Source organism: Nannobrachium achirus, assembly GCF_963921795.1.
Source record: "Nannobrachium achirus genome assembly, chromosome: 15".
In the NCBI taxonomy this organism is placed as follows: domain Eukaryota; kingdom Metazoa; phylum Chordata; class Actinopteri; order Myctophiformes; family Myctophidae; genus Nannobrachium; species Nannobrachium achirus.
In genome coordinates, this window is record NC_137822.1 from 56,136,410 (window position 1) to 56,208,498 (window position 72,089).

General features: G+C 44.2%; 3 protein-coding genes across 3 annotated transcripts; 1 reads left to right on the forward strand and 2 right to left on the reverse strand.

The window, feature by feature from the left end:
- Positions 1 to 10,613: 10,613 nt before the first annotated feature.
- On the reverse strand, positions 10,614 to 12,977 carry LOC308299103 (von Willebrand factor A domain-containing protein 5A-like; the record flags this gene model as incomplete). The annotated part of the gene is made up of 1 exon (XM_080742827.1): positions 10,614 to 12,977. One exon carries the CDS (start codon positions 12,975 to 12,977, stop codon positions 10,614 to 10,616), a length of 2,364 nt encoding a protein of 787 aa, XP_080598953.1.
- A 4,564-nt stretch (positions 12,978 to 17,541) lies between these two features.
- On the forward strand, positions 17,542 to 39,074 carry LOC308299104 (SH3 domain-binding protein 2-like; the record flags this gene model as incomplete). Its single annotated transcript, XM_080742828.1, has 15 exons — positions 17,542 to 17,657; positions 18,389 to 18,528; positions 20,782 to 20,884; positions 22,846 to 22,963; positions 24,069 to 24,136; positions 27,180 to 27,265; positions 27,996 to 28,088; positions 28,745 to 29,029; positions 29,625 to 29,825; positions 30,802 to 31,186; positions 34,141 to 34,249; positions 35,851 to 35,906; positions 37,444 to 37,516; positions 38,022 to 38,081; positions 38,925 to 39,074. The coding sequence occupies 15 exons, from the start codon at positions 17,542 to 17,544 to the stop codon at positions 39,072 to 39,074; spliced, it is 2,043 nt and encodes a 680-aa protein (XP_080598954.1).
- Positions 39,075 to 45,057: 5,983 nt separating this feature from the next.
- Positions 45,058 to 46,272, reverse strand: LOC308299105 (5-cytosine rRNA methyltransferase NSUN4-like; the record flags this gene model as incomplete). Its single annotated transcript, XM_080742829.1, has 1 exon — positions 45,058 to 46,272. The coding sequence occupies one exon, from the start codon at positions 46,270 to 46,272 to the stop codon at positions 45,058 to 45,060; it is 1,215 nt and encodes a 404-aa protein (XP_080598955.1).
- Positions 46,273 to 72,089: the final 25,817 nt, after the last annotated feature.

The following is a 72,089-nucleotide window of genomic DNA, read 5'->3' on the forward strand; positions in this document are numbered from 1 at the left end:
CAGGAGGGTCCTTCTGATGCCTAGAGGCAATCTCTATAAGGGCGAAAGCCCGAGACCAAAGGCGCCCCCTCGCAAGCAGTGCACTGCTGCTTATACCAAAGTGGATGTGCCCAAAGAAAGGCATGTAATGTTCCTTGCTGTAGAAAAATCCCTTCTGTACAACAATCACTTAGACATACACTGCTTTGCAGCTCTCGGGTGCAAGGACCGAGCATTGTTTCAGCTGCTTCTGTACATTACCTACTGCTTCAAGGGCAAGGTCCTGCAGATCACTCTGGAGCACCGGGAGGTACGCAATCTATCTACACCAATCAGGGAAGACTTTGCAGAGGCCTTACTTTTCTGCTTCATCTTAGACCTGAATGAGGAAGAATCATCCGAAAAGTCTAATGACTTAAACGACCCAGAGGACATAGAGGAGTCTCAGGCCGAACAGCACATGCAGGGTTCGGTTGACTTTGATATGTTACAATGCAATGGCGACATTATTGGAGAGCTGATACAAGATGAGGCCTTCCATGCTTTCTTGAGGCTGGGCCTTGTCAAGCACAAGGTATCTTCACTCAACCACGCCATGATAAACATGCGTGACACGAAGGGCGAGATGAGTGCTATGTTTGAGTGCCTGGATTACATGTCAGACACTTTGGTTTCGAAAAACATGCAAAAGAGTAAAGTCCAGCAGCTCATGGGCTCCGCGTATATGCCAGTCTCCGCCCCTGGTCGCAGCATCCATGCTATCCCTTCCACTATCATGGACCTGAGCCTAGAAGGCCTGCGTGAGTCCCTGTCAGCAATCATTGACTTAGACTTCACGGGTGATGGCAAGTCTCTCTTCACCAGCCTAATTGACTCCATGTCAGGTGAAAGTTTGTTTTGTCAGAGCTACTTTGTCAAGGTACAACAGCCTTACACAGCGTTTATGGAACGTCTCAAACGACTGGTAAAGGATTTGGTGGTCAACGGCGTGACAACTCATGTGGACGTGAAGCAATTCATAGTGTTTGAGTACACTATGGAGTCACTGATCACCAGGGAAAGGCCCGATGCCTTCTTGGACATCATGATTCACAAGCACGTGCCACTGCCCTTGGGTGTACTGAGCAAGGTTATCACTGACACAAGTGAGCACCGCAGGATGGCTGCTTTGCAGGCTATGTTCCGCAACAGAGACTGTGGCTGCTCACATGGCAGAACCCATGATTGCTTGGCTGCATATGCTTGCGTCTACAATATGTCAAATGTACACCCATTCGACATGGTGCGCGAGGAGGGGGTGTTTGAGAAACTGTTCCCGCATCTGGCAAAGCTAAAACGCCTTGCCACAGAGATGAAGACCAAGTACAGCTTTTTGGGAGGCCCCACCTTGTTTGAGAGCATGGCTACCATGGTGTACACATGCCTGGCCGAAGGCCGATTCAGTGCTCCAGAGCCTGTTGAGAAAATGTACGCTCAACTCAACTTGCTCACCAATGGCTCTAAGGAAAACTCTGCTCTGTCACTTGGCAAGATATGCCCCAATGTACACAGAAAGATTTTCGGGGGCTTGAGGCGGGGCACAGGAGACCAGAGCTTCAATTCTCTCAAGGTCTATGATCGGGATCTTGTCTCGCACCTGTTTGTCGACAAGTTCAAAGTCCATCGGCTCTTCCAAGCCTCCGCAACGTTCAACTATGTGATCACAAACACGGCTCCTCGCTACACCATAGAGCGGTACATGCTGTTCAACTTCACAGCACCCGGAGAGGGTAAGACATTTATAAACAAGCTTCTTATTCTCATGTTCCAGCTTGTGCCCACCTGCATCGAGACCCTGTCATCTTTCACACCACAGTCGTTCAAATACCACAAAATGCGTAGTTCGTGGACAGTCATGATTGAGGACACTCACAACACTGAAAAGAGTGTGCTAGGTGCTGACCGCGATTCCTGCAACATCCCCAATGTGTTCAAGCACCTGCTCGATGAGAGCGTTTTAGAGAGCAATGTAGTGTCCTTAAACCAGGCTAAGGGGACCCTAGAGACCACCAAAGTTATATCGGTGCATAACTGTGGCTTTATACAAACCACTAACTCACTGGATCAGACCAGCAATGCCTGGCTAGACAGGTGCCATTTGATGCTCTCCGAGTTCACGCCCAGCTCACAGCGAACATTGTCCTTCCAGGACATCACGGCGATAGTTGAGCAAGAAAAAATGGCGCAAATCGCAGCATGCTGCCTATTCAGACAGAACCTGGTGCAGTGCGTCCTCATGGTCTGCCTCCCAAACCTGGCACAATTCAGTGAATCCTTTGACAAGGCCCGAACCAGCTGCATACGCGTAATGAGGTCAAAGTTCATTCTGAATTGTGGCAGACGGGGCTTGGACAATCAGAGGATGCTAGGCATTGTCAATCAGATGGTGTTTGCCGAGGCTATGAAGCTAGCTTGCCACTTCGTCTATGACCTGTGGGTGCCTCCCTGGACACAGTTGACCGAGGGAATGTCAAGGTCTGGCGAGGAGTTCAGCGATACACGTTTCCTTGAAGAACTACAGAAGGCACGTATGATTGCCCTTGACAAGCTCTCAGACACACAGTGCTGGCTCGAGGTTTGTTCAGTCTTCAAGCTGTGCTCAGCGGCATGCCTCCCAGATGTGTTGCCTAGGGTCATCGACAATCAGGCTCACTTTTCCTGCCAGATTCTGGCCTATGTGTTGAAGCAAGTACACTTGCAGAGCTGTCTCGTTGCATCAAGAACCAAGTCCGGGGACTTTCAGGTAGCGGGTATCAACCAGATTTACTTCCCCAAGGAGGAGCTACCAGCTGCGTCAGTGGCCCATGAAACACTAGCACAGTGTGCCTTGTGCGCCTTTCCGCCTCGAACTCACAAGGGCGACATGAGGTCGCGAACTCTGTGCTCCTATGTCAAGGAAAAGAAGAACCAGGATGACGGGTACAGAAGGAAGATGCCATACAAGAGCCAGTTCAAGATTTCCTCCATTACCATGAGCCTTGAAGTGGTGTACGATCTGCTTGCCCTGTATGCTCCAGAGAGCCACCGGGGCTTCTGGGACAAGGTGGGCAAGGCCATGATTGAGGCTTACAACCGAGACCATGTGCATGAGGTCGGCGGGGGCTTCACCAACCGAATTGCAACTGGAGACAACGAAGGAGTCCCCCCACCGCCACCTCCAAAACTCCTTTTCACCCTGGACTTCACGGACGATCCCATTCAGAGTATGATCCTAGAAGGGACACAGGGGGTGAGGACGCTGAAGGAAATTCACTTCATGAAGAGCGGTGGTATGGCACAGCACCTCTACGAATGTTCGGCTCCGATATACTATGGTGGGGTGATCCACAAACACAACCCCGAAGAGAGCCGTGCTTATAATGCGGACCATATCAACGAGTCTCTTGTTGGCACTCTGGGCACCTTCCATGGTCCCAGACTCAATGTGTGCTCACCCGAATTTTCGATGGGTGTGCCCATCGTCAACCTAAGCTCATTCTGCAAAACCCGCACAGTTTACCACCAAGACATGATCACACTGACCTCAAATGAGGTGCCCCTGGATTACCACCCTCACTACAGTGTTCTGGAGGAGGACTGGGAATGGAAAGACGCCGTGGCAGTGATGAACAGCTTTAACCCAGACGAACAGTTCGCTGTGGAGAACCTGAAGGCAGACTATGCCACTACCATGGCATCGGTCAAACGGGGAGACAAGCTCTCGAACTGGGATTCTCTGGCGAGGAGGATGTTCAACGGTCAGACGGATGATAACCACGAACCGTCCTACCCATTTACTGCAGCCTCACCCCAATCTGGACGAGGTGGTTTCAGTGCTGAGCAAGTCGGTGAGAGAAGTGGCTCAAAGATTAGGACGTCCCTCACCGCACTCTCCCAGTCACAGACGGATGATGAACAAACGTTTGCCAGGGCCCAAAAACGTTGCAGTTCTTCTCCTCCGTCAGAGAACGAGTACACATCTGGTGTCCAGCACAGGAAGAAGTCTAGGAAGAGCTTCACCACACTCTCCCAGTCACAGACGGATGATGAACAAACGTTTGCCAGGGCCCAAAAACGTCGCAGTTCTTCTCTTCCGTCAGAGAACGAGTACACATCTGGTGTCCAGCACAGGAAGAAGTCTAGGAAGAGCTACCACCTCAATGAATCAAATGATCGATCCAGATGTTAACATTACAATGTGATCCACATTAACTTATTTATTTAATCTGACTTTTTTTTATTATTGTTGTTGTTGTTGTGCAATTGATTTTTGTTTTGGTTGCAGTACTACAAAAAAGAACACTCTCAAGAGCAAAGGTTGTTTTAGTTTCACATTACACAATAGTGAATAGCAATAGGCCATGAAGTAAATTATTATACATTATTATATGTATGATAATTCATTTGTACACAAACAAAAACAGTCTGTATATGGCCAGGCCGAGATTCCACTAGGAGTGCAGGGTGAAAGGTCAACCTGGGCCTCAATGTATAAACATGTGAAGGGAGTCAGGACATCTGGATTTCATCCAGAGTGCGTGCACACACGCGCACACACTGGTACAGCTCTCTCATCCCTATATGGTCAGGTCATGTTTAAGTTAACGCACACACCTCATGCACAAACTTAGAAGATAAACCCCCCACAATACACAACAGCCACTCCCAGTTTCACATTACACAATAGTGAATAGCAATAGGCAACTCCCACCGGCTATATAAACACTGATTCCAGAGTCTCTGTCGGTCGAAGACTGTTTAAGTGTCTATATACGTGTCAGCCAAATCCTGCCTGATCTGATGTGGGAGTTCTGGGAATGGAAAGACGCCATGGCAGTGATGAACAGCATTAACCCAGATGAAAACGTCACTGTGGATAACCTGAAGGCAGACTACGCCACTACCATGGCATCGGTGAAACGGGGAGACGAGCTCTCGAACTGGGATTCTCTGGCGAGGAGGATGTTCAACGGTCAGGCGGATGATAACCACGAGCAGTCCTACCCATTTACTGCAGCCTCGCCCCAATCTGGACGAGCTGCTTTCAGTGCTGAGCAAATCGGTGAGAGAAGTGGCTCAAAGATTAGGACGTCCCTCACCGCACACTCCCAGTCACAGCCGGATTATGAACTAACGTTTGCCGGGGCCCAAAGACGTCGCAGTTCTTCTCTTTCGTCAGAGAACGAGTACCCATCTGGTGTCCAGCACAGGAAGAAGTCTAGGAAGAGCTTCACCACACGCTCCCAGTCACAGTCGGATGATGAACAAACGTTTGCCGGGGCCCAAAGACTTCGGAGTTGTTCTCTGACAGAAGAGAACAAGTGCCCATCTGGTTTCCTGCACAGGAAGAGGTCTAGGAAGAGCTACCACCTCAATGAATGAAATGATCGATCCAGCTGTTAACATTAGAATGTGATCCACATTATTATTGTTGTTGTTGTGCAAATTGATTTTTGTTTTGTTTACAGTACTAGATAATAAACACTCTCAAGAGCAAGGGTTGTTTTTGTTTCACATTACACAATAGTGAATGAATAGCAATGGGCCACTCCCACAGGCTATATAAATATAGATTCCAGAGTCTCTGTCAGTTGAAGACCGTGGGATCCCAGACTACCCTGTTATATATATCAAAGCACAATAAAGATACACAAAACTGTTACTTGAAAAAGCGTTTTATTTATATCAAAACTTGATTTCATTCATAGTCCACAATAATGCGTTCCATCTCTTAATGGCACATCTTATGACAATATCAGTGTCTAGGGGGATCTTGTTTTCCCGTCTAAGTGACTTTATACATGTCAGCCAAATCCTCCCTGATCTTCTTTGGGAGTTCAGACTGCTCTAGACCTTGTTGAACAACTGCTAGCTTGCATAAAGTTAACAGACTAGGATTAAAGTCTAAGATGTACAAGCCAAGTTCATCTGCGGCAAAGAAACGATCTCCCACCACGTGCGAGCCACATGCGAGCCCAAAATCATCATCCAAACATGGGCCCTCCATCCCCTTTGGAGAAACCTTTTTACAGGAGAAGGTATTTGGATTGAATTTCCACATATCCTCATGGAATTTCTTATATATGGTCTGGCCATAGGCACAGAATTCGCTTCTCCAGTTCTCACCACCAAATATGTACAGCTCTCCATTGTAGGCAAAGGCTGAATGACCCCAGCGGTCTTCTGTAAGAGGCTGTGCAGAAGACCAACTGCTCCAGCAGTTGGTAAGGGTGTCAAACACTCTCATTTCCCCAAAGGCCGTGGGGTACTTAAAGCAATTGTGATACTTTCCCCCGAATACAAACATCTTTGTCCCGATGATGGTGGCAGAGTGACTTTCTGTAGCACGCACTGGAGTGCCTCTGGTGTTAACTAAAGACCAGACCATTGTGTCAGTGTTCAACGTGTGGAGGTCATTGGTAGCCTCATATCTGTAGGGGATGCGTCCTCCGTGTATATACATGACCTTCCCGAAGACACAGGCGGAGTGGTGGAGCCTCCCCTCCGGAGCAGCCCCAGAAACCTGAGGTTTGAACCATCTTTCGGTTTCGACATCATATGCATAAAGGTCATCATTCTGCCCTTCACCTCCCCAGAGGTATATAGTGTTGTCTATCAACACAACCGTGAAGCCCCATCGGATGGGGGGACTTTCTCCTCCCCCCCCCCTGGGTGTCTTTAGCGTTCTCCACTGCAAAGAATGTGTGCATAAGACATGTACAACAATGGGTTTCCATCCAAAGCGTTCCTCTCGGAAACAGTACAAGTCCTGACCCACTGCCACAGAAGTCCAAAGGGGTCTACAAAAGGGTTGTTTCCGCCGAAGCGCTGTCCAGCACGACATGGTACTGGAATCACAATGGTTGTGATTAGCCTGTGTTGCAGGATGAGACTTATTTTATTCCCTCAGGGAGGAGGCGGGTCTCTACGAATACCCAAGTCGTGTTAACTACTTGGGCTACTCATACCAAATGAGTTACTCGTTTTCCCCGTCTAAGTGTCTACATACATGTCAGCCAAATCCTTCCTGATCTGAGTTGGGAGCACAGACTGCTCTAGACCGTGTTGAACAACTGCTACCTTGCATAAAGTCAACAGACTAGGATTTAAGTCTAAGACGAACACGGCACCGGGTCTCGCGGGTTCGTCTGTGGCAAAGCAATGATCTCCCACCACGTGAAAGCTCATCGACTGTAGCCCATACCAACCATTGGGAGATGGGCCCTTTATTCCCTTTGGGGAAACCTTTTTCCAGGAGAAGGTGTTTGGATTGAATTTCCACATGTCCTCATGGACTTCTCTAGAGCCATTCAGTGCAATGTTCGTACCACCAAATATGTACAGCTCTCCCTTGTAGGCAAAGGCTGAATGATACCAGCGTTCTTTCGGAAGAGGCTGTGCAGAAGACCGACTGCTCCAGCAGTTGGTAAGCGTGTCGAACACTCTCATTTCATTGTTCCCAAGGGCCTCCGTGTGATTCATGTGCGGGAAGTAATTGTTATTCCTTCCCCCAAATACAAACATCTTTGTCCCGATGATGGTGGCAGAGTGACGTTCTGTGGCACGCACTGGAGTGCCTCTGGTGTTAACCAAAGACCAGACCATTGTGTCAGTGTTCAGCATGTGGACGTCACTGGTGGACTGGCGTCTGTGGTGGACGTATCCTCCGTGTACATACATGACCTTCCCCAAGACACAGGCGGAGTGGCCGGACCTCCTCTCCGGCACGGCCCCGGAAACCTGAGGTTTGGACCATCTTTTGGTTTTCACATCATATGCACGAAGGACCCCACGGAACGCATTCTCTTGCTCGTCATTCTCCTGTTGACCCCCCCAGAGGTATATAGTACTGTCTATCGACACAAGCGTGAAGCCCCATCCGATGGGGGCACTTCCTTCTCCTCCTCTTCTTCGGGTTGTCCCTTGGAGCTTTTCCCACTCCAAAGTCTCTGTGCGTAAGACATGCACATCGATGGGGAACAATCCATATCCGTCCTCTTGGAAACAGTACAAGTCCTCACCCACAGCCACAGAAGCACATAAGTCTCTAAAAAAGGGTTGTCGCCGCCGACTCGCTGTCCAGCACGACATGGTGCCGGAAACGCAGTGGTTGTGATAAGCCCGTGTTGCAGGACGAGACTTCTTTTTATCCCCTCGGGGAAGAGGCTGGTCCAGAGAGACAGCAGCTACCTTGAATGGTCAGTTACATAAGCATTGCATAACACTTGCGCATGAGTAGCCCAAGTCGTGTTAACTTGCTTGGGCCACCCATACCAAATGAGTTAGTTGTTTTCCCGTCTAAGTGTCTATATACATGTCAGCCAAATCCCGCCTGATCTGAGTTGGGAGTACAGACTGCTCTAGACCGTGTTGAACAACTGCTAGCTTGCATAAAGTAAACAGACTAGGATTTAAGTCTAAGACGAACAAGGCACCGGGTCTCCCGGGTTCATCTGCGGCAACGAAACGATCTCCCGCCACGTGCGAGCTCATCGACTGTAGCCCATAACCATTAGCACATGGGCCCTTTATTCCCTTTGGAGAAACCCTTTTCCAGGAGAAGGTATTTGGATTGAATTTCCACATATCCTCATGGACTTCTCTAGACTGATTCTCCCGAAAGTTCATACCACCAAATATGTACAGCTCTCCCTTGTAGGCAAAGGCCGAATGATTCCAGCGGTCTTTTGGAAGAGGCTGTGCAGAAGACCAACTGCTCCAGCAGTTGGTAAGTGTGTCAAACGCTCTCATTTCATTGGTCCCAAAGCCCTCCATGCTATTGCGGTCGGTGAAATAGTCATTCCTTCCCCCAAATACAAACATCTTTGTGCCGATAATAGTGGCGGAGTGACATGCTGTAGCACTCACTGGAGTGCCTCCGGTGTTAACTAAAGACCAGACCATTGTGTCAGTGTTCAACATGTGGATGTCATTGGTGGCGTCATATCTGTTGTGGATGTATCCTCCATGTATATACATGGCCTTCCCCAAAACACAGGCCGAGTGGTAGTACCTCCCCTCCGGCGCAGCCCCAGAAACCTCAGGTTTGAACCATCTGTCGGTTTTTACATGATATGCATGAAGGACCCCACAAAACACATTCTCTCGCTCATCATTCTCCTCTTTACCCCCCCAGAGGTATATGGTATCGTCTATCGACACAACCGTGAAGTCCCATCGGATGGGGGCACTTCCTCCTCCTCCTCTGGACGTCACTGGGATCTTTTCCCACTGCAAAGAATGTGTGTATAAGACATACACAACAATGGGGTCCCCTCCATATCGGTCCCCTTGGAAACAGTACAAGTCCTGACCCACTGCCACAGAAGTACAAAAGGGTCTAAAAAAGGGTTGTTCCCGCCTAAACGCTGTCCAGCACGACATGGCGCCGGAAACACAATGGTTGTGATAAGCCTGTGTTGCAGGCGGAGACCTATGCAGTCAAACTTCAAAGTTTTTTTCCAAAATGACGGCAATTTTGAAATTCACACCATGTGAAAACGGCCACTAATTTTGTGTTCCATCAGTTTTGGGGTCCTAAATTTGACGACAAAATACTTTTTTCAGAAAGTACTGGGAGAATACACATTTCCCCACAGTGAAAACGGCATACCGTGATTTTTACTTTTTTCGGACAAGCAGGTGCATGCAAGGAGCCAATATTAACAGTTAAAGCATTGTAATTGGGATTGAAAGCTTCACCTTGCATAAAGGGATTCAGTATTAGGCTAGAGAATCCATATTGCATTCGAATGTAGGCCTATAAACACAGAAGACAGAAGTCTATTTCTTTCTCCAGCCTACGGCTGCGGGTGCTGAGAAATACAATCTCTTGCAAGATCATTTCATGGTTCAAACTTATTTTATTCTATAGCCTATGTTTTGTCTGATTGGGACGCAATGCGCTCATTGGGCCTATGCTGTGATGAAAGTTGTAAGCTACCAACTCAAAGAGCTGCATCATTAGTTTTTGGGGCTTAATTTCGTACACCTGGTTGCTTATTTCCCTCACAAAGTCTGGCAACACGGACTTTCAGACCGCGACAATGGTTTAGTGAAACCGATGTATTTTATGGCTATGCCAGCATTTTTGCTCATGTGAAATACACCCAAAAAACAAAACTCCCCGCAAGTTGTAAATGATTATGCTAATTATTTTGCAGGAAAAATTCTGGAACTGTAGCAAAAACATGCCTTTATTTTATACCCTCAGGGAGGAGGCGGGTCCAGAGAGACAACGGCCCCTTGAATGGTCAGTTACATAAGCATTGCATAACACTTGGGTATGATTACCTGGACTACTCATACTAAATTGGTTATTTTTCTCTTAAAGTCACCTTGCACACTATATCAAAAGGACAATAAAGATACACAAAACATTCTGACAAAAAAAGTGTTTTTATTTATTTCAAAGCTTGTTTCATTCATTGTTCATAATAATGCATTCCAAAAACAATTCATTCTCCCTTTTCTAAACACACCAAGGGTGACCTAATAAACTATTTGAAAAGAATAAACTTGGAAAAAGAGGAAGAAAAACAAAAAAACAAACTTGGAGCATACTATTGTATTAATCCAGGACTACGCATATCATAGGGCCTTCTTCCTGTGCAGCACTAAACACACAGGAGTTTAGCTAGGGCATCTTTCAGCTGCCAGATGCCCAGCAAGTCATGTCCAGCCTCAAGGCACTCCTTCAGATTTGAGACATTTTGAGCACGGAGCCAGGATAGCGACTTCAGGGCCAAAAGGTGCCACTCCTCCCAGGCTTCCAACCTGGACCCATGGAGCCAGATCAAAGCCAAAACAGTGGTCCACACTTCGTGGTTCACCTGCGCAGGCATTGACTTTTCCATTTGGTACTTGCTCTTATCCAGCACTTCTTCCAGTGTTGGTGTTAAAATCCAAGAGCCACAGGCTGTCTGAAGGGATATCAGCCGGAGCAATTTATCTCTTTGCGACCGATAACTGTGAGCAGTCGATCCATCGGTCTGCATCCCGTCGACCGCACACCCGTCTCCTTGCGAACGATAACTGTGAGCAGTCGATCCGTAGGTCTGCAACCCGTCGACCTCATCCCCGTCCAACTCTATCTGAGTTGCTCTTGATGCTCCCCGGGACATACCACCACAACATGGAGCTGCATGGCTACCCGGCGCCGGAACGTTTCTGCGTAACAGTGGTCCCTGCACCATCTGACAGTTTCCTCTGTTGACAGCGATGAAGGCGGTGAAGGCACTGCTCACTCCTGATTCGATGCTGAGTTCCACCACCTTCTTCTTGACTTCAGCCACCTGCCCTCGCTCGCCTATCTGCTCCAGGGAGCGAATCAGGGTCCGAGCCCCCAACCTGTGGGCTGTCAGTTCGGTCTCGCCCTTTGCTGGTTTGAGACTGAAGTGGAGCTGGCACTCAAAAGGTTGGTCAGCCAGCCTGTACCTCACCTTCACACTGCCGTCACTGGCACTTGAACTCTCTCCAGTGAGCTGGGCATAAAGCAGTGACCTCTGACCCTGGAAAAGGGATGTGATGGGTGGAGACAGAGGTGTTACATACACCCCCACTGGCAGGTTCCACTCAAGGGAAATATCCACCACAACAGGCTGCAGGGCACAGCGAAGTGACTGCATCACTTTGGGTTGCATCCTCTCGGTTACTGTGATGAACTGGGCATGACCCCCTCCCTGCTTGGACATCCCATTGATGAGAGCTGAGCTGGCCCCTTCCCCGATCCCAAAAGTGAAGCACCTGTGAGAGCTGGCATTCTTCTTCACTAGCTCGATGACATCCTTGGTGTTCTGCACCTCACCGTCAGTGAAGACAAAGAGTTGTCTGGGGTGACCGGGAATGCAAGATTGCTCGTATATATGTCTGAGAGGCCGCAGGATTTCTGTTCCTCCCATATCGGCTTCCATCATCTCCACCTTCCTCCAAGCCTCCCCCATGGTGTTCTGGTTGTACTCCACGCTCTTGGGGAAGATGTGATTAAAGTGATTCCCAAAACCATAGATGTTAAAGTAGCAGCCCATGGGCAGACTTTTAAGGAGGAGCAGCAGAGTATCCCTGGCACTTCCGATGCGAGTATGGCCATGCCCGGTGGCCTGCATGCTTCCAGAACGATCCATTAGAAAGAGGAACTCCCCGCATGTAGTCAATGACGACATCACAGCTTTAGGGAACTCTGGGTACAAGCTCAGCATGACCACTGGGTCGCCCATCAGAGAGCCAGCTTCGACAGACTCCTGTCCCGCCTCCACTACAGCAGTGGGCCGGTGGGCGTCTTGATAATAAATCAACAGCTCCACGTCTCGGTCAAACTTATGTCCTGCAGCCAGGCTGACCGTGGCCTTGGTTTGCTCCCTGTTGAGGTACTGAAGAAGTTCCAGGGAACAGTTTGACTCAACTTTAGTGACGGGTCGTGGAGAACTCATTCGGGCCGAAAAGGACAGACTGTAGGGCGCTAGAAAAGCTGGGACGGAGGTCACCACCGGAGGCCGATGACCTTTCCATCTACCTTGAGGTTGGTAGCGGGGGTTAAGCACTGCAGGCAGACAGAACCTGAGACCACCGTCGGCCTCCAGAGCCAGCTCGGTGACGTATTGCAGCCTGATACAGGCACTCTCCCCTGGAGGCAGACTGCCCACGCTCAAAGAGAACACGTCGGGGCTCTGCTCGCTCTCCTCCAATAGGAAGGCCTGCTGGCCTGAGCTCAGTGCGTCATCATAGTCCTCCCGAGCCCTCTGTTTCTCCTTCACCTGGGCCACAACCTCTGACTGTCCGATCTTTGCACTGAAATGACAGACAGCAGCATCGCCAGGAAGAGGGAAGACAAAGATGGCCTCTATGGGGCTCTCCTCCTGGTTCTCATACTGCAGAAGGGAGGTCACTGTCGCCACATGATCCCTCACCTCAACCTCCACCTCAATGCCTTTCAGAGGAACCTGATCGTTACAGGAAGAAAGCAAACCTTCACAGATCGCCATAGTGTCTGTACCAGCAAGAAGAACCTAGAGGCTTAGAGCAGTGGAATATATAGGCTGAGCCAGAGCCTTTTGGAGGGAGGAGTTTCGATATTCAAATGGTACCCACCGTTGACCCAGCCCCTTTATGTCCCCCCCCCCTTGCCCAGCCCGGCGCATAGCCAAAATGTTAATGACTTTGACCATTGCTTTGTTTGGCCACAAGAAGGCACTGAAAAAGTACAAAAACTAAGCTACCCACGTGTAATGCTAAAAGTAGTTTTAGTTAGTATCACTTTAGTTAATATCACTACATTATAGAAATACTATGTTACAAGTATGAGTCCTAAATTCAAAATGCTGGCATGCCTACTTGAGTAAAAGTGCAAAAGTATTAGTATAAAAAAGTAGCACACAAAAAGGAAAAGCCACAGTATTTAGGCTAAATGTATTTAGGCCACATCAATTAAATTAAGTTCAAAGGAGCTTTATTGGCACTCAAAAACAGTTGAGAAGAGGTACAATGTATACAGTTGGAGGAGCACAGCATTAACAGATTAACAGTAGACGTTATCTCAGTTTAAAAAATAATCTGTGGGTGATGAATTAGCAGTTCTCATCACTACATTGACGTTGCTGTTAAAATGTCAAACCGTTATTTACCACACTGTTTTTCAATACTTTTCATGACAATCATGACATTTTGTGAGAAAACATACGTTTACATTGCCAAAACAAGTGTCAAAAGGCTTCATCACAGACAGATAGCCAGGATGTGGGGGTGCGGGCATTGACGCTGTGCAAGCTCTACTCTAATGAAAGTGCTAAGAATGTGGTTTGGAGAGAAATCAATGGTTACATAGCCTATGTTTTCACACATGGCCCCTCCCATTCCCCTTCTCTATCCATTCTTCAGTCCGTGTCTTAATGATTGCTGTCCAAACTCTACTGCTCTGATCATATTTCCTGTCACTCACATAGATTAGACCATGGGCTACCAAACCCTTAGCTGCAGGCCCAAAAGGGAACTTGTGTAAAGAGGTTGTTGCACTAACTTACTCGGACTACTCATACTAAAGGAGATTGTTTGTGTTAGCTGTACTAAATTGATATATTTATATATATATATATATATGTATATACACGCACACACATATATATATATTCAGATCATGCTGCGCTGTCCAATCTGTGGAAAAGCATTCTATGCCTTAAGGAGGCATCTGAACCAGAGCCACGGTGTCACTAACCTGCAGGAGCAGAGACATATTCTACGCGGGGCTGAGGGCCCAGCAGTGGTGCTCAGAAGGTGCCCCTGTCCCTTCCCCGGGTGCAGATATCGGGGCAAGCATCTCCACTCCCACTTAGAGGCCGTGCACTCTGTGAGAATGGCAGAAGGATTTTCATCGGCGTCCCAGGACATTCGCCGCATAATTGAACAGTCAACCAGCCTCCAGCCGCCAGTGGCCACCAACTATGAGCTCCAGGAGGGAGGTGGTGGCCAAGCTGTGGGCAACCAAGCTCCACCAGGGCCAGCACAGGTCCCACCTGCCCCTAAACAGAATTCACCGGCACCAGCACAGTTCGCACCAGCAGCACAGCCTCCACTGCCACCAACACGAGAGACGCCATTAGCCTAGACGTGATTAAGATCAAATTGTCGTTACGTTGTCAACGTTTAGTTGTTTTGTGCCCCAAATCAACCAGTGTTTATCTTGACATTTTTGTCATATCAAACGATAATAAAGACACACAAACATTTGTTAGGAGATTTTTATTTTTTTTATTTCAAAGCTTGCATTCATTCATACTGCCCCAGGCAGAGTGCAGTAATTACGTACAAGAATTATACTGAAGAATTATTGTTATTTGTTCTTGAACTAATTGTTCATCCCCCAATATCATATCAGGCAAACAATAGGCGAGAGAAATAATCCGGGGTGTCCGAAAACGTAGTTGCTGCAGGCTCTTCTTCATATTTCACAGTCAGAAATTGCATCTTTAACAAACCCGCAGATGCCAATATCAGTCCATCAAGTCCATCAGGCACGTCTGCTGAGTATGGTGAGTGGTTATTTGCACGGCTGCTGCCCTGCTGCTGCTGCTGCTGCTGCTGCTGCTGCTTTTCTAATTGTTCATCGTCAATGTTCAGCGTTGTGAAGGCAGTCAACGTATCCCTGGTGCTCTTCTTCTTCTTCTTCTTCTTTTTGGGGGCTTTGGTCAGATTAGCATTTTCTAAGAATTCTAAGGCTGTGGTCAGAACTTTGTACAACAGAGTCTCAATAGCTCCCCAGATGCTTTTCTCTTCATACACACACAGAGATTGCCTTTTGACACGTTCCGTTGTACTTTCGCCGAATGACAACCTTTCAGATCTGGTCACCATGTTCCACCAGCTCAGTCTAAAAATCACCTCGTCCCTTGAGCTGGCTGCACCCAAGCCGGCTTTTTTGAGACCTCGTCGCACAGCAGATGCAAATGCACCCAATCTCTTAAACATGGCCCTTTTGTACTTTTTGTCCTTGTATATCATCTCCACAACTGTTTGGAGCCCCGGGAAATGGGAGTACCCGATGCTCTGCTCTGTGGGTCCTTCAACAATATTCAGATACCATTCTACCTGCAGATGAATATTTGGTATGGTCCCCCCGGTGGTAATGATTCTCCTGACCAAGGAAGCCATGACAGGTTTAATTGTTTTTCCAAATTGGTCCCATTCACATTCATCAGTGCTCCAGATTACATCCTTTGGCCATTCACATTTATCGCTGCTGCGGGTGCTATGCTTTGAACATAATGGTAGTTCAGGACAAAAACTTTTTGGCGTGTGTGCAAGTTCAGATGAAAGAGCATGGACTAAGCTTTCACCCTTCTGGTCCCATTTGTGAGCCAAATTGCCATCCACATCAGCGTACTCAACGATGCGACTCGAGGTTTCCAGCACCACGTAATACATCAGGGAGGTCATAGCAGCCCAGACCTGTCCAGCTTCGAACATGGCCAGGGAGTACCTTCGGATCTCTTGCGTTACGGGGTAGCCAAATGAAATGGCCATGTTTTTCTCTTGTTTTGTGTCATTTCCTATCAAATACATTCGGAAATATATCACCCGATTGTCCTCTCCTTCCTCCCAGCTGGGGTTTTGGGCATCAAGCAAGCCTGCTTGCTCCAGATCTCTGCACAAGGCAGATGCGAAAACTCTGCAACTATTGGTCAAAGCTGAATTTAATGGAATGTATTCGGGAAATTCATCTGGTCTTAAGTTTAAATCTGTCAATACGTATGTAGCACCGGCGGTGTACCTTCCAAATTTCCAGCCATTGTTTCCTCTCTCTCCTGTGAAGATATTTACCTTAACATGCAATGCAATTGCCCAAACAGGGATCTTCATCAAGGCTTTAGCTACAAAGCCTAAAAGAGGTTTGAAATCATCAGTGGACAGTTGTTCCTTCTGCTTTTCCATGATTGTGTATGAATACCAAGGGAGAGTGACACAAATAATAACCAGGAGATTGAGAATAGCGGGACACTGCCCAAAGTCACCAAGAGGTGCAAGAATGACCAGTATCTCAGTGAATCTAGCTATTTATATATGCCCATAGCTCACACAGATGTGGGCGGTTCCTGAGCTGTACCAGTGGCTTGTGGAGATCTGTGTGGATACTGAGCTGGTAACACGGCTCGCGCCAAACTATGCAAGACTATGCCAAAATATGCGTTTCCATCTTTGGCTCAACAATCGCCTCTTGGTTTCAGGCACAAGGCTTATGCTTGCAAATGGACCGTAGGCCTGCGGAGATGCTTTGCTAGTTTTCTTTTTTCTTTTTCTTTTTCTTGCTCTATGTTGTTCTCCAGTGATTTGGTTGTCAACACATCTTTTGCCTTTCTCTTTGTAGGATTTTTTTATTGGTTGTTTCTCGCGGAGCCAAGAGAATTGTACCACGGCACTGCACACAGAGCAGGAAATACTTGTATCAAATCCATCCCTCGTAGCATATCCAGGAAAGCTTTGGAGGTTGATTCACCCAAGAACATCATTTTGTCCACGATCTCTATAGCTGCTCTGTAACTGCAACGCATGTCCTTCAGCGTCAAGCATTCCCTTTCGTGAAGAAGGCGGGATTGTTGAGCACAATGGAGTACATGGCTCACATCTGACATCAGGATGTCTTGCAGGATGACCTTGTTCTTTCTTAAAATCAGTGTGTATGACATGCCTGGCTCGAAACAAAATCTTCTTCTGTTTGTTTCTTTCCAAACCATTGCTGCCGCGTACCATGGCATTTTCCTCAGATCAGGAAATGTTCTTAATGCATCTGATCCGTGTAGGAGAAACAGGAACTCGCTGCAAGAGGCTTCACCCTTGGCCAGAATAACCTCCAAGAGCTTTTGAACTGTTTGTGAACCGTCTGAGTTATTGTAGGCCATGTGCTTGAGGTCACCATATTCCCCACACTCTAGCAAATGTCCCTCGTGTCCAAAAACCCTCTGTAGGAGATATAGGATGTCGTGCCCGAGTATGCACTGAAGTTTTTCAGAGTATTTTCTGATCATATCGCCATAGCTCTCACTGGGATATCTTGACTCCATGGCCAAGTTTGAGACGGCCGCCCCTCACGTGCCTTTCAGTTTAGCGTCCACAGCTAACATGCTGATGGAGAGCTCTGCCATGCAGAGAATCAGCAGGAGCTTCGCTAGAAGGAGGTACAGTAGGTGCGCTGGCTGTCAAATCCTCAGTGTTGGTGTTAGAATTACAGACCTGTAAGGGTCCTTTTTTGCCCCCCGCATAAATGACAATGACGCGAAACAGTGGGTTTGGGTTGGGTTGAGGCTTTGACCTTGAAACTCCTCCTCTCCTCTCCTCTCCTCTCCTCTCCTCTCCTCTCCTCTCCTCTCCATCTCTTAAGCCAGGGGTCGCAGGCTGAAAAGGTTGAGAACCACTGTCTTAAGGTGGTTGCACACTGCTGCGTTTTTCGGGCCGAATATCGGAGTGAATTTCGGAGCACGCAAATAAAAAAATCAACCTCGCGTTATGTCAATCACGTTTGCACACTGCCGCCCGTTTCGCGCACCACTCGGTCCCTTGCTCTCTCTATCTCTCTCTCTCTCCTTGCCCTGAAAAACGCATTTCGCAACGAAAAACGCAGCAGTGTGCAACCACCTTTAAGCCCCCAGAACCTTTTTGTGTTGTCCATTTTAAGGCCCATTCCCACTGGGCCAGATAACAGATAAAAAAAATCTCTTTCTCCAGATATTTTTCCATTCAAAGTGGATGGTAGATACAGATAAAAAAAAATAGCTGCCACAGATAAAAGTATCTGTGGCCTCAATGTCTGTACCACGTGCTGTTTGCATTTCTGACTAGCAAAGTATTAAGTCAATCAATCAAAAATGCTCTCCCCTCCTCTTTTTCCCCCTCCTCTTGATCCCCACAGAAGCATGTCGTCCGCGGAGGTGAGCTGGCCCGTGCCGATGCGAGCCATCGGCGCCCAGAACCTTCTCACCATGCCTGGAGGGGTGTCCACCGCAGGCTACCTCCACAAGAAGGGAGGCAGCCAGTTCAGCCTCTTGAAATGTGAGTACTAAAGGCTTTATCATAGTCCGAGGTGAAGAGCTATCACCTCAACTTTAATGTGATAAGCTATCTATAAAAATGTGATAACAAGTGGAGGCCATCATAGTCACAGACTCACGGTGATGCGCTATCACCGCGCCTCTGTGCCTCTGAAACCAGGACGCACACTGATTGGTCAAGATCGACCAATCGGTGAACAGGGTGATGGGGAGATGTCTGAAAGTAAAAACGTAGGAGAGATGTCATGGTACGCGGTGATAGCCCTTCACTGTGGCGAATGACGTAATGTTGTAGTTTTCTGACTTTAAAAGACTACACCGCGGTGATTGCTTACCACCCCAGACTCTACTACAATAAGGCCATTAGACCCTTGAGACCTCGTAAACTGGACCGGAGTTGGCTCTGTACTTGGCAGTGATGGAAAAAGTACTCACAAATCTGGAATTCTACATTTACTTGAATAAAAGTGCAAAGGGTTTTGGTGTCAAAATGACATATACACTGTAGTACCAAAAGTAGAATGCAGAATGTCCCATTTCAAGTATTCAAATGTATAAAAAACATTTTGAAAATAGCAGATCTGCAGATTGGCTATGCTCAAATGGCCGAAATGTATATACGGCTGAAGTGGTTAATGTATATTTTGTAATGATAACCAAAATCTTCAAAGTAACTAATATTTTAAAATAACTGTAGTGGAGTAAAAGTACAATGATTGGATCTGAGATGTATTGGAAATTGGAAATACTCAAGTAAAGTACAAATACCTCAAGTATAAATACCTCAAAATAGTACAGTACTTTAGTAAATGTACTTACTGTAGTTAATTCCATCAGTGGTACTGGGACCGTTTTTATTCCATCTACACCAGATATCTGCCAAAAATTCCCGAAGTAAAGCTCACAACACGTTGTGAGCTTGTCGATCGGCTATTTTTTGGGGTTCAAGTGGTTTAATGATGGGCCCATCAGATTGGTACATGTATTTCTGTGCGGCCTGTTGTTTCCCACTGACTCGCCTAACGGTGAGGAGCCCCCACCGGGAGGACGTAGAACCCCTACTCTACCTGCTTCCTACTGACAGGGCCTGTAGGACTACATGCGATAACAATGATCAGCCTCCCCGACCGGCTTCCCTACCGCGACCACAGGGAAGAGTGTTCGCATAGCCGGATGCACCACGATTTGGACCACCTGAGTCCGTGGCGGTGGGCAGCTACATTACCACTGTTTTGGTTTCTATTGTATTTTATGTTTTAGTCCCCTGCTTGTTGCTTCCTCGGGCAGGCCTACCCTCCCGTGATAACCATCTCCGAGGGACTCAACCTCGTCAAATAAACGAGAAAGGAAAAAGACCCACAGAACACAGCCATATGAAGAGGCACAGAGGGTTGTGCCAACAATAGCTTGTTGGACACAAGTGGCACTTCCTCTGTGATTTTAATCAGCTTTCAATCATCAATGTCCTTCCTCTGTTGCAACAGCATGAGAAAGTTAGGGTTAGGCTTAACAGCAACTCCACCAGTATAACTCTTTACTCTTTAAATGGCTCGGACACTTTGGTAAAGGTTTAGGTTGTGTAGTTACCATGCTGGTGGGCAATATTGTCTTTTATTTTTTTTAATACATTATATTTTATATTTTTACTAGCTCACGGCGAGGCGTTGTAAGCTTGTAGACCAGCTGTTAACGTGTAGAGGGGGAAAAAAAAAGATTTAGTACTGAATGAGCGGTCAGGTTGACCAAGTATTGATGGTTTACGTTTACGTGGTTAAATATCTGAAAATACAAATTAACACAACACTGATCATGGTGCTGTCAGACAAGTCTTTGAAGCTATCTCCAGTATGAAATCTATGAAAAGGTTACATCATGTCAGGTATCTTCAACGTTTTCAGGCCAAGGACCCCTTAGCTGAGAGAGAGATGAAGCAGGGACCCCCACAACCTGTTCATAGATTCCATATAGTTTCATAGTTTGACATTACAATCATCAGTGTATTTTGGATTCATGTCAATTTGTGTTTTTTCAGATATGTAACCACTTGAACTGACAATACTTAATAAACTTGACCTTTCACTTTCACTAGTCTGCTCATTTCCCCCTCTACACCAAACCTCTTTGCCAAAAATAGACGATCTACAAGCTCACAACGCCTCGCAGAGCGAGGCGTTGTGAGCTTGTAGATCTGCTATTTTTCTGAAAAACATTGAAGACTCCAGGCCTAAAAGACGTGTTTTTGTCTGTATTGCAGGGCCCTTGCGGTACACCATCATCCACAAAGGCTGTGTGTACTACTTCAAGACCAGTACCTCGCCTTCACCACAGGGGGCGTTCTCGCTCAACGGCTACAACAGGTCAGGCTCATATATTATTCCAAGTCAATTCAAATGTTTTGGCAATATTGATGATACTTTTGCGCATGTAAAGAGTAGTAATGTTTTGTGTCAATGTTCATGTAGTTTTATTTTGTAAAGGATTTTAAGCAAATGGGGAAACGTTCTGATTTGAGGAGATCATAATCTAGATACATTTCCAGACGTCAAACTGATAAGAACCAGTAATACGCGCGCAGGTCGGGGGCAAAAGAAACCGACCGCTCATAAGATGTAAAAGTGGTCATAGCACAAGCGTAATTTGGACGGGTTTTTGGGTTTTATAAACCCAAGGGCCCCCCCTATTGTCAAAATAAAATTTGTTTTCAATAGACGCCCAATGCGCTCCATATTATATAGTCCTACATATAATAAATTCATAGGCTATTGTCATTTCCGATATATTAGGAGTCTCTACTCTCCTAATCTGTGGGCCCCCTCATAAAAGTACAAAAGCTTTTATTTTCGCATTATCGTGAGGAAGCGCCAATCATAAACATCCGGTAATGTGCTATTCAAACTTGTCAGCCAACTTGTCAACAAGTGAAAGCTGGGGAAGGGAAACAAACACTCATGTTCGCGGGAGAAAACGTGGAAGTCAAGATACTGGGTGCACGTCCAAAGGATATAAAATAACAAATGAAAAGACCACAAAATCGTATATTTTGTTGGTGTGGATGCTTGCTTTGCTTTTTGGAGGAGACTCTGGACCTAAAGCAAAGGTAGGTCTATCTGAATTTATCTTGCTGTAATGAGTGTAATCCACTGATGTGCAGCCAATGGGCCATTAAGCTGTCTGTCTTTTTGTGTAACAACGTGACCGCGTGCCTGCGTGTGTTTGTTTTGATTGTGTTGGTGGTGGTGTTCCAGTGTTCGCGTGTGTTTGCGCTTGCACTTCATTTCGGTGCTTCGGTTGTCGCGTGTATGTTTGATTCGTGGTGTCGGTGCCTGGGCGCGTGGCACAGTGGCACTGCACATGAAAGAGAGGGAGACAAGGAGTGTGTGTGTGTGTGTGTGTGTGAGTGTGAGTGTGAGTGTGAGTGTGAGTGAGAGAGAGAGAGAGAGAGAGAGAGGAGTCACTTTAAAGCAGTGATATGGAAAGGGAGAGAGATGGAGAGATTATTTTATTTTGTATCATACTGTATGTAATGCTTTGGCAATATAAGAATGCTTGTCATGCCAATCACTCATGGTTGATTCTTCTGCTTTTGGCTTGTTGGCTCCTTCTATTGTCTAAAATTAAATAATATAGACGAATGCACAGAACTCTGCCATGTAGTTGTTCATTAGGCTATTCACAGCAGTTATTGTTAGCCTATGATTTCCACTCTGAATGAATCATTGTAGTGTATGGCTGTCAATCTGTGCTAGACAAGACCCGACAATTGTGGGTCTTAGCCGTCGGACTGACCCGCTCACATTGGTCCCTGGGCCCCTGAGCCCAGGGCCCCTTTGATCTGAAAACCCATGGGGAATAAGGTCTAATTTCGCCACTGGGTCATAGCCTCATGTGTAAAAAATGCATCCAATCAAACTTTGAGATGCTGTTTTTCTCCTGGCGTGGAGGAATTATGCTTTGGGTTTTTTACTGTGATTTCTCGCTCTTGAAATCTAGAATCAAGCCATCCAGGGTGCTAGTGAATCATGACCATAAAACATTTGATTCTGTTGGAAAAAAGAAAAGAAAACCGCAAAAGAAAGAGTCCTCCTGATTGGCTATGATTGCCTTCTAAAGTTTGTGTATGTGACCTGGCGGTCGCTTATCTCCCGATTAGGGAGTCTTACTGGTTAAATATTTAGTTTTCACCAGGATCTTGGATGGCTGATTCTAGGCTTAAAATAATTGATATAAACATTTTTTGAAATCTCTATGGCGAGAAATGAATGGAGTGAATGTGATGTGTTTTCTCACAGCATGCATGATGTGTGTTGTTGTGTCCCAGGGTGATGAGAGCAGCGGAGGAGACCACCTCCAGCAACGTGTTCCCCTTTAAGATCATTCACTTCAGCAAGAAACACAGAACCTGGTTCTTCTCTGCAGCCAGCGAGGACGAGAGGAGGGTGAGCAGCACGATACCCCTGCTTGGCTTTACTAATTAACATACGTTTTATGCCCATATATGGAGATCCCTGTCATCAATAGTATGGACATCTGGGAATATCCCATATTTGGTAATGCCCATATATGGGCATGTTTTGACATAACATTGTTGACTATCATGCAGGGGTCTCCATATATGGGTAACTGGTCCGATATACTGTACATCACTGGCCAGCATGACACCCTGAGGCGTCTTACTAGTATGTACTGTACATGCAGTGGTTCTCAACCTTTTCAGGCTGCGACCCCCCAAATAATCTTATTTTAACTGGGGACCCCCCACCCTGACGAGCACTAAGAGTTGAGGCATTGGAGGTGACAACTAACCTAACCCTCAACCCTAACCCTAACCTCAGTGGGTGTATTTCTGAATGGGGATGTTTCTAAGTGGGGGTGTTTCTGAAAGCAGTCACAACGCCTCAATGTACAATTTACAATTTAAGCATTTAGCAGGCGTTGCGAGGCGTTGTGAGCATGTAGATTGGCAATACATGTAGATTGTCTATTTTCACAATTTCTGCCTCTAACATTTGACAATGTGGCCAATTTTTGATTTGTCATTTTAGTTAGAGGTAATAAAAAGTCCTTAATTTAGAATACAACTTTATGCTGGTGTGTTTACTGTTGAGTGAGAAAACAATGTTGCACATTAAGTTACCGTAATCATCTGGGGAGTTGGGGACCCCCCAGGCCCCAAAAATCCCCCCTGGGGGTCCCGACACATAAGTTGAGAACCACAATACACAGTATATCGTTATATCTGTATGTGCTGCCGAAGTGCTCTTTAGCAAGGCACAGACCTTTGATTGATTGATTGAAGACTTTATTAGAAGTTTGCATAGAAGAAAGGTACATTTTTATGACGGTACAGTTCACTGGTACAAGGTCAACTAAAAGGAGATCCTAGAAAAGCACTTGGCTTATTTACACAGGAAACCATTGAGGTATCTCATATAAAACCCATCTGCTGCTGCTTATTGAACAAGGAGTATCGAAATAAACTATTTGTATATCGAGTCTGTGTTCTGTGTTAGAACGTCAACTGATTGTCTGCAATTCTTCCAGAAATGGATGCGATACTTAAGGAGGGAGATCGATCACTACAACGACAGGAGAGATTCACACATCCCCAGGTGAGAGACACACAACATTACACGGCATTCAACACAATGCACGGCAATGTAGACCAGTGGTTCTCAACCTTTTCAGACCCCCCAAATAATCATATTTTAACTGGGGACCCCCCCACCCTGACGTGCACTAAGAGTTGAGGCATTACATTTTGTATAACAGGGTTCTATTGTGAAAATAGCAGATCTACATGCTCACAACGCCTCGCATTGCGAAGCGTTGTGAGCATGTAGATCTGCTATTTTCACAATTTCTGCCTCTAATATTTGACAATTTGGCCAATTTGGAGATATTAAAAAGTCCTTAAATTGTCACTTTAGAAATGTGCAGATACCTTCTATACACTTAAGCTTCATGTTGGTTTGTTTACTGTTGAGTGAGAAAACAATGTTAAGTTAATCATCTGGGGACCCCCCCCCCAAAATAATTTGGGGACCCCCGCTGGGGGTCCCGACCCACAGGTTGAGAACCACTGATGTAGACCTGTATCTTTCTGAATGTCTGTCTGTCTGTCTGTCTTTCTGTCTGTCTCTCTGTCTGTCTGTCTGTCTGTCTGTCTGTTTGACAATAATACAGAACTTTCAACATCCATTTTCATAATAACAAGGAATAAATTAAACGTGCGTAACGGTGCCATGACATCACCACAGGGAATGATGGTGTGGCTAATAGGTAAATAGAGGGAGATCTGTTACAGATTCCGTATCTTACTAGAATCTAGTAAGGTAGTTATAGCTTAGTTATCTAGTAACTAGATAACGATCCACAATAGCAACATCTTTGTCTTAGTTTGATCAAAGATTTTGTCAAAGAACAAAGAGGGTTTGCACTTCACTAGCACTCAATACTCATAGAGATACAAGCGCGGACATGCAAATGTGCTAAAGTCTGCACTACTTTACTAACATCAACATACAACAGCAACAATAACAACAACAATGATAAAGATCAAGATTTAATATTTGATTTGATTTATTAGACATTAGACAAAATGTTACTTGCTTCTCACAGAAAGAAAAAGGATAAAAACACATTAAAGTCAGTGACTTATCAACAAGAAATGACACAACATAAAACAGGCTAAGATAAAACATAATAAAGATATTTCAACCCCCTTGAGGAAGTTCTATAGTAGCTTTAGTGTCTGTATTTATAGAATGTGCAATAAGCACAGAAATAACTAGCAATAACCACATTTATACAGTACATTGTTGCTGCCTCTATTATGTTGCTTCAGCCAGCCTCATAAAGTATTAGCCCTATTCACGACCTGCCCACTCAGCATCCCCCGGGTGCTGAAGTCCCGTTTTGAAGGGGTAAATCCAACTATAGCCTATAGAGTTAGCACAGGAATCGCAAATTTAATGCAATTTCCGAATAGTAAAGTATAAAATACGGCTAGCATGATCAAGAACACAAGATAGTAAACGGCACAAAGCACTATAATTTACTTTACCGTTAGAAATAACGATTTGTTGGCTTTAAGTCCAGTATAGTTTCCCCTTCTAAATTGAAGTCAGCACCCGGGGAAAACTGAGAAACGGAAGTAGGTGGGCGGGCCGTGAATAGGGCTAATTAGAGGGACATGGCACTTTTGGCTTCAAAACACGAAACATTATACATTATTGCCGCATGATTCCTGCTTCATCTCCTTTTATATTTCTTTATTTGAATCTTCCTGAGATAAGTCTGAATTCACTGGCTTACAGTGATGCGTATGTAGTAAAATCCTGAGTGTTCATGTATCCATTTATAACTAGATAATGTGTACAAATGGAACCACATGGACCTGCACCAGTCCATTTGGTTACATTTTTACACTCCAGGGTTAAATTGACATTCAGGATTTTACTGTGTATCTGTCAGCCATGCATGCATTGCAGACATGCTTGGATTAGCGACAAGGCATCTTATGAATATGCTCAACCACTTAAAACCCCAGCTTTCGCAGGAAAATTGCAGATCAACAAGCTTAAGCTCACAGCACGTCGTGCTGGGGCGCGTTGTGTGCTTGTCGATCAGCTATTTTCAGCAAATGCCTTCCACACAATGACAGAAAACCGAAAGCACACTGGTATAGAGCCCTGAGGGACTCCGGTCAACAACATGGGGTTTAACTTAAAGTTGTACCATGTAACTTTTTTTATAAAACAAATCTTAAAATTGTCCTAACTCTTAAATCGCTAAAGTTTTAGAACACCCACTCCGTTATTTTCAGCTTCTGAAGCCTTCTCTTTATATATTTTCTTCTAGCAGTGACAGGGGCGGGATTTCCCGGCAAAATGACGTCATCATACACTACCGGCCAATCACAGCGAGGGTTATACACTGCCGGCCAATCACAGCGCATCTTGAAGTGGGGTCGCTAGCTATCACAATAGGGCGGCCATATTTGTAGGCGCCCGTGTGTCTCTATCTATACTCGGGTGAAACACTCCGTTTCTCCGGAATGCCTGAACGCACCAAAGATAGATCTCGGCGAGGTGGAGGCAGACGCGGGGGTGACGCGGGGGTGTGAGGCCCGGTCCGCGGCGAAAAACGGCCGAAAGACGCGGACGCTACTGACCACTAGTTGAGCAACTTACACAGTATAGCTTTAAGTATGAGGGACCCTAGCATAGAAATGTTTACTTGACTGTGAGGGAGCATGCACAGGCCAGATGCATTCATGTAAGGTAGTCAGAGTGTATTGGCAAACGCTGCCCCCTGGTGTCAGAACCCAGGCATGGATGCATAATGCATACAAACACAATTCAAGGATTCACAGTATTTATGTGTTTTCCTCCCTCAACAGTGTAGCTTCCATTGGTGATGTAGAGTGGATACCGGCTAGCATTAAAAACAGAGAATCTGAATCCAAGAATTCAACCTAAAAAAAACTACACTACATGAAACAGTATAAAATAAATATCATTCCCAGTGTGTGTGTGTGTGTGTGTGTGTGTGTGTGTGTGTGTGTGTGTGTGTGTGTGTGTGTGTGTGTGTGTGTGTTTGCGTGCGTGCGTGCATGGGGTTTCCTAATGATGTCTCCTCCTGTTGTTACAGTGATTCAGACTCCGACGCGGACAGTTTCTATGGCTCCATCGAGAGGCCGATGGATATTAAACAATCTGTTGATAACGCATCAGATGGTAAGATCTGCTAACACACGCACACACACGCACTCATGCATGCACACGCGCACACACACACACACACACACACACAGTAGGGCAGTGGTTCTCAACCTGTGGGTTGGGACCCCCTAAATTATTTTGGTGGGTCCCAGACGATTAACTTAATGTGCAACATTGTTTTCTCACTCAACAGTAAACAAACCAACATAAAGTTTAAGTGTATAAGAGGGTATATGCACATTTATAAAGTGACAATTTAAGGACTTTTTAATACAGTACCATCTGGGTTCCAGTGGTGGGAAAAGTTCTGCATGTCTTTACATAAAATCAATACAGCAATGTAGAAATATTCTGTTGGACAAGTACATGTCCAGTAATCAAAATTTACTTGAGGAAAAGTAGAAAAGTATTGGCATCAAAATATACATAAAGTACCAAAAGTAGAAAGTCATTATGCAGAATGTCCCATTTCACAAGCTGCAAGCTCACAATGCATCACATGGCGAGCTTGAGGATCGTCTATTTCATACAACTGGCATGCAACTGGCGGCCCGGGGGCCACATGTGGTGGCCCGGGGGCCACATGTGGCCCCCACCTTCACTTAATGCGGCCCGCAGGTTAATACCGGAATACTGATATATTACTGATTTCAGCTGTTACATTTCCAATCATGACCTGCTTTAATTCTGTCAGTCAATATTAGTAGCTTGTATAGTATATTATGCATGGTCTCTTTGCTTACAGATTACGTTGATGATGAGGATGATGAAGAGGAAGACTACCTAAAACCTGACGCAGACTATTCACCTGACACAGACTATTCACCCTCATCCACAGGTACAACGCACACACACACACACACACACACACACACACACACACACACTCTCTCATTAACCCATTAAATGTTAGCTATTGAAAAATAGCAGATATACAAGCTCACTGTGCAGCACCGTGTGCCGTGCTGCAAGCTTGTAGATCTGCTATTTTTTGAAAAGTCATGAAGATTTGTGCAAATCTTTGAATATATGTATTTTTAAAGCGAACATTTGTAACTCAAATTTTGCTCCTGGGGGTGCCTGGAACTAAATATTTTGAGATGGGGGTCCGTGGCCAAAGACATATCATGTTGGGGGTCTTTCACATGAAAAAGTTTGAGCACCACTGACATAGAAACATAGGTTTTTCAGAAACCTGCTACACAGTTTGGGGGCTAGGAGGGCAAATTGTCTAGGACGAGTGGATTTTTGTCCTCTGGCTTTTAGCGAGGGTTCTGTCAGCATCCCTGTGTTGGCTGATCTGAGTGAACGGGTGGGGTTGTAGGGGTTGATCAGGTTTTGGAGGTATGGAGGAGCCGTACCTTTGGCTGCTTTGAAGGTCAGCATCAGTGTTTTGTATTCAGTGCGGTCACTCAATCTCTGTAAAGCGCCTTGGATAAGGCACTATATAAATGCACCATTTACAGTTTACATGTATCCTCCCCTCGCCACCAGGTAAACCCGTGGCCCCTCCTCCGTCGTACCACCCTCCCCCGGTGCCCTCCCTCCCGCAGCACCGGACGCCGGACTCCTCCTCCTCCAGCCTGTCCCTCCACAAGCCGCCGCCTCCCCCCCTGCCTAACAACAACCACCGGACCCCCGCCCTCTCCCCCGGCCCCCTGGGGCCCACCAAGAAACCCCCTCACCCCGCCTTCCCCCCTCCCCCCTGCCTCCCGAAGGGCCTGCCCCCGCCTCTCCCTCCCCTGCAGCTGAAGCCGCCGCCGCCGGCGTCGCTCAACGGCCTGATCGCAATTGTTTGACATGATCGCAATTATTTTGTCATAATCATCATGATCGTTTCCATAGTTGAAACATGTTCATATGTTTTCAAACATTTTCGAAAATAGTGGAAATAGCCGATCTACAAGCTCACAACGCGTCGCATCGCGACGCGTTGTGAGCTTGGAGATCGGCTATTTCCTCGATTTTAGTATTTTACGATTTTAGTATTTTGATTTCAGTGGTTGGGGGCATGCGTACAAGTGGCTAAATATGTCTCTTTGGACACAATAAGCTGACAATTTCTTTGTTACTATTTACACCAGCCCCATAAGTCACATCTGCCCATGAAAGACTGCGGTGCATCTTGGGAATGGGCTTATTAGGTCTAAAAAGACATATTTAGCCACTTGCATGCCACCTGGGGGCATGCATTCAAATCAAAATCCTTAAAATCCTTAAAACGATAGAAAGAAGTAAATGAAAACATTTTAACACTCATCTTTTCTTTTCTCTAATGACTATCTAACATATGAACAAAGTTCTTCTTTAAATCGTTAATTGCAATTATTTGAGTGACAACTAATCGTCATGTAAAATGTCCTCATCGTCACAGCCCTGCCCGGCGGCCCGACGCCTCCCCCCCCGCCGCCCCCCAACAACAGCAAGCGCATTGGCAGGATGGGGGTGTCTCTGCAGGACAGGGGGGGGCGGGGCCCCCCTCCGTCGGCCGCGGTGCCCGTGCCCGCCACGCTGCCCTTCTGCAAGCAGGTGGAGAGCCGGCTGACTATCAGCGCACAGTCCACCCACAACCAAGGTTATTATTGTTTTGGATTTTTTTTAATGCCTTTCAGGCCTAGGATTATTTTAAGCTTTTACTATTGAAAAATAGCAGATATACAAGCTCACAGCACGGCCGCGCTGCTTAATAATACGTTCGAAAGCACAAGGACTAGTGGTGGTTTAAAGCCCCTATCAGAGTCGGTACCGCAGATAAGAGCTATCCACCGCGGTGTAGTCTTTTTGAGTCATAAAACTACAACGTTACGTCATTCCTCGCAGTGAAGAGCTTTCCACCGCGAGTCCCGACACATCTCTCTGTTTTTGAGCGGTGGTTACACCGTCTCCTATACGTGGCCGTGTGTGTATGCGTGTGTGCGTGTCTGTATGTAGCCTGAAGTACCTTTTTTCACCACACATGTTAAGGGAGGGGCGCTGTTGTTCAGGCCAGGCCAGACACACACACACACACACACCCACAGGCACCCCTCACCCCCCCCCCCCCCCCCCCCACGACCACCGCTCAGTTCACACGGGTGTGATTTTTACTATCAGACAGATAGGCTCTTCACCCCGTTCACTGATTGGTCGACCTGGACCAGTCAGTCATGGTGAATAGGACTTCACCATGACTGACTATGATGGCCTCCACTTATTTTCTGACTTGAGGTGGAAAGCATTCCACCTAAAGTTTGCGGTGGATAGCTCTACACCCTGGACTCTGATAGAGGCTTAACAAGCCGATTCACGCTTTGGCCTATTACTCTTACTCGTCAACGCAAAATAGCAAAACATTTTGAGCATGTAGATCTGCCATTTTATCATATAATTTTAGCTGTTTTTGAAGATTTGTGACAAAGGCTAAAACTAAACTATGATTTTAATTCGTTTTATAGTTCTTTTGTAAACCCAATGCAGTTTCAGTTAGTTACTGTGTTGTGTGGTAAAGTTATTTTGTTGTTGTTAGTTTGTGTGTTAACTATACTAACCCTGAACCCATTCAACCGTTGCAGGAGTAGTGGGGAGTCACCTTTCGGCCAACGTTCGTCCCGGTGCGGTGGGCGGTCCGGGCGCCAAGCCGGGCCCGCGGCTCCCGCCGCCGCCTCACTTCGCGGGGTTCAACCCGGGATTTGGTGCCCCCAGGTTGTCCAGTGGGGGGATGGAGCCCCCGCCACGCTTCCAGCCGCCCGTCTCTCCTCACCCGCCTCCCCCGTCCCACCCCCCTGTGTCTCCTCACCTGCCGCCGCCGTTTCACCTTCCCATGACGCCGCCCTTCGTCCCGCATCACAAACCGGGCGGGGTCGGTAAACCGCTGGGCCCCAAGCCTCCCCCGCCAACGTCCAAACCTCCAGTGCCAGCGGCCAAGCCCAGCTATGGAGGCAGCACCACCAGCCTACAGTAAGTTGGTGTCACTTACAAGTAGTCAACATACACATACATACAAACAAACAGAGAGAGAGAGAGAGAGAGAGAGAGAGAGAGAGCTGGGAGTTCAAAATGTTTAAGCTAGATAAGATTTGGATTTGGGCTGATTAAAAACAAAAATATTCAATCTATGATTATAGAATTACTGTATGTCAACAAACATTACTGCAAAATAAATCCAAATCTGATCCACACAAATCATTTTAGCTTGTTGTGTGTGATAGGCACTGAGAGAAGATCTGGCCGCGATTATAGAACTCGGCGATGCCTTCCCGAGCGTTTCTAGATATCTAGCACGTGCGTGCGTGCGAGAGAAACAGAATGAAAATCATTTGCGTCCTGCCTCGTTGCACACACGTATCACGGCCATGGGAGCCTTTCACGTTTTCGTTGGACATTAGAATAAAACAAATGTTGGCTATGTCTCTGGTCTAGGTCACATCCTGGTGATGTATCTTGCAGTGTGTGTGATCCCTCGTCGCCGATCAATCTTATAGTGTGAAAACCACAACGATATTATGACAGCCGATTTCAAGAAAGACACTCTTGGACGATCTGATGACTCCCCGACACTCCAATATCGTACAGCGTGTTCGAGCCCTAAAGCAGTGGTTCCCAAACTTTTTAGCTTGAGACCCAAAAGAGAAATTATAGATGTTTGCCCGGGACCCAAACTAGTGAAAACAGCAAATCTACAACTTCACAAGTCACCACATCTAAAACATTTATGGAAATTCTTTGATTTCTTCATGAATTTTGTTTTGAACTAAAAAATAGCTTTTTTGGGAATGTTTTTTGAAATATTTTTGAATGATAATTAAAAAAAACTAAATGTAGGATAAAAAAAAAACACCAATAAAAATCTGTCTGCGACCCACACATGGGTTCTGACCAACTGTTTGGGAAATGGTGAGCTAAAGTCTCAGTTACACCCCTCCCCCTCTTGCAGTGTCTTGAGACAGGAGGGGGGAGGGGTGTCAATCCTGACTCACACAATGGCTTCTTCCACCATGCCTCTGCCCATGCTGATACCACAATGCATGATGGGTACAGGATTCTAATAAAAACTAAGTATACTAGTCAAACTGTTGCTTATTTCTTCCAAACTAGCATCAACTGTGTTACAATAATATATGTACGTTTATATAGTAGTGTGTTGTGTGGGTGAGTATAACACGTTGTAGTGACTATAAACGTCAGTGTAACTGCTATGAGTGTCAGTCATTTCCTCCATGTTTTCATGTACAACTCATACTTACCTGGCAGGGGAGACACCATGATCATGAAGGTGGTTCACCCAGGTTGAGGCTTGGCCATTGCACTCCGGCTGAGCTGATATACTTGCGAATTCCCCAAATGTGGGAATCTCGACTGCATAATTTGTGGTAGTGGGGGACTGCGTTCGCGCTCTCCCCTGATTTAACTGTGAAAAAGCAATCATCAATAAAAGTTAACTCAGGATATCAATGTCGAGTTAACTTAAACATATTTATTGATAGATTACAAGACATGTATAAGGGCTTTTACATTTTACAGTTTATAATCTGGGCTCTACGTCCTCCTGGTGGGGGCTCCTCACTGGCAGGTGAGCCAGTAGGATGTAGTCTCGCGTAGCCAGACAACTATTCCACAATCTCCGAATGCTATATAGAGTCTGGAACGGCAGCTCCCGAACGTCGAGTATCGGAAGTAGTCACTGCTGCACTGAAATGTAGTCCCATTGAAATACAATAGCTCAGACAAAGTCATTCGACTTTCTTGTTCTGGGTGTATAGTTTAAGAAAAAGTTTGAAAACATCATGGAGGTAACACCAATAACACCAGAGAAAGACGAAATAACGCCCCGAGAAATATTGAAAGGAGACTTAACACTTCCAGTAGGACATGTTATTGCTACTGCACCAAGGGAGCGGTTGCGTCACATCCGCTTTATCTCGCACGCATCGTTTCTATTTCCGTTTGCCAGACTGTATGCCGGGAGCATTTGCCCAAATCGCGGAGGCAACAGTCTGGCCTCGCGAGACTAGCAGGATAAAACAGCAGTGACAACACAGAAATGTGTGTGGGGAGGAATCGATTAGCATAATTGGGGAGAAAAAGTGGGTAAAAATGATTGGCTACTCTAAATTATATTTACAAAAAAACAAACATTAATTCAGCTATACTAAGTTGGCTATTATGTTATGTTCAACCCTTGTCATTGTGTTGCTTTAATCTTAAAACAGTTTATTATGCATTCATTAGCAGTTAATTGTGCATTTAATATTAGCCGTTTGCCGTGAAACTTTACACACACATTCCCACATATGCTACACTATATTTTTTCAAAATCAGCTTCATGGTGGCGTTATAACAGGCCGATTCATGTTTTGGCTTATGACTCTTGAACCGCATGGAGCTGTGTGCTAGTAGATCGGCTAATAATCAAATAATAATTATCAAGCTTCTGGAGATGCAGCATACGCCATGGATTTCCACATAGATTTCTTTCAACATTAATGCGAGAAAAGAAATTTCTTTTGAATGCTGCCTTCAGGTATGGCATGGAAATAGTAAAAACTGCATTCATGGTCTGGAGAGGGCACTTTTAACAGACGGGTAAAAGGACAGGGGCTCAAGCCCCCTTTGATGTCTATGAGTGCATGTGCCTGACCCATTGTGCAGAATGTCCCATTTCACTTTTTTTCCATTCGAAATAGTAAATGTTTTCAAAATGGGTTGAAAATAGCAAATCTTGTAGATCTGCTATTTCCGAATAGCTGATCACATACCATGATCGCATATACCACGTCCCGTATGTGGTATGCACCACATACAATACAGCACATACCATAATATACGTAAATATTACATTTGTCAACTCTCAGCATTAAATACTAATTATTACCGTACACAGATAACTATATTAAAGCATGTGTTTTCTTCAGAAGAGCATCCCCTGAGGGACAGAGCTTCCGCACGCTGGGGGACGAGAACAAGTTGAAACCCAAATCCAAACTCAGCGGGGAGGAAGACTCCGATGATGACTATGAAAATGTAGGTAACACTGCTCTAATGTTGAGGTCACTGATACTGGTGTTTGTGTGCTCTAAACTCCTCAGTGTTCATGTATCCACTTGTAACTATGAGAGTTTAGAAATGTTTCCGAGTTGGATCTGTCGACAACTCTCAGCATTAAATGAACATTGAGGATTTGACTATGTGGGTTTTGTCCAATAGTGTCCACTATATAGTGAGTATGCCATTTGTAGCGTTATCTGATTGTATAGTGATAATTAATAATTATACGCTATACAGTGGACTTAACACACAAAACTTCTTTAAACGTTGAGTACAGACCCTACTGTACTGTATACCATCATGCATTGTGCTATACAAAATGCAAACGTGTGTGTGTGTGTGTGTATGTTATTCATTTATTGCGACCGTAAGGTCGCAGTTTAGTATCAAAACCTCCACCGGCCGTCCGTCCCTGAGTCACACGTGTGACGTGACACGTGTGACGTCACACTTTTGCCCTGCTCATATCTCCGCATCACTCTGACATCACAGAGTCCACAGCTGATATCACTCTGACATCACAGAGTCCACAGCTGATGATGTGGCGTGATGTCATACAATACACAAACAAGCCCTATATAAAGGGGCAATTCTCGCCAGGGAAGAGAGCATTCCTCGACTCAGACCTTATCGCCAGGACATAAGCAAACCCTGGCGATAAGGTCTGAGTCGAAGAAATGCTTCTTTCCTGGCAAGAATTGGCCCTTTATACTGTAGGGTTTGTTTGTGTATTGTATGACATCACGCCACATCATCGGCTGAGGACTGTGTGATGTCATCATATCTCCATATATGGAGACCTCACAAGCCCCATATTTGGACACGAACAACATATAACTCCACTAGAAGTTTGCGGCCCTTTGGGCCGCAAAAGTCTTTTTGAGAAAAAAAAATTTTTTGAGAAAAGATTTTTTTTTTGAAAAAAACAATTTTTTGAAAAAAAAAATTTTTTTGAAAAAATTTTTTTTTGAAAAAAAAATGTTTTTGGAAAAAAAAATGCTTGCGCACACACACACACACACACACGCACGCACGCACGCGCACACACACACACCCACACCCCTCTGTTGTAATTCGATACTCTACTCTGCTCAGCTCCTCTCCCCCCTCCCTCCCCCCCCTCCCTCTGTAACTTAGCAACCAACTGTTTACCCTAGCAACCAACTGTTTACCATAGCAACCATGTTTTTTTACCCTAGCAACCAACTGGGCATAAAAGGGATTCTGTTAGGGATCTCCATATATGGGCATAAAAGGGATTCTGTTAGGGATCTCCATATATGGGCATAAAAGGGATTCCGTTAGGGATCTCCATATATGGGCATAAAAGGGATTCTGTTAGGGATCTCCATATAGTGAGTATGCCATTTGTAGCGTTATCTGATTGTATAGTGATAATTAATAATTATACGCTATACAGTGGACTTAACACACAAAACTTCTTTAAACGTTGAGTACAGACCCTACTGTACTGTATACCATCATGCATTGTGCTATACAAAATGCAAACGTGTGTGTGTGTGTGTGTATGTTATTCATTTATTATGTTATTTCATTTATTATTATTTTATCGGCAGGTTCACCTACCAGAATCTGTGTTCATCGACACAACTGACACTGGCGATGTTGAAAGGTAACACTTTATTTCATTTGTTTACAATAGTCTCTTGACAACGACCTAGACCCAGGATATAATTTACAATAGCAGCGGTGTAAAGTAACTAAATGTTGTACTTTTACTCCACTACATTTATTTGAGCGCTTTAGTTACTAGTTACTTTGCAGATTTTGATTATTATTACAAAACATACATAGCTCTGTATACATTTTGGCCATTTGAAAATAGCCGATCGACGCATTGTGAGCTTGCCATTTTCAAAATATTTTTTTAATATTTTTGTAGGTCGCAGTTTAGTATCAAAACCTCCACCGGCCGTCCGTCGGTCGGTCGGTCGGTCGGTCGGTCACACGTCACACGTCACACCTTTGCCCTGCTCATATCTCCGCATCAGTATGACATCACACTGCTGACATCAGTATGACATCACACCGTACACAAATGACCCTTATATAAGACCGGCATTATCTACCGACAGATTAGTAACAAGATGTCAAAATCGTTGAAGGTTGAATCTCCAGATATGGAGATAACCAACACATCCCTGTTGACTCTGTGATGTCATCGTATCTCCATATATGGCCATCTCCGTATATGGAGAGGAGCCATAGTTACACCTGGAATGTTGAATCTCCATATATGGAGATAACCTACGCATCACACAAAGTCTGACCTCACCAGCCCATACTTGGGCATGGACGACTTATATCTCCATATACGGAGATGGCCATATATGGAGATACGATGACATCACAGAGTCCACAGCTGATGATGTGGCGTGATGTCATACAATACACAAACAAGCCCTATATAAAGGGGCAATTCTCACCAGGGAAGAGAGCATTCCTGATCCTGGCGATAAGGTCTGAGTCGAGGAATGCTCTCTTCCCTGGTGAGAATTGCCCCTTTATATAGGGCTTGTTTGTGTATTGTATGACATCACGCCACATCATCAGCTGTGGACTCTGTGATGTCATCGTATCTCCATATATGGCCATCTCCGTATATGGAGATATAAGTCGTCCATGCCCAAGTATGGGCTGGTGAGGTCAGACTTTGTGTGATGCGTAGGTTATCTCCATATATGGAGATTCAACATTCCAGGTGTAACTATGGCTGCCCGTATGACGTGAGAGGTGGAGGTTGTGATATTTGTGGAGATAAGCGACCAACGGTCGCTTATCTCCCGATTAGGGAGTCTTACTGGTTGTCACCTAAAGGGATACTGTCACTTTAAAAAGTCATCTTAAAATATGAGTTAATATTTTTATGATGTCATTGTGGGAATGCGCAATTATAAGCCAATCAAATTAATTGACTGTTACTACTTACTGTAGCTGTTGTTGTCCCCAACAGAGTACACTGTGGGCAGAGTACACTGTGACATGAGTTTCAGACTATTTCAGACTGTTTTCAGAGAGACCACGTGACCTACTGTATCATACTATTATAATTTCGGGGCGTGTCAGCGGGCCTTTAAGTTGAATGTGAGTACTTTTCCCACCACTGTACAATAGCTGAGTATGTAACTGTATGATGATGTCCTCTGCAGGTTGTTCCTTAAGTGTCCCAATTCTCCACGGGACGGCTTGTATGGCATCAGGAAAGGCACTAGAACACCCAAGGTAATATTCTGCTCTACTCTATTAGAGCAGGGGTCCTCAATGTTTTCCAGGCCAAAGACCCCTTAGCTTGGAGATAGATGAAACAGGGACACCTCACCTACATTTATTGTAATGATATTGTGTTAAACAATGTCATAGATTTCATAGATGGCGTTTCTATATCAGTTAGATTCATGATAAATATTCATTCACTCAATACATTGTAAACTTGACCGTTGGCTCTGTTCTTGGTCTGCTCATTTTTCACTGTTTACTAACCTCTTCACCAAAAATTGCTGATCTGAGCTTGTAGATCTGCCATTTTCGGCTGCTGTTCCACCAGAATAGGGATGCTAGGGTTCATGTGAAAATAAAATAAAAAGACCTTAAGTTGCTCCCCTCCTGTAGCAACTCTGAGGACCCCTAGGGGTCCCGGACCCCCTTTTGAAGATCCATGGTATAGTTATGAAGTTTGAGCGGTAATGCAACATCAATAAAACCTATTTTATCACTCTGTGTTTACCAGGTGTTAGTTGTCTGGGATGAGAGTCTGGGAAAATCCAGAAACTACAGAATGTTTCAGGAGGTAAGAAACAGAATTACTTACAATATATCTACACACACACACGCACACGCACGCACGCACGCACGCACGCACGCACGCACGCACGCACGCACACACACACACACACACACAGCACCTTCGGTGTACTACAACACATTGGAGTCCCCTACACCGTGTCCCTCTCTGCTTTCCTAACACTTCATTAGACAGAAATGTAAACAGCATGAGGTACCAGACATATGGGCTTAAAGGAAAATCTCATCACATCAATATGGGCTGGATTCACTTCATTGGGGGGAAATTGTTCAAGAGGTGATGAATAACTGTAAATGCATAATGTGCACCAGCAGGGACGTGCAGAGAATGTTAGAGGCAGGGGCTGAAATTTCTTAAAGGGCCTTTTGGTGAAAATATCGAAAATAGCAGACCTCCAAGCTCACAACGCGCCGCAGAGCTTGGTGGTCGGCTATTTTCGGTACTTGATAACACAGGAAACTAAGCATTCACGTTAAGGAGAGTTTGGACAAGGCAGTTCTCTTGATTGCTGCCTTCAGGTATGGCATTGAAAGGGGGCATTTGCATTTATTTCACCATTGTAAAAAACTGCATTGGTGGTGTGGAGGGGGCACTTTTTACAGACGAGTAAAAGGGGCAGGTGTTGTTTTTGACAGCAAATTTTGATTTAGTTTTAGTCATAGTCTTTTGAATAAAATGTCTTAGTTTTTTAGTCATCACAGCTTAGTTTTAATTTCGTTTTAATTTAATAAACACAGTTGACACAGATTTTTCGTCAGAGTTTTAGTCGACGAAATCAACCGTGTTCATAGTTTGAATGACGACCGTGTGTTTGTGGTGTCGTTACAGGAGGAGGAGGTGTTTCTGGACGGTGACTTCAGGTTCCCAAATCTGGACGCGCTGGTTGAACACTACTACAGCCACCCTCTGCCCAACCACGGATCCCTCTGTTTACAGCAGCCTTTTGGATACACACAACCTTATATGAAGCCTAGGTGACCCCCCCAGAACCCTGCACCGCACAATCCTGGGTGTCCATTTAACTCTGAGAGTGTACACATGTAACCAAATGGACCCGTCGTAGGCTCTCAAAGTTACAAAGGGATCAAATAAATGGATACATTAAGGATTTTGCTGTGCGGCTATGAACATTCTCCATCCTGTCACGGATCACTCGGCCAGTAACCGGAAGATTGTTTTTGTGAAGGAAAAAAACTGAACAAACTAAGCTTCTCGCTTTTTTGTATTTTTGTACATTTGCACTTCGAAGACAGAGAGAAGGAACCAGCATTGAATCTATGATGAACACATTCCTCTTGTGAACAAGGCAAGCCATAAAGCATTGTAAACACTTTAGTTTTTGCTTTAGGGGCGGCAGTGGCTCAGGGGTAGAGAAACCGTCTTTAGAACATGGAGGGTTCCAGAAGGGTTCCCAGTTTGAACTCTGTGCTCCCCCAGAGCTAGTGTCGAAGAGTCGTTGAGCAAGACTCTGAACCCCTAGTTGCTCCCGGTGAGCAGGTTGGTGCCTTGCATGGTTTCCTCTGCCATCGGTGTGTGTGTGTGTGTGTGTGTGTGTGTGTGTGTGTGTGTGTGTGTGTGTGTGTGTGTGTGTGTGTGTGTGTGTGTGTGTGTGTGTGTGTGTGTGTGTGTGTGTGTGTGGGTGAATGTAATGCACAATCTATGTAAAGTGCCTTGGATAAAGGTGCTATATAAATGCACAATTTACCATTTAGTTCATACTGACCTTTTGACAAGTGTCGCTCAGTAAAAAAACGGAAAGAAGTGGAAACCATCTCTCAGTAGGACATAGTGTGCATGTGCGGTAGTTGGCCACACATACAGTAGACGCTGTAACATCAAACTCATGACTATGACATTTACTGCCATGCATGCTTGTCACTTGCTGTGCGGTGTCTGACCACAGGGGGGTGCTGTGATGCCAAATGACGGCAAAATGAATGGAGTGTTAGTGGGATGGACCAAACTGAAGACTGAAGCACTTTGAAAGCACCTGATTAAATAAGGACATGCTATATGTGACTGACAGAGCTCAAAGAAACATTTACTGATAGAGGAATGTAATTTACCAATACACAGGATACTGTATCATGCCAGTATCCCAAGTTGTGCTGTTGAGAATGAGAATTCTTCATTTTACTTGGTGTATAATGAGTTTCTATGCAGAAACATAATTTAGAATCTAAATGATGATGCCCAGTTTGATATGCATTAGGCCACTGATTCTCCAAGTGGGGTCCGGGGACCCCCATGGGTCCTTGAGGGAGTTCCAGGTTCCAGAACAACATGGACCCTTAAGGGTATGTAACTCAGGGACCCTACAGGTCCATTGGTTACATTTGTACACTCGAGTTGAGTTACATTGACATTGCTTTTACTTAAAGAATTGGGGTCTCATAGATATAAATGCCACTAAATGGTGGTCCGTAGACTAATGCATGTCATTCTGGGGGTCCTTGTAATTAAAATGGTTTAAAATCACTGCTACTAGAGCTGTAAAATGTTCTCTTATGGGGGTCCCTGGCATATCTCTTCAAATGGGGGTCCGCGGGCTAGAAAGTGTCAGTTTGGGGGTCCTTGACATGAAAAGGTTTGAGAACCACTGCCTCACATGGACTCTTGTCCCATATGATAAATAGAATAACATCTTCTGAATTTAACTCTTGAGAGTGTACACATGGAACTAAGTTGGTGCCATTTGAACACGCTCAGAGTTCAAGCCTGTGAGGGTCTATCGGGTTCCTAACTATCAATCATTCAGCTCTCAAAGACCCCTTGGGGGGCTTCGGACCCTACATTGAGAACCAGTTGTTTAGATCAGTCTTTCTCAACCACTGTGCCTGGGGACCTTTGGTGTGCCCCTGAGAAGGGTCAAGTGTGCCCCTTGAAACTGCTTGAAAGCCAGTATTGTATTTATCATTTTAAAAATGATTTAAACTAGTGAAAACAGCAGATCTACAAGCACACAACGCCTCGCGGTGCGAGGCGTTGTGTGCTCGTAGATCTGCTGTTTTCACTACTGTTGTGCGACAGCCTTGTATGATGAAGCAGGGCTTTACTTTGAGAAACGTACAAATTTGAAACTTGGAAATACAAGGTTTCTTCCCGACAGTGACAATATTTACAGTACCCCCGTATTATGTTGGTGTGCCCATGGATTCTTGGGACATGAAAAGTGTGCCCATGCAGAAAAAAAGGTTGAGAAACACTGGTTTAGATGTTGGTTAAAGATGTGGAGTTAAATGGCCATTTACACTGAACACTAAAATCAAGAATTCAAGTGGATGGCAGTGTTCACTTCATGGTGTTGAATTAGACCAGTAGTTCGTAACTTCGGGCCATGAGCCCCCCAAAAATAATCATATTTGAACTGGGGGGAACCACTGAATTGGACCACTGACACTGACAGAAAGCTCAGCAATGAACTTTCATGAGTTCCAAAACCAAACATCTCTGAATGTTTTCTCAACATCTCAAGCGCTGCCTTCATAGAACTCCGTCATGACGACTTCAATCATTTGTTTTTTTAAACCATTTTTCACCCAGTGCCAATTGCCTAAGCTGTAATTCGGGGCGCTGCTTGCCCTCTGCCAACCTGGAGAGGGCCTCTAACTGAACATGTTTCCTTCAATGCATGAGGAGTGAGCAGGCCGCTTCTTATCACCTGACAGGGAGTGTCCCCGGAAGGACACAGCGCGTGGAAGGAACACGTTCCAACAAGTCGCCTGCTGGTCAGGGGGAGGCAGTATAGAGACCAGGATTACTGCATGTTTTTGTGAGGGTACCTACCCTAGGGGACACGGGGAGAACATGTAAGCTCCAGCACATGCAAACTTCAAGCAATACATTTCTTTAAAAGTACATGTTGACAAATCTCCTATAATGGACTCATTCAACATGAAGAGAGCATGTCAGACTGTGCCAAACTAGTAATTTACTTCAGAGTTTGTAATGTAAGTTTGTAATGTTAACTTAATTTGTTTTTTTAAGTGACTTTTAAAAACTGTTTGTGATGTTGCTACATAAATAATTGATTTCTTATTTTGTTCCTTATGTTGTTTGACATGGAGATTTGGAGATTTAAGGTTGAATGATGAATAAACAGTTTAAAGGATTGGTGCACTGTCAAAGTTGAGTTTTTATCAATATCAACGACATTTCAGTCAGGTAACTCACGATATATTGAACAATGTTTATTATTAATGCGTATACAATATAGGTGGATAATACTTGTGTAAAAGTACTTGAGTATTTACTCAAGAGTAGTTTTTTTGAGGATCTGTACTTTTAAAGCAGGGGTCTTCAACAGGGGGTCCGGGACCCCTAGGGGGTCCTCAGAGTTACTACAAGGGGGTCCTACAAATCTTTGTGTAATAGAAACTTTTTTTTCTCCTTTTTTATATTGACCACTTGAACCCTAGTGTCCATATTATGAGAACTTTAGCTTGTAGATCAGTTATTTTTGACAAAAAGGTATGGTGTAGAGGGGAAAAAGAGCAGACTATAAGTACAGAGTGAAAGGTCAAGTTTATTAAGTATCGACGGTTCAAGTGGTTAAATATCTGAAAACACAAACTGACATGAATCCAAAATACACTGATGATTGTGCTGTCAAGCAATGAAACTGGAATCTATGAAAAGGTTGTGGGGGTCCCTGCTTCATCTCTCTCTCAACTTAGGAGTCCTTGGCCTGAAAACGTTGAAGACCCCTGTATTAAAGTCATTTTTAAATGCTCTACTTTTACTCTTACTTTTGAGTCATTTAAAAAGTAAATACTTGTACTTGTTACTTTTCATTTGGACAATGAGTAAGAGTAGTTCATATTTTTTGTCTCTTTTTGTATTTGTATCGTTGCTCCTGCCTCCCTTCCTTCCCCCAAACCTCCACAATGGAAACATTGGTGTTTTTATGCTTTTGGAATCATTTTCGATGAAGTGATCAATCAATCAACCAATCAATCAAACAGACCCTCAGGTTGTCTCTAGCAGGGGTTTTCAAAGTGGGTGACGCGACGGCAGTCCAGGGGGCCGCGAGATAATTTGATAATATTTGGAATTTATTTGGACGCTTGAAAAAATATTTAGTATCTCAACGTTTTCCTCGCAACATAATCACTAAAATATCGTCACTGTTGGGCAGAAACCTCGTATCTCCAAGTTTCAAATGTGTACGTCTTTTGGTCAAATATAGCCCTACTTCATCATACAAGACTGTCGCACAAAACTAGTGAAAACAGCCGATCTACAAGCATTGTGTGCTTGTAGATCTGCTGTTTGCACTAGTTTAGTACATTTTATAGATGATAAATACAAAACAAACGGTTTTGGACATACAAGGTTTCCACGGATATGCTATAAATATAAGGTGCTGGGAGTGAAAAGTATAATGTAGGGGTGCCTCGGATTAAAAAAATATTTATGGGGTGCCCTGAGACAAAAACAGGTTTGGGAACCCGGCCTGGCCTATAGGGATTGTAGATGTGGAGGGCATGAGGTCTGTCCTGGTTGCTGGTGACTGTGGTCTTGTTGGTTCCATGAGTCTTGTTAGCTCTGTAGATGGAACTGTTCTCCCGGTCTGTCCAGTAGATGTGATCCTCAAACAGAGTGATATATCCGATGTTGTCCTGACTGTCCTGACATCAACATAAATCAAACATAAATATTATAGTTCAAATGACTAAGTTATGTATTCAATAGTAAATAAGTCATTACTGTGCGTGCGTGCGTGTGTTTGTGTCTGCTAAATGCTTAAATTCTACATTTATAAATGATGCATCTCTAGAGATCTAGAAATCAAAAATCAAAATCATCTTTTTGTCTTGTGTTTAGGAGTGAATGTCAGAAGTAACACATCAACTATTATGAAAAGAAAGGGGAATGTCTTATCTATAGGCAATAATGAATATTTAATAAAGAGAGGAGTAGATGGCTTATATCTATTTGACTGTGAAATCATTCTCAGAAACCTCTTATGAATGACCAATAATTTAGTTTGATATGTTGGATATGTCGCAACCCAAACAATATTACAGTAATTAATATGAGGGAAAGTTAAGCTAGGCTATAATAAAGTGTTAAATGAGATAGATGAAGGAAGAACAAGTGGACAGACTTTTCTCAATATACCAAGCATCTTCATAGACCTCATACATATAATATCAATATGTTTTTTCCAGTTTAACTGTCAACTTTGGCATGCAGAAAACAGAGAGAAGTCTCCAAGCTCAACTCTCCTGCTCATTGAGAAAGCACCGCCTCATGGTTGAATGGCCACACTACACATCGAAATAAGATACTAGACATCTAGGGGGCGCGGCTGAGAAATCTGGGGGAGTGCCAAAGGTACCCTAACCCAAAAAGGGAATCTAGAAACAGAGCCTAAAGGTGGATGCTGGGAGGGTGTTGAGTTGCAAAACGTTATGGCCAGCTGCAGACAGCAAGGCAAAGGAGAGCATAGAGACATGCAGTGGAGCAGCAAAGCAAGGAGAGAAGCCAGGAATTAACAGGTAGACATAGAACTTTAAATAGCCTGCCCTGATCATGCGAAGAGTGCATGTGACTGATCAGTGTTGGCGCTCTGCCCTGAGTTGTCTGTCTGAACTAGCTACGCATCAATAATAATTAGCTATATATTATTCAACAAAATAGTAATTCTCTAGATCAAAATGCACACCTTTGAGAACTGGCCCAAGTACCGACTACAGACATGTTACCCCCCCCCCCCCCCCCCCCATTATTAGACAAGTACCGTATATTGAACCTGATAGTAGTGGTTTATAGAATAGACCTAAAACAATCTACCGTATATGAAAACAGATATTCCATATACAGGAGAACGTAGAATACATGTTAATGTATTGACATCACTTTATGTCAAAAACGATGTAAATGTACACAGAAGCACCACAAAATAGCAGTTCTATTTAACTCATCTATGGTACCCACTACCCAGAGGCACACATTATTAGCACCCTCTAGTGTCCACGGTATGGTAATCAGATGAAAACCCAGAACTCAACTTCTTCAGCTTGCACATGTAGATGGGTCCAAAGTTGGCTGCTAGGTGTGGAAGGACCATCTCACCCAAGGTCAAGTCAGTCGCAAAGTTAAACGTGTTGCTGAACAGCTTTGTGAGGGGACGGAGGTCAAGGACCTGAAGGTGGACTCCGAGGTTCTCTCTGGCCAGGTGGATGGCCTGCTCCACCACACACTGGTTCTGAAGCTGGGAGAGGGTGCGGGTGGAGTAGACGATCTCCCCCCCAGGACGCGCTGCCTCGACACCAGCCAGCAACAGCTCCATCTGTAGCTGGGGCAGCATGCGTCTCTCCTTGGTTCTGCTCCTGTTGAATATATTGTCGTCATCCTCCAAGACGGAACGTCTATCTGTGGTGCAGGGGACATCAACGAGGACCCTGTCAAAGACGTCCCTCTCCATTTCACCCCATTTTGTGCCATCGTGGGAGGTGACACGCAGTCTCCCTTTCGAAAACTCCTTCGGAATGTAGCTGTCGATGACCTTTCTGAGACGCGTGGCGCGAGACACCGATTTATCGTTCACACATAGAAGCCGCATGACCTGGGTCTGAAGCAGAGCCAGGGTCTTCCCACCAGGGGGGGCAGCACACAGGTCCAACACACTGTGACCCTCCTGGACATCCAGCGCCAGGCAAGGCAAGATGGAGGCGGCATCCATCAGGTAGTAAGACCATAAGCCATGCACGTCTGGTCTGGCAGGCTTGAATCTTGTGATATCTGTTCTTGGAAACACGAAACACTTGATGTTGGGGCTGAGCTGTGGCGGCGGCGGTTCTTGACCAACCCCAGTGTACTCCTCTGTCCTGCCCTCCGACTTTGCTCCGCCATCCTGGTCTGTGCTTGTGATGAAGTCCCTGCAGGCCTGGGCCTGTAGCTCGGCAACGACAGCCTCGTCGGCGGAGAAGCTGTTGAGCAGGGCTCCGTACTTGCGCTCGGAGAGCAAGCTGACCCGGACTGAGGGCCACTGTTGTTTACCCAGCTGGAGGCTGTAAGTGGAGTCAAAGTTCTGCAGGGCCAGACCGCTGGCAGGGTACTTGGGTCGGGTTCCTGCCCATTTGGCCTTTACACGGTTTCTTCTAGGAGTTAGACAATGTAAATCTTTGATTTTCCTCAGCAGTAATCTTGTGTCCATGAGTGCCGCCATCTTGCCAGGCTACAGCGTGCTACTGAAGCAAATGTTGCAGCTGTTACCATGACAGCAACCCACATGGGTAGTACAGGCGGCGCTATCAGTGATCACCCGTTTATGACTATATATGATGTTCTGTGTGTCGAGATCAGTCTGTGACGTCAGTCCAATGACGTCAGATATGTCCATATACAGTATGGTGTTCTGTGTCCAGGCCGGTCTGTGACATCAGTACTATGTATGACGTCAGAGTGATGTCAGTCAGTGATGTCAGAGTATGTCCATATACAGTATGGTGTTCTGTGTCCAGGACTCCAGGCCAGTCTGTGACATCAGTACTATGTATGACGTCAGAGTGATCAGGTCAGTCAGTGATGTCAGTCATCTCCAAATTTGGGCATTGTTCCAACATGCAGCTGTTACCATGGTGACAACACTGTTTAGTATCAGTGATGTCAGCATAGAGACGGAAACTCTTATGATGTGTACCCGGTTAAAGCGGAAGTGAAGCCTCCTCCTCACTTTTGTTTATTTCTTTTTTAACATTGTGCACATTATCCCAATATAAATAAGCAGAAAGTACATTTTAAAATGTATTTTCATGAACGGAAATGCCAGTTTCCATTAGCCTACTCGCCGTTCAGGAGCTGTAGTTCCAGACTTTAAAGTTTGTATAGCATTTGGAGATTGTGGAAAGAGAAATGTAAACAGCACGAGGTACAGTCCGACATTTGGGCTTAACGGATAACACAAAAAAGTCCTGGGGACTTGTTTCCATTGTGGTCCTAAAATCTCAGTCATAGATATGTGCTTGTTACTGTAAGTTAGAATCACTTCATTGAGGTGGGCAACTTTGATGATAGGGCCGCTATATTTCCACACTCACTCCAGCGGGCCACATTGCATATAATGCACTGTCAGTCAGAAACCTCTTGTGTCCATATTTTTACTTCGAGCTGATCCGATCTTCGTCCGATCTCCAAGCTCAGAACGTGTCGCAGTGTGACGTGTTTTGAGCTTGTAGATCTCTTATTTTTGCTATTTTGGAATTGGTGTCCTGAATAATTGTTTGCCATGTTTGAATTAGAAATCTTAAAAATAACAAACATTTAATGATAGAGGAATGTAATTTACCAATACGCAGGACATCATGCAACTATCCCAAGTTGTGCTGTTGAGAATCAGAATTCAGGAGACGATCACTTGGGTTAAGATATACTTTATTGACCAGAATGAAGCAGAAAGCAAGCATCACACAACATGGCATATTGAGCACCCTACTATAGAGACAGCATAGAATCTAAGCCTATATCTAAGCGCATAGTATTGGCAGCCTACCTTAGCTCTACTATAAGACAGCCTAGAATCTATAGCCTAAGTTAGCATGGTTTGGCATGGGGTTCTGCCTCGGGCCATGGCTCGCTGAACCCACGATCCTCATGTTACCATGAGCATCGAGGGCATAATCTAATTACAGCGAGCCCTGGCCCGATACCCCCCGAGGGGGATCTAAGGCAGAACCTGAAGGTGGCGCTGGGGTGGTGGCGGGGCAGTGCTATGCAACAAGACTGAGTCCCACCATCTGACTTCCCTAAGAACTATGGGTAAGGGGGGGGGCAGGACCTAGTGACCCACCCCCCTCCGCGCGCGCGCTCCCTTGGGACCGCCCCCTGAACTCGCTTTGATCCTTACGAATCGTCGCACTATTTCAGGAGACGATCACTTGGGTTAAGATATACTTTATTGACCAGAATGAAGCAGAAAGCAAGCATCACACAACATGGCATATTGAGCACCCTACTATAGAGACAGCATAGAATCTAAGCCTATATCTAAGCGCATAGTATTGGCAGCCTACCTTAGCTCTACTATAAGACAGCCTAGAATCTATAGCCTAAGTTAGCATGGTTTGGCATGGGGTTCTGCCTCGGGCCATGGCTCGCTGAACCCACGATCCTCATGTTACCATGAGCATCGAGGGCATAATCTAATTACAGCGAGCCCTGGCCCGATACCCCCCAAAACTACAAACCCCCAAAGCACGCCAAAATCTCAGAATCCCATGCCAGTGCTAGCCAACTGCGAGGAAGGCAGCTCTGCTGTGACTCTAGCGATTAAATTATCATTACTGCGGGGCAACTATGAACTGCCTTTCCTGCTAACGCAAAAATAATAATTAAGCATATTAGCATCTGGCAGAGCGAATATTACTAAGGCAAAATACTAAGCAATGATATTGGCAGCTTGCCAAAACGCTATAAGTACTGCTGAAGCAATTTAATAATTAAGAATGTTAGCAGCTGGCAGACCGAACCAACGGTGAGGAAGGTGGTACTGCTGACTATAACGATATACTGCAATCTAACTGAAGCCATACTAAAACACCCTAGAAAAAGCGGGAGCAGCAACATGGACGTATATATATATAGACAGCAGAACCAGAAGCAGCGATGAAACCTTTAATTCAAATAACTACAGCGCCATACAGCTTCACATCCTACCTAACTAACACCCCAGCAACCACCTAGCTTTTGCATGATAGAATTTATAACTCGCAGCGATGATTGAAATATTGAAGCGTAATATTTATCGTGGCCCGCAACCTATCAGGGGCGCGAGCCCCGAGTAACGCAACAGAAGCAGCAAATAAAACCCTATGGAACAACCCTGCTAATAGTGCCTGCAGCACTATTAACATCAGCAGCAGAAGCGTTAACTGAAACGCGTCCAACTCCAGCTTGGAACCATTACGCTTCGGTCAGTCCTGTGTTGTGTGTGCTTGATAGCTTGGCGTGCAGGATCTTGAGTTAGCTGAGGGCACCAGAAGTGCTGGTGGTGTGGCTGCTCCGATCCGGAGAGAATGCAGAGTGAAGAGGGGCGGGCCGCAAATCTGGCAGCTCTCTCCGGGGGTCGTGTGACGAGGACGTCGGGCAGACGGCCCGGTGTTCAGCATGGACATGAAAGGACAGAAGGGAGAGTTAGTTCTGCGACTGACACTGGTGTACCTTCCCTGCTTAAACTGCGAGCTGCAATCTTCAGAGGCCATGTGCTAGTCGCATCTTAAGCCTGGCCTTGGTGACCGCATGTGCTTGCCACAGAAATTACAATCTTAGCTTTAGCTGACCATAACAATGAAACCACGCCTAAGGACGCTGACTTTTAGGATCACAGAGAATTTTCGCAGCCCACGGAGCGCTCTGCTGCAGAGTCTGCTGCTGCACATATGAGAATCTCCACGAGATACCCGTCTTGACCTTTAAAGGCAAGCTATGCAAGCCTAGAGAGCGGCTAAAGCCCAACATTCAGTACAAGTAAGACGCTGCCATGTAACTATGGTTGCCTATTATTAGCAAGCTTAGAGAGCGGCTGAACGCTCACAGAATCGAACAAGCGAATGCGTTGCTATTTACCTGCTAGAGTGTGGCTCCTCAGGGCATCTGGCTGAGCCCGAGGGCGCCCGGAGCGCCGCCGCTGAAGCTGCTCCACGCCCGGGGCACCGCTGCCGAAACTGCTCCGCTCCGCAGGGAATGCGGCGTGTAGAGAGATGGCGCGACGCCTTCACTCTGGCCCTGCTCCCTCAGTCTCGCGGCGAACCAGCATGCGTCATGGAACAGAGGGTCGTTGGGGCAGACATCGGGCGGACAGCCAGGTGTTTCAGCATGGAAATACAGGACGGAAAAGTGAGTTAGTTCTGCTGCAGAGTTTGCTGATGCACACATAAGAAACTCTACAACCCATCTCTTGACTTTTAAAGTCAAACCATACCAAAACGTGGCCCAACCGATATGCGTAAATTCCCCAGCTTAGAGCGACTGCACCCTGACAGAACTTAACAAGCAAATGCGCTGCTATTTACCTGCTAGAGTCTGGCTCCGCCGTGCTTCCAGGGCAGCCGTCGCTGGCGAGAAAACTGGCTCCCGCCGTTGGCGCTAGAACTGGCGTTCCTTTGCGGCGTGACGGCGGTGTCGGTGTGCCGCTCCCCCCGGAAGATGAGCCTGTGCCCTACGTGCCTCCGTCGTGGGCTCGCGGGCCGCCGGGAAGTCAGGAGGCTGGCGGGCCGGCTGTCCCAAGGCAGCAGCGGAAGCAGCTGTGGCCGTCGCAGCGATACCCTCCGTGGTGCCGACCGACTCCCGACTGGACTCCCAGCCGCACACAACATTAGACGAAGCTAGAAACATAACCTTCATGACATGATTAGTGGAACCTGCAGCTAAAGCTGCCATGATAACCTGCTGTCCTAGCCGTGGGCCTGCAGCCACGCCGGCCTGAAGCTGGAATAATAGACAGGATGAATAGCAACCAGCAAGTATTAGCTTTAGCATGAGCTGAAGGAAAACAGTACTGAAGCCAAGTGCAGCGGCTACGGAAACACCACTAGAACATACGGTGTGCTATGTGACCCAGTACTATAACCTTAGTTTGCAACAAATATTTGAGTTAAACCCCTTTAACTTCTGAAACACTGGTAGCAGCTTAACATGCAGTAGAAACACCCCGCAGCTGCCGTGCGACGCTGCAAAGACGACCTGCTGTAGCTGTCGCTATGCGTCGGCTTTAGCCCGAAGCTGAAAGATAGACCTGATGTTAGGGTTAGGAAACCTGAAAAATAAACATAATGTTAGGTTAGGAACCTGAAGTTAAAACGTAGACCTGGTGTTAGCCGCGCCCTTATAGCCGCCGCAGCGAGACGCTGTTAAGAAAGTGATTTAGCTGGACCTGTGCCGCTTTAGCCTGGAGCTGCCATACTGGAGCAGTAATGACAACATGTTAGCAGAAAACACTCAACACCCTGGTAACAGCTTGACATGCAGTAGAAACAATAACTTGCTGGATTTTTATAGCATTTAGTATAGCAGTACCGCTGACAACTTAGAACTTATCAACTAAAAGCCTACGATGCGAGGAAAAGCTACAGCTGATGGATGCTGAAACTGAAAGAGAATGTTTAGCTGGATGGGAGGGAGGGAGGGTGGTCTATCGAGCATTTAGAGTAGACTACGATTCCCTGCATGCACTAGCGAGTTCAACTGGTGACGTCAGGACAGACAGGCACGACTGTGTTAGCGGAAGCAAAACAAGTTCGCACGTAAACTGTATAGCCTGCGGGTTTTCCTCCTCCCAGGAGCTCACACGGAAAACATCCTTAATAGGCTTCTCAAAGAGAGGCGATTACTGTTTTTAATAGTTCCTCCCGCGAGGGCTTCTACGCCACGGTAAATGGCAGCAGCCCTACTATGGTCCAAGAAGCGACAGGAACCATTTAGTAGCTGCTAAGGTATAGCAACTAGCACCTCATAAGCAGCAGCTGTTAAGACGGCCAGACAGTGCAAAAAGAGGAAAACATACACATAACCCGAGGCGAGGCAGAAGCAATATAGGCCCCATACTAACTAGATTAAGCACGCTGCGGGCGAAGCTTGCTACTAGCACGACGCCGAGGCTTGGCATGATAGAGAACTACATTTCCCACACGCAGCGCTTAGTATTTGCTGCCGAACGTCATGCCGTAAATCACCGCTTGACGTAACTCGGCTAGCTCGGGAGCTAGGTGAACTCTGCCGTTTACAGACACCTGCAACCTACAAACTAAATCCTCCTAGCGTGATTCATTACCTGCTACGGGGCTGTGTTTTCACGCGGGCCGCCGCTCTAATGGCTAGCACATTGATTTACCAGCTAACAGCATCCTTACCGAAATAGCCGGCTAGCAATAGCCACCAGCTAGCTCCTAGCTGACTATACATTAAACCTGTTGTTCCGCGCTAGCCGATACGGCCCGCGCCGTTGCAAAGTACTGACATGGTTATCGACAAACCCAACGACTGAGATTACTTTAACTCATGGTAGCCCAGTAAAGGCCCACCAGGGCACGAAATAAGTTAGCATTTAGCCCGTAGCCACAGCCAACTTCTATGATACTGAGTTTACCTTTAGCAACTTTAGCAAGCCTGTAACACCTTTAAAATAGCTTTAGCAACAAACTGAAAGTACAGAAATCAGCTAGGCACCAGCAACGATAGCAAGAAATCTGAACCTTGAAACAGCAGTTTAGAATTCAGCGATTACCAGAATAACAATCTCAAACTTCCCATACAACCTGGCCAAGAACACAGCTTCTTAGTTTGGCAGCTAAGTTTACAGTTTACAGTTTACAGTTTAGGCATTTAGCAGACGCTTTTAATCCAAAGCGACTTACAATAAGCAGATACAACATCGCAATAATAAACAAGATAATAGGTCAGTACATTAACAGCAATAACAATGTAAATGGATATCTATCTAGAGAAAAACACAATATAATCAAGTTCTAAAGAAACCTAACAAACAAATGTTAACTAGCTTCATGTATGGTCATTGAACATACATGAATTGAGCGATAGAAAAATAGCAGAAACAGACAGAAATACTCAGCCAAGTTAGGCACCCTCTCCAAGCGGTGGGCAGCAGCACAGCTACCTGCAAGCAACAAGTGTGGCACTTGTGTGTGTACTGCAGCATGGTAGCAAGCAGCAGTGCTATGCAACAAGACTGAGTCCCACCATCTGACTTCCCTAAGAACTATGGGTAAGGGGGGGGGCAGGACCTAGTGACCCACCCCCCTCCGCGCGCGCGCTCCCTTGGGACCGCCCCCTGAACTCGCTTTGATCCTTACGAATCGTCGCACTATTTCTTCATTTTACTTAATGAGCTTCTATGCAGAAACATCATATTGATCAGTTATTCTCAAACTTAATTCCAGAATCCCCAGTTTGATATGCATTAGGCCATGGACTCCCATATAAAAATAAAATCTCTGACTCCAATCTTCTTAATTTAACTTTGAGTGTACAAATGGAACTAAGTTGGTTCCATTTGAATACAATCAAAGTTGCAGCCTGTGAGGGTCCATCGATCGGGTTCCTAACTATCAATCATTCAGCTCCCCCCCTTGGGGGGCTTGGGACCCTACGTTGAGAACCAGTTGTTTAGATGTTAAAGGTGTTTTGTGGAGTTAAAGGGCCATTCACACTGAACACTATAAAAGTATAGTTTTAAAAATGAAAAAATCAAGTTGATGGCGATAGTGTTCACACTGACTATTAAAAATCACACTTGTGTGAACTGAGCGGTGGAGGCTGCGCGTGTGTGTGTGTGTATGTGTGTGTGTGTGTGTGTGTGTGTGTGTGTGTGTGTGAGAGTGTGCCTGGCCTGGCCTGAACAACAGCGCCCCTCCCTTAACATGTGTGGTCAGAAAAGGTATTGCAGGCTACATACAGACAGACAGACAGACAACAGACAGACAGACAACAGACAGACACGGACGGACGGATACACACACGGCCACGTATAGGAGACGGTGTGACCACCGCTCAAAAAGAAAGTTGAATGATATTTATCGTTGCCTTCATAGAACTTAGTCATGATGATGACTTCAATGATTTTTTTAACCCATTTTCACCCAGTACCAATTGCCTAAACTGTAATCCTGGGCTCTGCTCTCCCTCTGTCAACCTGGGGAGGGCCCGAACCGAGCTCATGCTTCCTTCAATGCATGAGGAGTCAGCAGGCCGCTCAAAAGATAAAGATAAAAAAAGGAAAAGGGTAAAAATCCCAAAGGAGAAAAATTATAATAATCATGAATTAAAAACAAATTCTATGTATTTTCAAATGAATTCCATACTATAAAAGAATGAAATCAAAGAAATTCCATGAATTATAAAGTAGTGAAACTAGCCAATTTACCAGCTTCAAACGCCTTGTATTGCTGATGTGTACATATCGCTTGTAGATCTGCTACAGGACACAGAGTATCTTTAAGCGATGTTAATGCGGTGACACCGATAAAATGATAATGTAACCAGATGAACCATGTAACCAGGGTCCATTTGGTTACAACTGTACATGCTCAGAGTCACAAATGGATACAATAAATACGAAAACAAGATGGATAAATGAACACGGATTCTACTCTGTAGCTATGTATGAACAGCTTCCATGCAATCACAGATCTCAGTCCGACTCCGCAGCATCCAATACTGGAAGAGTTGTTAGGTGAAACAAACCAACATTGTTTCATGAACATATTCCTAGTTGTCAATAGCTCCTTTCGGAACCCCTGTGAGGGGTTCCGAAAGGAGCTAAGTTGTCAACAAGGCCACTCCAAAAGCCCATGTAAACACTTCACTCTTTGGTTTTAGGCTAATTCATACATTGTCACACAACCCTTTTCACAATTGTTGCTGAACAAGAAAAAAAAACTGCCTTCTTCCTCAACTGAAAGAAGAGAATGGCAGCCTCATTTCAATAGAACATATTGGGTAGGCCTATGTGCGCCTGTGCGGCATGGCATTTGGCCACATGGGGGTGCTGCGACATCAAACAACGCAACGTTCAGAGGCATACATACATGGCATTTATAGTGGGATGAGCCAAACTGAAGACTTAGCCTATAAGGATATACCTAAAATGGTAAAATAAATAAAGATATACCTGACTGACTGTCCCATGAGATCAAAATGTGTCTGCAAGAAATCCCACCCAGTGCATGTCACATTTTTCTTGTCGAAAATTTTGAACTGTTCTGAGATGTGAATGTGTGGGGCAGATGAAGAGGTGTGTTGTAATGTAAGCAATTAAGGCACATCTGACAACGACAAATATGGAGACCCTTCTATTTAAAAGTGTTTTCAAAACTTTCTGTAAATATTAGTATAAACAATCTGATAATTATGTGACCATTTCTCATATTGTTCTTTATTTTATATGAGGGATATATAAAGAAATATAGCTATTTCTGGTTTTGGTGTGATTATTGCACAATTATTACACAGACAAAAGGTTGCATGATTTATTTATAGGATGATAATAATTCCTGGACTTGTAAACATACATCTTAAAGTCTGTGAGAAGCTTTCAAAGTTCACTAAAACAAAAGAATGCTGCAATTTGCTTATTTTCACCTCATTTTTGCATAGTTTATGCTAATTAGGAAATGTTGTATGACTTCAGTGCCCGGGTAGCTCAGTCGGTAGAGCTCTCGCCTTTGAACCGCAAGGTCATGGGTTCGATTCCGGGCACCGCCAACTCAGCGTATGAGTAGCACGGCTTGGCAAGTCGTGCGGCAAGTACTGGGAGCTGATGGTAGGTGTGGCGCTCCACCTCAGCAGTCCATCTCCCAGGGGTCTAGCGCATTGTAACGGGACAGACTCCCGCGTGTTACCGGCTGATACCGACAATAAGCCACTCCCGACCTACTTGTATGACTTCACAAGGGTTGAATAAGGGATAATGTCCGCACACGTATAATGCTCTCCCGTTTTTTAATTTCAACCAACAAACAACGTTTCACCCAGTAGGGCTTTCTCAAGTTACAAGTGAGTGGCATTGGAGCCTATAAATAGGTCATATTCCATGGTGGGTGTCATCAATCAATTAGTTAATGAACCAATATAATTCAATTACATAAATTTAAGAGCCATACACATGAACACTAGGCTAAAAAAAATCATCATATGCAACCCAATCAGAGTATGATTGGGTTGCATTTACATATCACAAAGCATGAACATCTTACATACAATAGAGATACATATAATTGTAGGCTATATATACACAAAGACAAGTCAAGCAGACCTGCTTGACTTGTCTTTGTGTATATATAGCCTAAAATTATGGGGTGATGGGGTAGATGATCTAAGGGTACGCAATGGCACATATGGTTCTACTAAATCACATAAATAGCTTGGAGCCAGGCCATTAAGAGCTTTAAAAGTTAAAAGTAAAAATTTAAAATCAATCCTGAAGGAGACTGCCAACCAGTGTAGTACTAGTGCAGCTAAAACAGGTATTGTGATCAAATCTGCTGGTACCAGTGATAAGTCTCGCTGCCACATTTTGTATCAGCTGAAACAACTTGCACAATCTTTTACTGCCAGACGAGTAGGCCTATACACGTCAATTTGTCCGAGGTCCACAGCACCAAAGACGAGTCACACATCAAAGCCTCATTTCAGCGCTTTGTGCTTCTTTTTGGCAAAAACAAGGCACTCTCAACTGGATATAACTCTACTCCACCCCCCCACCCCCCCGCATAGGTGACCTGCATGCGTCTTTTGAGACCATCCGCGAACGGATCGTTGCAATGTATAATATTCTATGATTTTTCAGAGCCTGGATGAGCAATGGGGGGAATCTGCTCTGAAATCTTTAGCCAACGTAAACCATAATGGCGGCGGGATCACCTTTCTTTTTGTTTTTCAGCCCTGGATCTAGTTTCTCTATTTCTTTTTTCTTTATAATTTTTATCCCACGATTTTGTAACCCATTTTTCACCCAGTGCCAATTGCCTATGTAATCCTGGGCTCTGCTCTCCCTCTGCCACGACTGGGGAGACAACGGACAAACCTCATGCTTCCTTCAATGCATGGGTAGTCCAAGTTGTTTCTTTTCACCTGACAGGGGGGATTTCCTTGGGATGGACGTAGCACGTGGAAGGAACGCGTTATTCCAACCAGTTCCTTCTAGCTGGCCAGGGGGAGGCATTATTGAGACCAGGATTACTGCATGTTTTTGTGAGGGTATTAACCCTAGACACGGGGGAGAACATGCAAACTCCACACAGAAAGGCCCTAAAGGCCAACCCCACCTAAGGTGTGGGCGCTGATGATGTGGAGGGAGAAACACGCCCCCAGCACCCACAGCGGAAATCGAACCCAGGACCTTCTAGCTGTGAGGTGAAGCGCTAACCACTGCGCCACTGTGCCCCCTAGTTTCTCTATTTCTAGGTATATAACTAGTGCAAACAAGGGAGAGGGAAAAGCCTCTTGCATAGTAATGGCGTTGCCCAGACGGCTGGATTTTTTTTTGCCACTCAGAGACACGCCTATCTTTTACAGAAGATCGCGGTTGGATATAATGGATGGATATTTTTCTAGAAAATCGCAAAGGTAAGCTACTTATAAGACAGTACAAGACTATAAAACATCCTTAATTAGGCAGTAAAAGAATTAAGAACAGAAACTAGTCTACGAACATGACAATGTTTCAGAACCAATGCTTTAGAGTTTTCAATGGGCATTAAAATTACAATCCAACCCGAAAAGACCAGGTGAGTTGAAGTCCAAGCTCCCCCTAAACTCAAAACGAAAGAATGAAAATTCATTACAAATCTAGATTTTAAAATTCATCTTTCAAAGAAGTTGCATCACTGTTCCGCAATGCTGGTGCAATGCAAGCTGCTCTCGGGTCTATTAGCAAGATCTGAGAATAGAAGAAACAACAAAAAATATTGTCATAGAACAGTTACAAAGGCAATCAAAAAAAGCCACAATGTGTGCACCGACACATTTAATATGCTGCCTTTTCACAATTCCCTGTGACAGTTGTGAAATCTTTGCTAATCTTTGCTAACATAAAATATTATTTTGTTTTGGTCTGAGAGCTAAATCTATGATCAAATATATGGCTCAAATGACGACTGCAAAAAGGAAGTTGACATGAAACGGGTTGAAAACCACAGAGATACAGTAGGTGGATAAGATACTCACAGGCTCAATGACAGCAGGCTCTCCCTTCTGGCCTTTCTCACCACGATCTTCATCAACCTACACACACACACACACACACACACACCAAACACAACACTATCAGCATCCTACTCTTCGTCTCCCTCATCACCACGTCCCTCTCATCTTCATCATCGTGTAGAGCTGGGTGATTGCGATTCAATATCTGGAAGATATGGGATGTCATCCCATATCTGGAACTGTATCAAGCCATCCCTAAGATCATGTCTGTGGCATCATCATGATTCATATTAATAATTCTCATAATCATTTCCATGTCAAATATATGTTAATATATTTTCAACATGGCAGGTTTTATGTTATTTGTCATAATCTTTCTTGTGCCCCTTTTTGTTTACGAAGCCTGAAAGCAAAAAAGAAATGTAGTTTTTATTCACAATGTTTGGCGACAGAAACACAATTCACCCTTTCATTGCCTTCTGGTTGGTCCCTGACTGACCAACCAGCAGGCTCTATCTGCCTTGTGCCGCCCTGCTTCCGCCTTTTTTATGTTGAATTTGCTAAAACATCATTTTTGGAGAATTTTGGAACATTTTAAAAACATGCTGAGTCACTATACTGCCACTGAGCAGCTCCATTTTACTGAAACCATGTTTGAAATTAGAATTGAACACACAAACTAACAATACGAAGCAACTTAATTAAAATGGTAGTGGATGGAGTGTCCCACCGAGTGTCCCACCAAGACACACCAACCAACCAAAGGGTGAATTAAATTGCAATCACAATTATTTGAGCAAGGATTAATCGTCAAGTGCAACTTCATAACCGTGACAGCCCTGCTCACCTGTCCATAGTAGTTGTTGGTCTCGGCAGGCAGGACCTTGCCGGTCGTCAGGTCGGTGTAGTTCGCCTCGACGTCCAGGCCCAGGTCCAACGTTTCCATGGCCACAGCGCTGGCCGACTCGCCTCCTCCGCCCGCAGAGAAAGATCCTCCGGCCGACACAGACACGGTACCTCCGCCAGTGGTTGAGCAGCTTCTCGTTCCTCCACCACCATCCCAATATAAATCAAAATAATCAAAACACATACAGTATAGCTTGCTGCTTAGCAGAAATTTAAATATTAAGTGTAGTTTCAGACTACATAGCATTCGGAGATTGTGGAATAGTTTTTTTTTTGCATGCGATACATGTTGCCCTTACAGGACCATTTCAACAGAAAATATTTAAGCGATCTCATCGGAAGAGTGTAAACCAGTGCATCCACAGAAACAGTGCATCCACAGAAACAGTCGACAAGTGTACAAAATTGTGTAAAAGAAGAAGCGTTCTCAGTGGAAATAGGGAGAGTTATGGCACCATTATGAGTTTGATGGAGTCAAATGCCTAAAAAAATAACTCAAATGCAAAGTGTTGTTAGCTTGTAGATTTATTTTTTTGGAACACTTAAAGAGAAAGTACTCCGACACTGACTACATTGTTGTTGGGCTGCACATGTCACTCTTTTACCTGCTGACTTGTTGTTGCCTTTTTTACCTGAAGAGGGAATAATAGAACACGATTAACATTCGCACACATCAACGAAACACTAGAAACATAGTAACGTACACTGTAATGTGATTGAGAGCAGGATCCATTTTGTTCATCCAGTCTCTATCCTCTCACTTAATAGCGCTGGTCACATGGCCGTTGTTTCAGTTGAAATAGAAACATTTCTTGTTCAATGGCAATTGCAGTTATGTGACAAAGTATAAAATACCTTGCCATCCTTATTAGGAGACATTTCACACTTTTACTGTGTACGCCACAGAGTTGTAAAGTTGACATTCAAGCTAGTAAGTATCAATCACTAGTCTGTTCTCACTCACAAACACACACATGTACATTGGCACAGGTTTGCAGACATGAGTGAATACAGACAAACACAATCAATCAAAGACAAGCAGGTACTCCATGATGATAGTTGTCCCTTTAGTGAAGGTAAGTTCAAATCTTGATGATCAAAGTGATGTATTCAATCAATTAACGTGGCTGTCATAAAGAGACAAACAACCCATGAACACATTTTAACTGTGGGCTACAGCTCCTCCTAAGGCCAGCTTATCAAAATGTTTGACTCAGGGACACTTCAACACAAAGCCGGAGGAGCTGGGGATCAAACAGGGGACCTTCCGGTACCCAGGCGGCCGCTTTACCTCCTGAGCCACTGTCTCACTAGCTGAGATGTTCAGATGTGAGACAGTGTTTAACAGTTGTGTTCATTATACATTGTAATCAGTATACAGTCCATAGATGAAAGGATAGTGTATATCAAATAATGCTTGATAGACGTCAATTCTAGACTTACTAGTTCTCATCCACATCCACAGTATCAGAACTGACACCAAGATGACAACCACTACTGCAAATACAATCAATCCATGCCATTCACGGGCTGAGGGAATCTCAGTATCTGAAAGACAGTGATACAACATTTGTCAACATTATAGAATTAAATCAAGCTAATCAACGGAGGTGTTAAAATGGTTGAGACACTGCCATGTGGTCCAAGCTCACAGGTTTGATTTCTGCCTGGTCTCCATTACCAGCCATGAGTACTGCATGGAACACTAAGTCACTCTAGATAAATCTACATTTCCTTTGCTTATCAAGATGCTCTGAGAAAGACATTGTTCTGGTTTGTTCTGGGTCCAGAGTAGAAGCACATGCTTGCTAGTTGACATACTGCAAGTTGTATTTTGTTGCTGTTGGGCAGAAACCTTTGTACCGCCATATTTATAATTTGTATGTTTCTAGAAGAAGGCCGATGCAGACCTCAAAGGTTAGTGACAGGTGTGTAGGACAACCAAATATGTCCAAATGTTCAGGAGGGGATCTCTGATAACAAATCAAAGAAAAAGGTCCTGCACACTGTCTGGAACTTGCTTCATTAATTAGACGTTTCGGTCGTTAGATCTTCATCAGGACAAACATCATCATTGTTTCTTGAATAAATGAGAGCTACAAGTTCACAATGGGTCACATCCATTAATGAGCTTGTAGATCTGACATTTTTGAAGATTTGTGAAACATTTTGCCTATAACCCAAATTAGGGACAGCAGGTTGAAAGTGGTTCCGTCTGTCTGTGGCATTTTTGTAACTAAATAATATAGATCTACATTCATTGGAACATACATAAGTTCTTTAGTAACATACACGGTTTCAACCCAACAACGACGGTATTACTTGCACGTGTGCTAGCTACGATACAATTACATGCTTCTTATCCAATTGTGCAAAAGATATAATTGTGGATGATATTGTTGAGCTTATTGTTGTATCAAATCCCTAGTAACACACATTTAGAGATTCGTTTTTGGATGGAGTAATCAATGTTGTTAATCCATTCTCTATCCTCAGGCTCTTGCTCTCTCTATAGCTCGCTTAGGGCCAAGATCAATTGTACATCGTTTTAGTAAATCACTTATTAATTGAACATTGTGGGAATAATGAGCAAACAAAGTTTCAATGTTTGTGCATGACAAAATAATGCAGAACCAAGTAATATAAGGTTCATAGCTGAACAACAAGTGTGCAAAAACAATTGTGCCATACATAAATTGTCCATCAGAGTTACACTCTCTCTCTGCCAAGGGGTCCTTGGCCTGAAAAACGTTGAAGTACCCTGTACTAGCGGATTGTTCAATATCAATGACGAGTCAATGATGAGTTATTGTGACCTACCATTCACTCCGTCTCAAGACGTTGCTTATTTTGGTATAACCCACATACTGGTTGTCGAGTTGTTTTTGCAGATGTGTAGTGCAGTGGTTCTCAACATTTAGTGCAGTAGTGCAGTGGTTCTCAATCTCAACCTTTTCAGGCTGTGACCCCCAAAATCATCATATTTTAACTGGGGACCCGGACCCCCCACCCTGACGATCACTAAGAGTTGAGGAATTGCATTTTGTATAACACGGTTCTTGCATGTAGATCGACTATTTTCCCAATTTCTAACTCTAATATTTGACAATTTGGCCAATGTAAAATGTGTCATTTTAGAGGTTTAAAGGTTTGTTTACTGTTGAGTGAAAAAAACAAAACAATGTTATACATTAAGTTAATCTGAGGACACCCCCAAAATAATTTGGGGACCCCCTGGGAGTCCAGACCCACAGACTGAGAACCACTGCACTATTGTTCACTGCAATGCAACACTTTGAGATTATAGATATGCTAAATAAAAATGAGGGTACAGGGGAAAGGTAACAATAAGCTAGCCTATCTGTTTAATGCACTTATGACTATCTAGATGAAATTATTATACATACAGTATGTATGCATACAGTATAGCATTATGTTACTCTGCCTTAATAACAGTCTTACAGTACAACAAATGTGTTTATAGAGGTTGGTCAAGGTGTTAAAATAGAAAGGATAGGATAGGAAATATTCATTACCTGGAATGACAATCTCTGTCGACAAGTCTACAGAGATTGGAGTCGGAGACACAGTCAGAGCCCCTCCTAAAACAAATAAACATGTTTATGATCATGATCTGTCTATCTATCTATTGAACAGAAAGATTGAGGTAAAAAGTCATCCATCTATCTACAGAATACATGGGCACAGGCCACATGCTGCCTCCACCTTCACTTAAAGTGGACTGTGGGTCAGTATCTGAATACTGATATATTACTGATTTCAGCTGTTCCAATTCCAAGTTTTGAATTATTTTATGACCAATGAATTTGTATTTAAGTTCATAACGTTAATATAAGTATTACTAAATGCATCTGAAATTAAATAAACATTTTCCACTGAATAATAATTGTCATATATCCCTTTCATTACATTTGTGACTTCCATGGGTTATTTGACAATTAAAGTATACACTCAAGACCCCCTGGGTTGAGTGTAGAAATTCAGTGTCCCTCTCCAAGTTGACCACTACAGTATCTGTCTGTCTGACAATAATACTGGGACTGATCTTGGGTCACCTGAGCGAGGGGTATGAAGTTGCGAGTGTTAGGATAAATTATGATACATAATTATGTTATTGGTGTATGAAGCTCATATGACCATATAAGGATTATATATTATGAACTGAACTCACAGTATAGAGACCACATTTTGTGGATACTGTAAAGCTCAGGCTAATAGATTACGGGTCATAGTAACTTTGGTTGCCCCGACTGTAATCATGTTTTGATATACTGTGATACTATGATATAAGTCACGAGTGGTGGAAAATTACCAACACTACGTGTCACTTTCTTCCTGTTACTTCCTTGTTATGATCTGGGAACAAATGAATGAGTTCCACGCTTCTTACTGTCATAACTGTACTCTTTATATACATGTTAAACTTCCATTTTGGGAGAGAGAGAATGCTCGACCTACCGTTAGGGTGGGGAGAGATTTAGAACTGTCTGTCTACCTTGTCTGTCTCTCCTCAATACAGCAATTTAAATATAGTCCTTTGGCTCGTCTCTTCTTATTTTAACTATGGATTTAGAGATCCATAATTTATTTATTAATTGGCCCTTCGTTAGCCGCATACAGTTTGTCAACATTGGCCGACTGAGGGACAGAGTGTTCAGGCTGTTTAGCCATGGTTCACTCTCTCCCCCGGTGGAACAATGTTGCAACACGTATGAAAAAGTACCAGCCAGGATTTTATCTCTAATTGCTGTATTTTCAGACAAAGGATTTTATTTGACAACAGTGTTATGAGTTTTGGATTAATGTGGAACCGCGTAGACATCCAGGAGCAGCACCGGACCGTGACGAAAGGCTGGATTTTCCACCGATGCACCACCGCCCGGCTGCGCCTCCTGGATTTCTGCGCATCGGCAAATTCCTAAGTTGATTAAGATAAGTACATATTTACTAAATCCCTGTAACGTGTCGTGTCTTTGAATTTTGAATTAACGATGTTAATGTTATGATAATTGATATGATTTGAGAATGATGTTCTCCCTCCGTCTGGAGGAGTCCGATAGCTCCTAATAACGTTTTGGTTTGACACGCGTCCTAAATTAACCCTTATCTGCTATAGATACAGATGGTCGTAAAACTCTTTTGTTTCTTCTTTGAAAGTTTAAGGGTGTGTGTACAAACTCCCTATTCTATTTTTGATCTCTCCTGTTTGGTTTCTCTCCCTCTCATTGCCATGAGGAAGCAGAGTCAAATATTTTCAAACTTTAACTTTTTTCGGTACAGTTGTTTTTGTCATTATTTGTTTGTCTGGACCCTATGAAGGGTCATTATTTGTTTAATACCCACTGTAGACCCAGACAGAATCTCTGTATACCCAGTACAGTTGGATGTTATTTGTCAGTATTTGTACTGTTGTGTTTAGTTATCTGTTTATGTACCGATAATACTGTGTTTATTTGGGTCTCTCACTTTCATGGCTTGGCGCCAAGCCATTTGGAAAGTGAGAAACAATATTTTATCTTTAAGACTATGTTACTGACCAGTTCTGTTTTCTGTAATATTAAGTACTTTTAAGACATTTTAAAATGTCTCTGAGAAATTAAAGTTAAGATTTAAGACTAAGAATAACTAACTCAAATTATTGATGCCTAAATTAATTTAAACTGTTGTAACTTTAAGACTTTAGAGCCATCCATAGGACTATGGGTCGTTTACAGTATCGATAATTCCTGTTTACTCTATATGTCCCTCACTCCCTTGCTGCAGTCGCGATGCAGGCAGGGGAGTCAGGAACTAGCCTAAATTAATATAATATGTTGTAACGTTAAGTTTTAAAATCCTCCAGAGGATTCTGGCTGTGTATTATACTATAATTTCATTTATGTGATGAATGGATTCTGTGAGAATGAGTTTGCCGTAGGCTACGGTGTGTGTGTGCGAGCAGAAGATTTGTGCGTGTGGGTGTAAACCCCCCCTCTCTGACTCCCATCTCTGTGAGCCTGTGTGTGCGTGTGCGTGCGTGCACTTGTGTGCCGTCCCAATAATGTATGTGTGAGTGCGGGCAAGCGCCTGTGTGTGCGTAAATGTCGCTCTGACCCTTATCTCTTTCACTCCCTGAGTGCGTGCGTGAGCGTGCGTGTGACTGTGATTCATGCCTTTTGAGGTGTGTGCGTATGTGTGCCTGTCTGAGAAACCACCTGGATCTGTCGAGGTCAGATGGTCTGTGTGTGAGAGAATTGTTTTGGGAACAAGTCTCTGTCTCTTCCATTTTCAACAACATTCTGACTGTTTACTGTCTATGGTATTTTGTTTTGGTTCTATCCTGTCTTGTTATGAATACATTTACTGTGAAGACTTCATTACCCATAAACCTCTGTTGGGAACGTCATGTCCCCGGTTACCATAACAACCAAATTAGACCCCATTGTTGAGAAGGACACAAGGTCGCTTCTCGCCCCTGAGGCGTATTACTTATCACTGACACTGTACTGACACTGTGCAGCTGTCCCCCTGTGCCCACTGTACTGTACTGTAGTGCATGAATTGAAGCCCTTTTCATTGATTTAAACAATTTAAATTATTTGATTTAACTTTTATGTCACAACTATAAGTTGTAACAAGAAGGGGATTGTTTAATATATTTTAATTGTTTAATATATTTTAATTTTAATTTGATTTTAATTTAATTTGGTTTTTCATCGATTTAAGATTTATTTGAAACTTAATTTGAAATATTTCTATTTACATGGGCTTGACGGAGAGAGGAGGAAGGCAGTGTGGGGAAGAAGGAGGAATCGGGTCGACTGAGAACCACCTGACTGAGATGGGGTGTTGCAGACGAACCACAACCTGAGGCCAGGCCAGCCAGCAGTGCATGCCAACCCACCGCATTGGCACGAGAAATCGTGCCTGGTCGGTGAGTCTAAGTTGCACTGTTGTTGATGCCATGTGTAGTACAAACACTATCATGATGAACTAAATTGTTTGGAAACAGTAAACTGGCCAAGTCCTCTGCCCCGTATAGGAAACTACCTGAGAAGAAAGAGGACTACCCAGACCCAGAAGAACGACCCCACATCAACTGCATCCTGCGTCCTCCTCCCTCACGTCTCTACAATGCCCCATCATCGTCATCATCATCATCATCATCACCATCGTCATCCGATCACTGGACTTATGGACCTTTTTTTAATTCATCTTTTATTACAGGTTTTCATTTTTCATTCTTTATTTTTATCTGTTTATTCAATTTTAATTCTGTCTTCATTTCATCTGTAAAAAACGATGAAATATTTTTATTTGGTGTCAAGTTTCTTTAACTTTAAGGATTTATTACAGTTCTCTTTTGAAAATTTGAATTTCTAAATATTATTAAAGTCTTCATATTATTATTATTATTATTACCCTGATAAAATGTTTAATATGGAGGTCATATGAACCTCATACAAAAATTAAAAGGATAGATTGTTAGGATAAATTATGATACATAATTATGTTATTGGTGTATGAAGCTCATATGACCATATAAGGATTATATATTATGAACTGAACTCACAGTATAGAGACCACATTTTGTGGATACTGTAAAGCTCAGGCTAATAGATTACGGGTCATAGTAACTTTGGTTGCCCCGACTGTAATCATGTTTTGATATACTGTGATACTATGATATAAGTCACGAGTGGTGGAAAATTACCAACACTACGTGTCACTTTCTTCCTGTTACTTCCTTGTTATGATCTGGGAACAAATGAATGAGTTCCACGCTTCTTACTGTCATAACTGTACTCTTTATATACATGTTAAACTTCCATTTTGGGAGAGAGAGAATTCTCGACCTGACCGCTATGGTTGGGGAGAGAGATTAGAAAGCTACCACTATGGCAGCCCACTGCTTTGTCTACCTTGTCTGTCTCTCTTCAATACAACAATCTAAAGATACGTCCTTTGGCTCTTTGTCTTATTTTAACTATGGATTTAGAGATCCATATTTTATTTATTAGCGAGACCCAAAACCCAGATGACCTTGGGCTACATCACCGAGGTGACCAGGTACATCCATGCGATTTCTTCTTCTTTTTTTTCTAATGACTATGCAAAATATATATCCCCTCCATCTATATGCTTCCCGAGTTAAAAAACAGTTTAATGGAATCTATTTTGTGATGGTCTTTTCTTCCTTGTTGTTTTCACATCCTAAATCTTACCTACAACTCGGAGCTGGATCAAACTGCTGCTGCCCAGGCTGGGAACAAAACATCTGAACGTCCCCTCGTCTGAGAGTTGGACCCTGGACAGCATCAGAGAGATGTTTCCACCACGCAGCTCCTCCTCACCAAACAGCAATGTTCTCTGGTCAAACGCAGGGTTCACGCCAATCGTATGGCCGTTTTGGCGGATGTGGACATATTCTGGCTCCAGACCAGGTCTTAGCTTTGTCCACTCCACCAACCTCTTGCTCACGTCGACAGGAGGCCAGATGTAGCAGGGAAAGGTCACCTCATCGCCCACTTAAGCTACCACACGCTGAGATGACCCGATCACCTGAGAGTCTCCTTAAAACAAAACAAAACAAAAGGGCTTTAGCATAGTGATATTAATCTTAATTTAGACAAAATGCATGCTGTTTGTTTGCTCACAGTTTAATAACACACATTCAACAAATGTTCATTACCCTTTTGGTAGTTATTTGTGACATCACAAAAGCATCTGATGACAGATTTCAACTGTAAATCCATTTCACCAATAATAAAGTAGTAAAGTAAAGTATTAAACAATGCAACCAGCATATTAAGTTATCTACAGATGATAACTTAATAAAGGGTTATTTTATGTTGTTATAATGTATATAGCTCTATATTTTATATACTGTAGCTTTATTTATGACAATTAGTAACACAAATCTGACACCACAAACAAACCACAATACCACAATCAGACTCATCCTGATGTGCCAATGCCACAAATGTCCACTCAAAATGGTGGGCCAAACATACAGTAATTCAATTTTATTAGTGTGTCAAATCATAACAGGTTATCTCAAGACACTTTACATAGGCTAAAGAGAGAGAGAGAGTTAGAGAGAGAGAGGGGGGGGGGGGGCGAGGCAGGGGGAGGAAGGATGGGGTGGAGCTGGACTGCCAGAGGCACAAACACACAAGTGCACGCGCATGCGTGAGGAGGGGGGGGAGGCGGGGGGGGGGGGGGGTTGAGGCACGCGCACGCACGCGCACACACACACACACACACACACACGCACACACACACACACACACACACACACACACACACACACGGTCCTTTCCCGTTCGACCCACTCATCCCCCCCCTTCATCTACCCTCCTCTCCTTCTCCTCTCCTTCTCATCCACTTTCCTCTCCCTTACTTTCACTGGACTGTGTTTATGTCATGTTCTATTCAAAATGTTGGGCCTACTTGGATTCAGCAATCAGGAAAAGGGGACCGAAGCCCAAAAAGTTTGAGAACCAGGTTGAGAATCAGGTTAACTGTCAGCCAACACTGCATTATCTGGGTGTTTTATACAAAAATAAATAATAACCTGAGTAGCCTACTTTTCACACCAAACTACTTGAGTAATTCTTTGTAAACTACAGCATCAGGCAGAGATTATAATAATCTCCACTGGGAGTCTTACCTTGGTCTAGCAGCAACCTGGGTATCTCTCTCTCTTCGAGACTGGGTGTATCCCCGAATCCATCACAAAGCGTTAAATTAAAACAACAAATTAGATAAATGAGGATGAATCGTTTCATGTTTTGCTCTTGCTAGTGAAGACGACAAGATGTGTTGTGTGTGTGGATGGAAGGCAGACTGACTGCAGGCAGTGTAAGTAGTCAAGTAGTTCCACTGACTTGATTCACTTGGCACTGGTCCATCCATGCTCTGCCCTGAGTCTTGGCACTGGTCCATACATGACACATCTTGCTGTAAGCAAAGGAATCCCAATAATGTGTTTGGGATTGTTATCGTAATGCCGTGATGTCATAGACATCTTCATTCATTAAACTAGACCTTACCCGTTCGAAGATATGTGCTCCAAAATATGTGCAGAGTGTGGGTTGTGGGGAAAGTTACTGTGGTGCGTGCGTGAGAATATGTGGGAGCATCATAATGTAAGGAGCAGCTCATGGAGGAGTGTATATTTATGATGCAAATAATTTAACAGCAAATTTAGGTGAATAGAAGTATGAATGCGCTTGCTCCACATAGTTTTTTCATACCCGTTGGAAGATGAGACACACATCAAACGCACCTGGTAAGAGAGAGAGAGAGAGAGAGAGAGAGAGAGAGAGAGAGAGAGAGAGAGAGAGAGAGAGAGAGAGAGAGAATGCACATTCCTAACTGTGAGAGAGGGGTGTGTGTGTGTGTGGGCTACAGATCCCATGGCCTGGAGGAACGGACCGTAACCATGACAACAGGCTAAGAATACGCTAATAAACAGCTTTAATTTGGGAGAAATGAAATTCGGGCTCTGTCACCGTTGGTATAATGCTAATGGCCAATACCATGTGAACTTTGGGATCAGTTGCTGAAGCGAGTGAATAGATAAACGTAGATAAGCGTGAGTGTGTGAGTGAGTGAGTTGTTTGGTGGTTTATCTGATAGATGTAGCCTACAATAGCATCTGTAGATTTGTACTCAGGTGTCCCTACCTTACCACATCATTGTATTCTGTATGATTCGCTCAACTGGTTATCTCCTCATGCTAGAAGACAGTTTCATTGGTTGCTTAGCAGCTTTTATGTCCCTATAGTTCGAGATATCCATTAAGACATACTCAACAACCTTATTTTGAAGTACCTGGTAATATACAAACAGAAATTGGGAGACGTTCATTTAAGTTTAAAGCACCTGATGACTGGAATAATTTACCTATTGCAATTAGATCAATTACCTCATTTCCTGTTTTCAAAATGTCTTTGTTTGAATCACTTAAATGCAACTGTTCCTGTTTTTGATTTTTCTTTTATATAATTGATGTTTTCATTTTATTTGGACAGTTTATATTTTTTCTTTTTTACTGTTATCATTATTATCTTTTGATGATGTGTAACAGATGTAGAATGGTCTGGGATGGTGCATGTGAGAGCCCTTATATGTTTTGTCAATGTATTGTGATTGTTATGTGATTGTATCATGTCATTGTTTGTGTGTTGAGCCTGAGGACACTCTGGAAGACGAGATGCTGCATCTCAAGTGTTTAATCCTCCAATAAAAATTTCAATTCAATTCAAATGTCATTGGTGGGGACGTTGTTGTTATGTTGTGGTTGACAGACATACAAACATGTGTGCAAGTTCTATAATAGGCCTAAATGTTTTAGCCGAGTTGGCGTTCCAAAGAGTAACCTCCTTGTCATGTTGTCTTTATAAAGAGATCATTAAAGGGGAAGACCACCTATTTTCATCACACATTGTACTTTACAATACAAACCCCAAAATCAATCCTCCAGTTCTAGGCAACACAGAAGGGGGGGAACCTTTTTTTTGTTTCCACACAACTCCTCTAAGGTATATTAATGACATATTTCCAATATTGAAAATGGGTGGTCTTCCCCTTTAAGCTTACACATACACCGCCGTCTTGGACGCTACAGTAGTTCCACTGACTTGATTCCCAGTAGCCCCATGTATTGTAGCCTATAGCTTGCATATGCATAATTCAGTCAAACAACGAATCTGAATATAAACCGGGAATAGCGAGCTTATTAATGAAGCCCATCAACAACCAGCTCCTTTCGGAACCTCTCGCTCCCGAAAGGAACTAATCAACAACATATAGCCTACGGTGCAGCCGCTTCGACTCTTCTTAAATTTCTGTGTAGATTTGAATAGCCCAGACTGGTGCTCGCCGAAATCAGCACATTGGCAAATAAGCGCTTGTAAATACTATGTTGCTGGCTGCTACAAATTAACATCATAGCCTACTTGCCATGATGATCAAAAACACTTTCCCTCTCTGCGTTGCCTTGTAGTCAAGTGTGAAGATGCGCTCAAGTAGCCTACTGAAAGATCTACTCGGAGAGGGCATTGATGCGAGTGTCATCTGCTGCTGCTAGAGCATTGGTTCTCAAAGTGCAGGGGGTTCGCAGCTAAATGATAGTTTGTAACCAAGTGAACCCTTATGGGTATGTAACTAATTTGGTTCCATTGTACACTCTCAGTGTTAAATTAACATTGATTACTAATTTACTATATAAATTGGGGTCCCAGATATAAAAAATGCCATTAAATGCCTATTCATGGGTTGCATTTGTAGTCCTACACCAGCCATTTTGAGGACCAACACAGGTGTTTTGATTTACGTAGAACATTGGTTCTGTGCCAATCAGACAAATTGAACACCTGTGTTGGTCCTCAATATGGCCGGTTTAGGACTACAAATGCAACCCATGAATTATACATGTCAAACTGGGGGTCCTTGATATTAAAATGGTTGAGAATCACTGCAAAGAGCCATATAAATCTTCTCTTATGGGGGTCCCTGGCATTATCCTTTCAAATGGGGGTGTGCGGGCCGGGCTAATAAGTGTCAATTTGGGACATGAAAAGGTTTCAGAACCACTGTGGCAGTAGCCTACTGTGGCAGTGCAATGCCTTTCTGATGCAGGACCACAATGGAAACAAGACCTCAGGACTTTTATGTTATCCTTTTATCATTAGTGTATGATTGTACCTCTGTACAGGTTTGCAAACTGTATAAAGTATTCAATCAATCAACGCATAGTCGTATTAAGATGTCCCACTGAAATAAATATTCTCTAATCCCCACATGTTACTACAGGCTACTATGCCTAAACCTAACACTAACCTCAGTAAAATATGCCTAAATCTAACCCTAATCCTGTTTGTGTGTGTGTGTGTGTGTGTGTGTGTGTGTGTGTGTGTGTGTGTGTGTGTGTGTGTGTGTGTGTGTGTGTGTGTGGACTCCAAGTGTGATGCAGGGGGAGCAAGACGCTTTCATGTGGGAGGAGAAAAATATGCAGAAATTCCAGACAACAATTCAGGGGTTGAGGGATGCAAACGCAGAGCCAATGAAAATGATCTTCTGAATAAAGCGTAAGTATTTCTTAATTATTGTGTGGCAATATTGGTTTAAACCCTTTTTGTGTTTGTACCCAAAAAGGGGTAATAACTGGTGCAGTTTCCACCAGAGTTCACAGTTGAGTTAACTGCTACACTTGTAGATAGACAGTCTGCCTGCCATCCACAAACACATCTCTTGTCGTCATCATTAGCAAGGGTAAATAAAATTAAACAATTCATGCTCGTTTATCTAATTTGTTTTAATTTAAAGCTTTGTGATGGATTCGGGGATACACCCAGTTTCAGAGAGAGAGAAATACCCAGGTTGCTGCTAGAGCAAGGTAAGAAGACTCCCAGT